This window comes from Carya illinoinensis, chromosome 14, assembly GCF_018687715.1.
Source record: "Carya illinoinensis cultivar Pawnee chromosome 14, C.illinoinensisPawnee_v1, whole genome shotgun sequence".
Lineage (NCBI taxonomy): Eukaryota > Viridiplantae > Streptophyta > Magnoliopsida > Fagales > Juglandaceae > Carya > Carya illinoinensis.
In genome coordinates this window covers 17,753,825-17,825,913 of record NC_056765.1, presented here as the reverse complement: position 1 = coordinate 17,825,913, position 72,089 = coordinate 17,753,825, and the positions used below count along the sequence as shown (strand labels likewise).

The following is a 72,089-nucleotide window of genomic DNA, read 5'->3' as shown; positions in this document are numbered from 1 at the left end:
ATAAAATCTGGATGATCAACCCACATTTGTTGGAATCGAAACAGAGAAGGGTCATAAGAAAAAGGATATGTGGTGAGAACAATATGCATCGGGCAGTGATCCGATGTCAATCTCAGTAAGTAGGAATAAACAGCATTAGCAAACTAAGATAATAAAGTGGCATCAAGAAAAACTCGATCTAGCTTTGCCCAGCTTCTTGCAAGACCACTTTGACCGTTGTACCAAGTAAATCTTCTACCCTTGGTTTTCATTTCAATCAAGCCACCTTGATGTATCCAACTGTTGAACTCTTCCATTGAAACCTGATGCCTTGGATGGCCACCCCTTCTTTCCGAGTCACTATGAATAACATTAAAATCTCTTGCAAATAAGCAAGACTCAACCCCAAGACGATGCGAACTAAGATCATCCCATAATTCCTGTCTCTCAATACGACTACACTTTTCATATGAAATTACACAAAAACTGTTGATGACTCGCCTTGACACGAATCGAAATAAATTGAGAACTCATGCTAACAATTTGCACCATCATTGCATTAGTCTAGAAGGTCCAAACTTTCCCATCCACTTCTTCATTAGAAATACCATTCTCAAAGCGCAAGCATCTCATCAAACCTTGTGCTTTATCAAAACTTTGAAACGGCTCAAAAGGAACAACAATATCTAGCTTAAGAGTGCCCATTAGCTTCTTTAACTAACCTTTAGAGGTACCTATCCCTCTAATATTCCATACAAAAATGGATCCAATCATAGAGAAAATTTAGTTGTACGGGTAAAAACTCAAGAAGAGCTCCTTACTTTTGCAAACTGCTTTTTTTTTTTTTTTTTTTTTCTTTCTTCTTCTTCTTCTTCTTCTTCTTCTATTTTTTTTTTTTTTTTTGTATTTTTTCTTAGAAACATGACCCTTAGCTTCGGTTAAATAATCTTTCTCCTGAGGAAAGACATCCGATGGAAGCTCAAGTTCTAGATCCAACATAGACGTCCCTTCCATACAAATGTCCTCCACACTTGGAGGATCTTCTTGGGGGTGCATCCCATTATTATCATGTAACTCTCATGCATCCTCTCCTAGGATCTCTATTACCATTTTGATTACCCTTGAAAATATTTGAGAATCCGTAACTAAAGCATTAGAATCCATTATAGCTAGTTCAGGTTGCTGCACCAAACTTGTTATAGGTATACCCATTATAGCTATATCCGTTATAGCTTTATGGGGGACCCTTTTACTTGCAAAGTTTCTTCTTTTTCTCTCCCCATTATTGTTTATATCGAGAGTCTTGCCACAAAAGTGGTTTTCTTATTCATTCTTTTTGCTGTCTTCCTTCAATATAAAAAATGTAATTGCTTATTCTCCTATTCCTTTTTGCTCCCTGAAAACATCACCCAAACATGAAAACTAGTGACCCACAATTAGCACAATCAATAATAGATGAGAGTAGTAATGTTGTGTCACGAAGAGAAGGCTAAGGCACCAAGGGTGAAAGACACATGGCAACCAACAGTGTGAGCAGGGAGTAGCCAACAATGTAGAGACGCATGGCAACAACAGTGCCTTGTGTCAATATCGACCCACTGATAGACTCACAACACTACTGGGGGTCAACACCTACCTAGAGATGGACCACAGCGACGTGTGCATCCAGATCAACAAAGAGATGGACCACGACATCGACGTGGGTTCAGATAGACCCCAAGAGATGGACCATAGCATTGTTGTGTGTTTAGATCGACACATGGTGCGCCCTGGGTGGCAAACACTTTTGCTCTCAAGCTACTCCGCCTAGGTGATGAGCACTTTTGCCTCCCATGGTGCTCTCCTAGGTGATGGTAACTTTCATTTCGAGTTGGTGGGGAGCACTTTAACTTCCTTGTTGCTCTCACCTTTGAAGGTGAGCACTTTGCCTCTTATAGTGTTCGATTAAGGTACAAGTACCTTGCCTCCCAATATGGTCAACTGGTGTACAAGCACTTTCCCTTTTCCCGTTGCTTGCTTGGCGCATGAGTACTTTGGCTCCCATGTGCTTGCTTGGGTACAAACATTTTCCATTTCCATGGTTCTCACCGAGGTGGCTACCATTTTCACTCCTGTGGTGCTCGCCTAGTGTCTGAGCACTTTCCATTTCAACATTGTTTGACTGGAGAATGAGTACTTTCCATTTCACCTTGATGAGCACTTAACTTTCTTGGTGCTTATTTAGGGGTGAGCATTTTGCCTCTTATAGTGTTCATCTGAGGTATGAACACTTTGTCTCCCATGGTGCTCAGCTTGATGATGGGTACTTTCCCTTTCCATGTTGCTCGTTGAGGTGGTAAACACTTTGCCACCCATGATTCTCGTCGTATAAGACAAGGACTTTGCCTCCTGTTGTGCTCGTCTAGGTGGTGAGCACTTTAACTCCCTTGGTGCTTGTCTGGGGTTTGAGCACTTTTGTTTCTATGGTACACACTTTAGTGGCAAGCACTTTATTTCTTGTGGTGCCCTTTGGGAATACAAGCATTTTTCCAACTGTGGTGCACACATAACTGGAGGGCACTTTGCTTCCCTTGGTGCTCTCCATGATGCTCACCTGGTAGTGGGCACTTTCCCTCCCCGCATCGCTTGCTTTGGTGGGAGCACTTTGCCTCCATGGGAAGCAAGCACGTGCATTTCTAAGCTAGTATAACTAAGATGTATAACACGTTTCGCTGTGGCGATCAAACTCGCTTGGTCCAGAGACTATTGGTGGCTGGAAAACAACACTTATTTGCCACACACGACCAAGGTTTTATTTTTTACATTTTTTAATTTAAAATTATTATAATTTATTTTTTATTTTATTTTAATTTTTTTAAGAAGAAGAAAACTTCAACATATGGTGACTTTAGAAAGTGAAAAGTATCTTTGATTAAATAGGATGAACTAAATTTATAACAGAGGTAACGCATAGAGATTATTGGTCATTTATCCCTATTAATTATGAGAGGATAACTTTACATTAATGGTGATTACAAACTTTAATAACGACAACAAAGGATGATGCATGCCCAGGCTTTGGTGAAGTAAGGTCATAAATGAGTAAATCTGAAAAATTAATTGGAAAGAAGACAAAGACTTATTAACAAAACTAATGCATTTCCATTTATAGTAACCAAAGCAGATATCACTGGCCTTCCCATATAGCACATCATGAATTTACTGGCCATTGGATTCAAGCATATATTAATTAACTCACAATCCAACGGTTCACATTACCATTAGCTAGCATTCCCAAAAAGCAAACATTTAATAACATTTAATAAAAAATTGCAAGAAGAACCATAAAACAATATTACATAGATCATTTCACCAATAAAAAGTATCATTTCAGTCAGTACTAATTATGAAGAAAGAAAGCACATTCAAACCTCTCTATCTTTCTCAACATTATATAAACCCCAAAACCATACATTGAGAACATATGGAATTGGAGAGAATAATTGATTTGAAGATGAAACTCTCTAATTCCTCAAACAATCAACCCACATCCAAATCCCAACCAATAGCACCAAGTGCCTCAAGAGCCAAGCTCCTTCCATGTAAGGCCGCATCAAAAGACCGTCACTCCAAGGTTAATGGCAGGGACCGCCGCATCCGACTACCACCAATCTGCGCTGCTCGTGTCTTTCAACTTACTCACGAGCTTGGTTACAAAACTGATGGCGAGACCATAGAATGGCTCTTACGCCAGGCCCAGCCATCCATTATCGCTACCATTGGTAGTACTATTAATGGTGGTGTGACTTCCAGTGCTGCTACTTTTGGTCCTAGTGCCAGCACTACTACTGGTGTGGCTTCCAATATTTCATCTTGCCCATCTTCAACTTCTTCCAAATTCCCTTGCAGGGTCGAAACTGTGTACGAAAATAAAGATCATGTGGTCAAAAGGTGTGCATTTCCGAGACCTAAGCCGGTGTTGTTGCCATTTGAATTTGGTTTGGTTTCAAACTTTGATATGGAATTTTCTGCCAGTGAGATTGCCATGCTACAATTAGTGACAGATGTCGAAGAGGAATCTAAAGAGAAAGATCAATAGAAAGAGTTATGAAAAAGCATAATGCTTTAGAAGCAATTAGCTACAGGGGTGATTGTAAAATGGAACTAAATTAATGGAATGTTGCATGGATAAAAAAAAAAAGAAATTTCATTTCTCCTCAGAGATTAGTCAAATCAGTTCAAATACAAAGGTTGTAAAAGTAAACTTTATAAAGTGATTTCTTTTTGGGCAACTTGGGAACTAATGAGTTTCAGTCAATTCCAAAATAGGTCATTTCATTCAATTAATGGAGTGATATATTGCGTTAAGGTAAAAGGAAAAAAATCCAGAAAACAACATTGGACAATAATGATAAGAATCCAAACAATCACATAAACAAAATTGAGTAAATGTAGAAAAAAGGAAATTGCTATTTTGAATTTTCAAGAAAATTTGCACTTCTACTGTTGGCATGAAGCCTTGAATTTCTCATCTATGTAAATCTCAAAAAATGGAACAAATAACAGAATGAATGTTGCGACTAAACTCTGACTCAAATTAATGAATCAAGAATCTCGTGCAGTTTTACCTGCAAGTATACAGGTGTTGTAGTATCTTACGGGATCGAATCCACAGGGATTGACTTTTGTGATAAAGAAAATAAATTCAGACAATGAAACGAAATTACTAAAAGAAACGTGCAATCAAATGAAGATTGATAAAATGAATCAAATTAAAATGATAAAATGAATGGAAAAAGACTAAGGTTTCGAGGATCCGTCTAATAATTTATGATATTGTTTCCGATCAATTTACCTCAATTAAACTAGAATAATGATTCCGTTTAATTGGTAGATTTAGCATTTAAGATCGAGAAAAACAGACGCTTATGATTGAGCGTGAACGATTGATGATTAAAACATTTACAAATCTATTTGAATACCACAGGGATTTCTCAAGCATTCACTGTATTCGGAAATCACAATAAATCAATACGAGTATATAGATAATCAAATTATCCAAATAAAATCTTTCAATCAATCAAGCTCGCAAAATAGATTTTACGTGGATTCGGAAACAATATTTAAATCATTAAACTTCACCTCTAACCTTAGTATGAAAATTTAGCCAAACATATTCATTACAAACACTATAGAAATCACATAAGCATTCTCCATTAAATAACTAACATAAGAAATACTAAGCAATAACTTAGAAATAACAAAATCTGAAATCCAATTGATACAGAGGAATAAAGCTCACAATAAAACAGAAATTGAAATTAAAAGATATTCATCAAGAAGAAGTTTCAGCCCCACCATATGCCAAGCGAAAAACATGAAGAAGCAAAAAAAATAAAACTCCAACCACTTCAACTCCACGTTAAACTCAAGCATCAATCATGTTCCTTTCTCCACTCACAAGTCCCCACTCTATTTAATTCCAACACATGAATTTATTCCAACCAATAAAGACTAAGAAACCGACTTGCTCTCTTCTATTCTCTCATGACTTTCCACTCTTTTTGTTTGCTTAGGACCGACGGATTCAAACTCAGCCAATTCCTATCTCACTTGGTTGAAAATTCTGCACCTATCTCCAATTCTCTCAACTCTCCACCTATCCCTTTCACCCTTTCCTATCTCTTCTCTCTCCCTTCAACTGATTCCCCCCTTTTTCAGCACGTCCAGCATCATATATATATATAGCTGCTACTAGTCGACCACTCTTCCAATCACAATAATTTATTCCATCAATCACCACCGAATTTTCACTCTTCACTCCCCTTTAATCACGGCACCTCACTTTCTTCACACACCAACCTCTACATTACTCTGCTGCCCGAATGTAAAACCAAAAGAAAACCTTGAAAATCTGCTGCTAGCCGAATCAAAAAGAAAGAAGAAAAACTCAAACTCTCCAGCTCTTGCTGCCAAACCGAAAGCAAGCAGAAAAATGAAAGACAAAAGTCAAGAAAAACAGCTGCCAACCGAAGACTACTCCTCCTGCTGCTTTCGGTCCATGTTTTCTGCATATTGATTGCTGTTTGTTGTAACTTTTCTGCATGTGTGTTGCATGTTTGACCAAAAAATTTTCTGCTGATCATGTGATTTTTCTGTTCTGCATGTGCATCTGTTTTTTTCTGAATGGTCTGCTGTTGGCTGTCCGAATGATCTGCATGTGTTGAAGATTTTTCTGCAAGTGTTGTCCATGTTCTGCTAGTGCTAGTCCGAATGTTTGGTCTGCTGCATGGTTGAATTTTCTGCTTTCTGTTCTGCATGTGTGCCGATTTGTTTGAGTGCTGTTGTGGGTCCAGCTGTGTGCATGTGATGTCCGAGTGAGTTTGTTTGCTTTTAGCATGTGTGAGTTTGTGTTGCATGCATGTGAGGTGCTTGTCTTGTTTCATGTGAAACAATTACATTATAAATCTTTTTAAGCACCAAAATACTAGAATGTATCAATTGACTCAAGTAATGTGATCTATTGCATAATTAAGTACTTAAATCATTTTTTATTAAACAATTTGTTCGCTTAAGTAACTTAATCATGCAATTTTAGTGCTTCATCACACCCCCCAACTAGCTTATTGCTAGACTCTAGCAAACAAAGCAAATGAATTCATGCAAAGGTGAGATTACCAACTACAATTTCAGAAAATCCAAAAAAAAAAAAAAAAATCACATGCTATGAAATAGACTTGTTGAGTTTAAGAACACTGGAGATAGATTAATTTGAATTTTGTATCAACTAAGAGATTTATACACAATTTAGTTAATCAACCAAGGGAATTACATGTAACAAAGCTTGCTTTCTTTCAAGTGCATGGGAATGGGGTTAGAATTCCAAGATCGACTACCAAGAGACATTAACAGTTTCAATCACAACAACCAATCTGAGAAAACCACATGGTCTTACTCTAATTCAAAACCATTGTAGTGGCGGCTTTCACGCTATTACACTTTGAAAGGCGCCTACTTTTTTTTTGTAAGGACCCCGGTAATAGGCAGCCTTTTCCACTACACAAACGTAATTTTTATTTTTTTATGTTTTTAAATTTCCTAGTGGGGGAATCAGACTTATGAATGTGCGCCTACCCACACTTTCACAAGTCAGCCCTTACCACTAGTCTACCTAAAGGATTTTTTTTTTTTTTTGGATCCCTGTCTTGTCCCTTTTCTCATTTAATTCATTTCAGATTTCTTCCTAAGCCATTAGGATATGGTTCATTAGAGTCTCAAACAATTGAAGTGTAAATCAACCAACAATGACTCAATGTAGTCTTTCTAGGCCTTCCGGGTATGTGTTGTGTGTGTTTTAGCAAAACTTTTAACATCTTTCTCTTGGTTTAACAACTAAATAAAATGGATAAGTCCCTCTTTTGACATATACTCATATTTGCACTACATTCCACATGTTTCATGACCTCAACAAATCTTTTTTTTTTTAACACATTTTTAAGAGAATTTTAACACAATTTTAACAGAAAACCCTCCCCCCAACTAAATGTGACATTGTCCTCAATGTTCAGCAATTGAATATTCGATGGTGTATGCTATACAGACATGAATTGGAGCAAGATAAACACTGCAGAACATATATTGAGACGAAAATGATTAAACAGAGAGGAAAGAATTCACCTGAGATACTCGAGTGCACACAAAGAGTAGATTTCTGTCAAAATTAAAAACACAAAAGAAAACAAAAGAAGGAAAAACAAAACAAACACATACGGTATATACAATGAGGAATCAGAAATTAATTCTGATACGCAGGATCCTCTAGAGTAGTGGACTCAACCTCTGGAGTAAAATCATCCAAAAATGGTTTCAACCTTTGTCCATTAACCTTAAAAACATTACCATTCTCTGGATTTTCTATCTCAATGGCCCCAAAAGGATAAACAGTTTTTACAACAAAGGGACCAATCCATCGGAATCGAAGTTTGCCAGGAAACAAATGGAGCCTTGAATTATACAACAAAACTTTTTGTGAAGGCTCAAAAGATTTTCAAAAAATATTTTTGTCATGAAAAATTTTCATTCTCTTCTTGGCAATACGAGAATTTTCGTAAGCTTCATTCCTGATTTCCTCTAACTCATTAAGCTGAAACTTAGGAAGAGAGCAAGCTTTATCCAAATCAAAATTAAATTTCTTGATTGCCCAATAAGCTTTGTGTTCCAATTCCACAGGTAAGTGACATGACTTTCCAAAAATGAGTCGAAATGGGGACATACCAATCGGGGTTTTAAAAGCAGTACGGTATGCCCAAAGTGCGCCAGTTAGTCGTAAAGACCAATCTTTGTGGCTTGGGTTAACCGTCTTTTCCAAAATTTTTTTGATCTCCCGATTAGATACCTCAACTTGCCCACTTGTCTGTGGATGATAAGGGGTAGCAACCTTATGGATAATACCATATTTTCGCATTAAGGCCTCGAAAGGCTTATTACAAAAATGTTTACCCCCATCACTGATAATGGCTCGAGGTGTTCCAAACCTTGATAAAATATTTTCTTTCAGAAATTTCAGTACCACTTTGTGGTCATTGTTTTTGCATGGAATAGCCTCAATCCATTTGGACACATAATCCACAGCTACTAAAATGTAGAGATTGCCAAAAGAAACTGGGAAGGGTCCCATGAAATCAATGCCCCAACAATCAAATATTTCAACAATCAAGATTGGATTTAATGGCATCATATTCCGGCGGGTAATCCCTCCCAATTTTTGACAGCGCTCACAAGTTTTACAAAATTCATGGGTGTCTTTGAAAATGGTAGGCCAATAGAAGCCACATTGCAAAATTTTAAAAGCAGTTTTCTTTTCAGAAAAATGGCCACCACATGCCCCAGAGTGACAAAAAGATATCACACTTTGAAATTCGTTATTGGGAACACATCGTCTAATTATCTGATCTGGGCAATATTTAAACAGATATGGATCATCCCAAAAGAATTTTCTTACCTCCACAAAAAATTTCCTCTTATCTTGTTGAGTCCAAATGTGAGGAATCTCACCTGTAGCAAGAAAATTAGCAATGTCAGCGTACCATGGCACTTGAGATATACCAAAGAGTTGCTCATCTGGAAATGTGTCTTTAATAGGAACTGTCTCTATGGAATCTGAAAGAACAAGTCTAGACAGATGATCAGCAACAACATTCTCAACTCCTTTTTTATCTTTGATTATCAGATCAAATGCTTGCAGCAAAAGGATCCATCTAAGCAACCTGGGCTTTGCATCTTTTTTCGCTAAAAGGTACTTTAACGCAGCATGATCAGTAAAGATGACAATTTGAGATCCAATCAAATAAGAGCGAAATTTGTCAAGTGCAAAAATTACTGCAAGTAGCTCTTTTTTCAGTTGTTGAATAATTCATTTGAGCACTGTTTAAAGTTCTACTTGCATAATAAATAACACAAGGCTTTTTGTCCCTACGTTGGCCCAACACAGCTCCAACAGCATAATCACTAGCATCACACATAATCTCAAATGGTAAATTCCAATCAGGTGATTGTATAATTGGGGCTGAAATCAACATACCTTTTAGCTTTGTAAAAGCTAACTCACAATCATCAGTCCACACAAAAGAATTTTCCTTTGACAATAAATTGCACAAAGGTCTAGAAATTGTGCTGAAGCCTTTAATGAACCTCCTGTAAAAACCTGCATGACCTAGAAAAGATCTGATATCCCTGATGTTCTTTGGGATGGGCAATTTAGAAATTAATTCAATTTTGGCCTTGTCCACTTCAAAACCTTAAGAAGAAACAATGTGACCAAGAACAATCCCTTGAGTGACCATAAAATGACATTTCTCCCAATTTAAAATCAAATTCTTTTCTTTGCATCTAATCAGCACTTTTTCCAAATGAGTCAAACATTCATCAAATGAATCACCAAAAATAGAAAAATCATCCATGAATATTTCAACGAAATGCTCTACCATGTCACTGAATATGCTCATCATGCATCGTTGAAATGTAGCAGGAGCATTACAAAGTTCGAATGGCATCCTTTGATATGCAAAGGTACCAAATGGACATGTAAAAGTGGTCTTTTCTTGATCTTCAGGAGCAATCTCAATTTGGTTATATCCAGAATAACCATCTAGGAAGCAATAGAACTTATGGCCCGCTACACGTTCAATGATTTGATCCATGAATGGTAGGGGAAAATGATCCTTTCTGGTGACAGAATTCAGTTTTCTGTAGTCAATGCACATACGCCAACCAGTAGTAACTCTAGTTGGGATCAATTCATTGTTAGCATTCTTAACTACAGTCACACCAGATTTCTTGGGTACCACTTGCGTGGGACTAACCCATTTGCTGTCAGAAATAGGGTAAATGATCCCTACATCCAGAAGTTTTAACACCTCTGCTCTGACAACTTCTTTCATGTTGGGGTTCAGTCTACGCTGCATTTCTCTAGAGGGTTTAGAATTGTCCTTTAGATAAATCCTGTGGGTACAAATCAAAGGACTGATACCTTTGATATCAGCTATGGTCCATCCTATTGCCTCTTTGTGTTCAATGAGAACACCAATTAATTTTTTCTCCTGAATTTCATCCAATCTTGATGAAATGACCACTGGTAATGTCTCTGCTTGGCCTAAAAATGCATATTTGAGATCAGCAAGTAGAGGTTTCAAGTCGAGTTTTGGTGTTTGCACACTTGAAGGGAGAGACACGACATCATGAGGTGGTAATTCCTCAAAACGTGTTCTCCATTTATCAGTGTCCATTATAGGAGTAGATTCTAGCAAAAAATTCATAGATGCAAGCACAGAATCATCATCAAAATTTTCACCATGAACCAAACAAGCCTCAAGAGGGTCAGAAAAACTTAACAAATCAAATTTATTTTGAACAAGAGTTTGGATCAGATTTACTTCCTGCACATCATCATCATCACCAGGTTGTTTACAAATATTGAAAATATTCAACTCCAAAGTCATGTTGCCAAAAGAAATTACCATCACACCACTCCTACAATTTATTAAAGCATTTGAGGTCGCAAGAAATGGCCTTCCCAAAATTATAGGAATTTGAGTGCAAACATCAAAAACAGGTTCCGTGTCCAAAACAATGAAATCCACTGGAAAATAAAATTTTCCTACTTGAACTAGCACATCCTCAACTATCCCTCTCGGTATTTTAATTGAACGGTCAGCAAGTTTGAGTGTTACCTTGGTGGGTTTAAGCTCACCAAGACCTAACTGCTCATATACCAAGTAGGGTAGGAGGTTAACACTAGCTCCGAGGTCAAGTAAAGCTTTGTCAATTTTAAAATTTCCAATCACGCAGGAAATTGTTGGACAACCTGGGTCTTTGTACTTTGGTGGAGAATTGTTCTGGAGGATGGCGCTTACCTGCTTAGTGAGAAAAGCCTTCTTTTGCACCTTCATCGTACGCTTCACTGTGCATAAATCTTTCAAAAACTTAGCATATGAAGGAATCTGTTTGATTGCATCCAACAAAGGAATGTTGATTTTTACTTGTTTAAAAATTTCAAGAATATCAGCATTTTGAACCAATTTGTGAGAATGTTGCAATCTTTGGGGAAATGGTGCAGGTATTGGGGCTTTCACAGGCACATCTAATTCAACCTTCTCAAGTTCACCATCACTCTTGAAATTTAAAGAGTTGTTGGTCTCATCAACTTTCGTTGTTGAAATACTCTTATCAATTATTTTTCCACTGCGTAGAGTGGTGATGGACTTGGCATGTTCAAATTTTGAATCAGAGGGATTTGAATTTCTTACCTCAAATTTACCTTTTGGATTTGGCTGAGGTTGAGCAGGAAACTTACCCTTTTCTTGAGCATGTAATGCAGAGGTCAAGTCGCTGATAGAACTTCTCATCTCAGTAATGGCCTGCATTGTCTGAGTGTTGATATTTGCTTGTCCCTGCATAAAAGCCTGTAATGTTTCCTCAAGGGTTTTCTTATGTGGAGGCACATAAGGACTAGAAGAAGATGGCCCTTGAGGATTTTGATTTTGATTGGATTCATTCCTCCAACTAAAGTTGGGGTGATTTCTCCATCCAGGATTATATGTTTCCGAATATGGGGACGAAAATGGTCTTCTATAAGAATTCATGACATTTGCTTGTTCGTGCAACACCTCTTTAAAAGCGGGGATTGTTGGACAATCCTGAGTTAGGTGTCCACTAATCTCACAAATGCCACAATTTTCTTCTTCTTTTTCACTGGCCTTAACCGGATTTACCTTCCTAAGTTCCATGGCTTCGACTTTTCTTGTCAGACTTGCTATTCTAGCATTCACATAATCATTTCCTTTAAGAACATACATACCTTCTTGAGACATGGCACTGAGTTTGGGCTTATTTGACCGATCAGAACGATCTGTGTTATCCCAAGATTGGGCATTTTCAGCTAACTGGTCAAAATAGTCCCAAGCGTCATCAGGATCTTTATTTAGAAAATCATCATTACACATCATTTCTACAAACTGACGCATTTGAGATGTTAAACCTTCATAGAAGAAACTAATGGTGCGCCAAGTTTCATAGCCATGATGTGGACAAGTTAGCAACAATTCTTTAAAACGTTCCCAACACTGAAAAAATGTTTCATTTTCCTTTTGAGAAAAATTCATAATATTTCTGCGAAGAGTGTTGGTCCTATGAGTAGGAAAAAACTTTTTTAGAAATTCTCTTTGCATTTCTTGCCATGTGCCAATAGATCTTGGTCTCAAGGAGTTCAACCAATTTTTAGCTTTTTCTTTCAAAGAGAATGGAAACAACTTTAATCTAACAACATCATCATTGATAGTTTGGTTTTGTAAAGTTGCACAAACTTCTTCAAATTCTTTTAGATGCAAATAAGGATTTTCTGAATCCAAGCCATGAAACTTGGGAAGTAATTGGATTACTCCCGGTTTTAAATCAAAATTTTCCATATTCATAGGAAAAATCATACAAGATGGAGTACTTATCCTTATAGGCTGCAAATATTCACGCAAAGTTCTCATTTGCGGATTATTTTGTGCCTCTTCATTTTCTAGTTCGTCATGAACACTACGATTGTCAGCCATGGTATTAGATTGAGATTTTTAGAATCACCTGACAAAATATCAACCAATTCACTTAAAATGATTTCCTCTCTTCTCAATCTACCCGTTTGATCACGTTGCCACGAGATCATTCATCATAGAGGATTGATCAAAGAAAAAATAAAATGCAAAACAAGCAATAAAGTAAATTTTTTTTTTTCTTTTGAAACGAGATTACCAAATGGTATGAGTATGGAAGCAATGTTACATGCTCTGTTTTTTTTTTCGTGAAAAATTGTACCTACAAAAAGAATATAAAAAAAACAATTAGCAAAAGATTTCTAAGATAAAAAAAAAAAAAAATTATCACACGTTGCAATCCCCGGCAACGGCGCCAAAAACTTGTTGCGACTAAACTCTAACTCAAATTAATGAATCAAGAATCTCGTGCAGTTTTACCTGCAAGTATACAGGTGTTGTAGTATTTTACAGGATCGAATCCACATGGATTGACTTTTGTGATAAAGAAAATAAATTCAGACAATGAAACGAAATTACTAAAAGAAACGTGCAATCAAATGAAAATTGATAAAATGAATCAAATTAAAATGATAAAATGAATGGAAAAAGACTAAGGTTTCGAGGATCCGTCTAATAATTTATGATATTGTTTCCGATCAATTTACATCAATTAAACTAGAATAATGATTCCGTTTAATTGGTAGATTTAGCATTTAAGATCGAGAAAAACAGACGCTTATGATTGAGCGTGAACGATTGATGATTAAAACATTTACAAATCTATTTGAATACCACAGGGATTCCTCAAGCATTCACTGTATTCAGAAATCACAATGAATCAAGACGAGTATATAGATAATCAAATTATCCAAATAAAATCTTTCAATCAATCAAGCTCGTAAAATAGATTTTACGTGGATTCGGAAACAATATTTAAATCATTAAACTTCACCTCTAACCTTAGTATGAAAATTTAGCCAAACATATTCATTACAAACACTATAGAAATCACATAAGCATTCTCCATTAAATAACTAACACAAGAAATACTAAGCAATAACTTAGAAACAACAAAATCTGAAATCCAATTGATATAGAGGAATAAAGCTCACAATAAAACAGAAATTGAAATTAAAAGATATTCATCAAGAAGAAGTTTCAGCCCCACCATATGCCAAGCGAAAAACATGAAGAAGCAAAAAAAATAAAACTCCAACCGCTTCAACTCCACGTTAAACTCAAGCATCAATCATGTTTCTTTCTCCACTCACAAGTCCCCACTCTATTTAATTCCAACACATGAATTTATTCCAACCAATAAAGATTAAGAAACCGACTTGCTCTCTTCTATTCTCTCATGACTTTCCACTCTTTTTGTTTGCTTAGGACCGACGGATTCAAACTCAGCCAATTCCTATCTCACTTGGTTGAAAATTCTGCACCTATCTCCAATTCTCTCAACTCTCCACCTATCCCTTTCACCCTTTCCTATCTCTTCTCTCTCCCTTCAACCGATTCCCCCCTTTTTCAGCACGTCCAGCATCATATATATATATATATATATATAGCTGCTGCTAGTCGACCACTCTTCCAATCACAATAATTTATTCCATCAATCACCACCGAATTTCCACTCTTCACTCCCCTTTAATCACGGCACCTCACTTTCTTCACACACCAACCTCTACATTACTTTGCTGCCCGAATGTAAAACCAAAAGAAAACCTTGAAAATTTGCTGCTAGCCGAATCAAAAAGAAAGAAGAAAAACTCAAACTCTCCGGCTCTTGCTGCCAAACCGAAAGCAAGCAGAAAAATGAAAGACAAAAGTCAAGAAAAACAGCTGCCAACCGAAGACTACTCCTCCTGCTACTTTCGATCCATGTTTTCTGCACATTGATTGCTGTTTGTTGTAACTTTTCTGCATGTGTGTTGCATGTTTGACCGAAGGATCTTCTGCTGATCATGTGATTTTTCTGTTCTGCATGTGCATCTATTTTTTTCTGAATGGTCTGTTGTTGGCTGTCCGAATGATCTGCATGTGTTGAAGATTTTTCTGCAAGTGCTGTCCATGTTCTGCTAGTGCTAGTCCGAATGTTTGGTCTGCTGCATGGTTGAATTTTCTGCTTTCTGTTCTGCATGTGTGCTGATTTGTTTGAGTGCTATTGTGGGTCCAGCTGTGTGCATGTGATGTCCGAGTGAGTTTGTTTGCTTTTAGCATGTGTGAGTTTGTGTTGCATGCATGTGAGGTGCTTGTCTTGTTTCATGTGAAACAATTACATTATAAATCTTTTTAAGCACCAAATTACTAGAATGTATCAATTGACTCAAGTAATGTGATCTATTGCATAATTAAGTACTTAAATCATTTTTTATTAAACAATTTGTTCGCTTAAATAACTTAATCATGCAATTTTAGTGCTTCATCAACGAAACATAGAAAAAACAAAGCAAATGATTGTTGTGGCCTTCAACACAATAATGGGCACAACCCATTACAACTATAACCACAATTATTTAAACTAAAGATAAAGCCCACAACTAAAGATAAAGCCCATAGTTTATGAACAAACCTACAACCAAGAACAGGGCCACCGGCAAATAGCTTGCAAACACACAAACAAGTGATTAAGCTTTATCCTTCTTTCGACTTCAACCCATTGTTGTCGTGAATTGTTTGAACCCTAAAAGGCTTAACATCTGCTTCCCCTTCTGTCTGCTTTAGGGTCGCCGCTCCATTTGACTAGAAGTTCGATCGAGGGCTGTTTTTGAAACTTGGTCATCTGTCACTATAAGATTCGTTCTAGTTTGATGCAAAAAGCACCATGTGGATCAAGAGGGGGAAACCCCGGTGAAGGTACAATTGAGGGCCCTAAGTGTTTCTTGAGTTAGGATACGTGGAACACCAAATGAACCATAGGCCCCGGCAACAACTCTAGTTGTAAGCTACTTCACCAATCCATTGCAAAACCATGAAGGGACAAAGTAGCAAGGAGAAAGTTTGGAACTTTGGTGTCAAGCAATGCTCTATTGCGTGAATTGTTGTAGCTTAAGGTGTACCATATCTCCCACCACAAACTCACGCATGGTATGGTGCTTATAATATGTTCTTTTCATAAAGGCTTGTATAGCTAGTAAATTCTTCAGTAGGGCTAGAATCTCATCCCATGACTTCAAGTGGACATCCACTTCTACATTTTGTGTGGTCCGTAAGACATACTATAAGAGGGTAGGTGGGGGAACCACGTATAAGGTCTCAAAGTGAGTGAGATGGATGAAAGAGTGGAGATTAGTCTTGTACTACCACTCCCCCCATGGTAACCAAGTTACCCACTCCTTGGGATGGTGGTGAACAAAACACCTTAGGTGTTTTCGAACATAGCGATTCACATCCTTTGTCTATCCATTGGACTGGGGATGGTAAGCAGAGTTGTAAGAGAGTTAGCACCATGTAGCCTGACCACCACCTTCCAAAATGAGCTCGTGAAGGTGGCATCTTGATTTGTAACTATAGTTGAGGGCATTCCATGTAGCTTAAAAACCTGGAAGTGAAAAGCTGAGCCACTAAAGTTGCAATGTAAAGGATGGGAGAGGGGGAGGAAATTGACATATTTCGTAAAGTGATCCTCCACCATTAGGATCACAAAAAATCCCTTGGATAAAGGTAGGGCTTAATAAAGTCCATTGAGATATATGTCAAATTTTTAGTGGGAATTGGCAGTGCTTGGAGTAGGCCAACAATGTGAAGGTTCTCTAACTTGCATTTCTAACAATGGAGCACTCCCTAATGTAGAGCTTTAGGTCCTTTCTCATTCCTAGCCAGTAAAAGCCAGCCTTGGCCCATGAAATGATTTTTGGTACCTAACATACTCTCCAATAAGGGTTATCATGATATATAGTGCAGAAATTATGTCTTAAAAGGGGAATTTTTCTACAAATAAATTCTTTCTATTTTTAACAACATACCATTCACTAGGGTAAACCCCTCATTAGGAAATTGACTTTGTTGTAATTTCTAATAAAGTTTAGAGAGGTCTATATCAATCTTGTAGGAAGTTTCAAGATTTCAGGCCACTCCATAGTGGCCCAAATCTGTAATACTTACCAAAGAAACTTCCTCAATTACTTTAGACTATCTAGATAGAGCATTAACTACATTGTTCTCCCTTCTCTTCTTTTATTCTATAGAAAAATCATATCCCAACAACTTACTGACCCACTTTTGTTGAGATGGAGTTCCTTATTTTCTATTTTAATAGAAATTTCAAGTTCTGTAGGTTTGTCTTTACATAGACTAGGGTTAGGAGTTCCTTCTCATAGGTAGATAGATATAAGGCTTTCCCTGCATTGTTCTCCTCAATTACTTTAGACTGCCTAGATAGAGCATCAACTGCATTGTTCTCCATTCTCTTCTTTTATTCTATAGAAAAATCATATCCCAACAACTTACTGACCCATTTTTGCTGAGATGGAGTTCCCTATTTTCTATTTTAATAGAAATTTCAAGATATTGGTATGTATTTACATAGACTAGGGTTAGGAGTTCCTTCTTATAGGTAGATAGATATAAGGGTTTCCCCATGAGAGTATGGCTAAGATAGGCCAATGATCTACCTTCTTACATCTACACAACCCCTATGCCTACTCCTGAGGCATCACATTCTATGAGAAAGGGTATGGAGAAATTAGGTAATAATACAGGGGGCCTAGTCATGACTGTCTTTTATTCTTCACAAGCCGTAGAAGTTGTTGCAATCCATTTGAGTTTTTCTTTAGTAAGGCAATGAGATGTGCAATAATCAATCCATAGTGCTGAATAAATTTTCTATAGTAGCCTGTAAGTCCCAAAACTCTTCTAAAAGATTTGAGGAATTTAGGTAAAGGCCAATTCACCATAGATTGTATTTTAGAGGCGTCAGCCTTTACCCTTTCAGTTGAGACCAAGTGCCCCAAATATTCTATCTTGTTGCACCCAAACCAACACTTAATCCTTTTAGAAAACAAGGTATATTCTGCTAAGGCCTCTAACACCATGACTAGATGCAGTAAATGGTCTTCTTTGGTTTTACTATAAACCAAAACTTCATATATATATATATATATATATAACAAAAAAGAAGAAGAAGAAGAAGAAGAAAATAAAGACAAATCTTCTTAAATATGGCTAGAACACTTCATTCATTAACCCTTGGAATGTGACTGGGGCATTGATTAAAGCAAGAGGCATCACTACAAACTCATAGTGGTCTTGATAAGTTCTAAAGACTGTTTTTGGGATATCCTTTTCTTTTAACCTATTTGGTGGTTAAATAGCAAATCTATCTTCTTTGATAATTCATCTAAGGATTTCTGATGGTTCTCCACTTTTTGTTCCTACAGATCTTGATGTTATTTCATCCCAACCACTAGCTTCTTGAGTTCCTTGTACCTGGTGCCTTCTACAATTATTTAGTACTATAGCCACCGGGATTAGCTGCTCTGATGCCAAATTTGATAAGAATCCAAACACTACAAAAGTAAAATTGTGTAAATGTACAAAAAAAAAGAAATTTCTACTATGATTTTTTAAGGAAATTAGCACCTCTGCTGTTGGCACTAAGCCTTGTATTTCTCATCTATGTAAATCCCAAAACATTCCATCAGAACAAATAATAGAAAAAAAAAAAAACAAAGCAAATGAAAGTTTTGCCCCTAAACATGATAATTGGCCCAACTCGTTCCAACTATAACCACAATTATTTAAACTGAAGATAAAGCCTACAACTAAAGATAAAGCCCACAGTTTATGAATAAACCTATAACCAAGAATAGGCCCACCGAGACATGGTCCATAGACACACGAATAGAAGATAAGCTCTATCCCCCTTTCGAGTTCAGTTCATTGTGGTCATAAATGGTCTAAACCCTAAGAGCCCTAACAAATAAAAACTACAAGAACAAAAAACCTGGTGGGAGGTGGCGATTATCCTTCCCTCTACCAAGTAGGGATTATCTTATGCAACTAGCACTTTATTTTTTTATGACTTTTTTATTTTTAATGTTTCAAGCTTTTAAAAGAAGTGCGCAGTGCTTGTGCACTCTATAACTGCAAATATATATTATGCAACTAGCACTTTTTTTTTTATGCCTTTTTTATTTTTAATGTTTCAAGCTTTTGAAAGAAGTGCGCAGTGCTTGTGCACTCTATAACTGCAAATATTATTTCTCTTTTATATATTACTCTATTGTTTATAAATAAATAAAATGATTTGAGATGCCACTTGTGATTAATTTGATCAAGTTCGAATTTAGACCGATTCAGGTTTTTTTTTTTTTTTTTTTTTTTTAAGTGAATCGGTTCATTTATTATATGAACTATTCTTAAAGAAAAAATTATAACCGATAATTAAATGATACAGTTAATATGAGATTTTACTTGACATATAAAACTCAATCAATTTTGATTTAATCTTTTGTTTAATTTTTTACCTATTATTAGCTTCTTATTACCTTCAACCCTTATCAATGGTAAAATGTTAATACAACAGCCCAATGTCTCTAACATTTTCAATAGTCACTCTATCATCATAGAAATTTTCATAATCATTTTATCTACAATCAATTAATGGATGAATATGAAGGATATGCTCACATTTTAAACTCAAGACTTTAAAGTTTTACCCTTTATATTTGAGAAGAGATGTTAGAGATAATATCAAATCAAGAATTTAATTAGATTATTATCTAAATCAAGAGATTGGATTTCATAATATGAAAACAATTTATCATACCAAGAGATTTGATTTATATAGTGATAAAATATTTATCTTATCTCATCTCCAATTTCCCTGCAAATAGGGGCATATGATGTATTCTTGCACTGATTTTTTGAAAATGAGGGTTAGAAAATGAGATGCAATGCCAAAGAAATGTTTCTTAGTCAATAAATAATTTTTCCTCCTCTATCTCTCTCACAACCTTTATTTCTCTCTCTCTCGGAGAACCTCTCTCTCTAAACAAGATGCACGAACGAAATAGGAGAATAATATTAAAAGATAGTAGACATCCCAAACTTGTCTATGACTTTAATTTTTTTCATAACTTTTCAACTTACTGATGCAAGAGTAATGATTTATAGAAGCAGAACTTTACGCACAACATCATACTTATTGAGTAGCAACCCCATTTTATCATCTTTATCTTTTTTTCAATTTTCAGAATTCTCACAATTTCAATAGTTGATACGTCAACACATATAATTATGTGCATAAAATTGTAAATATAGATAGCATTTTTCTTAAAGAAATAAGTCATATTAAACAATTGACACCGTTTTCATCATATCACAAACTTAATAACTTGATATTTTAAAACTAAACTCATCTTAATAGAAAAATAGTTTTTGAATCTTAAAAATTAAACATTCAAACATTTTGGAAACTTTCACATCCGGCGTAAGTATCGTATCACAATTCCAGCACGAGTAAAGCATTTGAACATTATTCAAGGTACACTCAAACTTAATTAGCCATCATCTTCTATATATGTGATTCACTTAGTTACAAACGGGCAAAGTTCCCATCCTAAACTAGTTTATTATTCGAATGTAAACCAATTTTATAATGACCCGAAATAAATTTGATGGGTGAATTTTTTTAGACCTTACAAATGTTATAAAATCCTGAAATGACTTAACAAATGGAGTGACCGATTACTCTTTTAATTTATCAGCGTAGTCGAATCTTGGTCCACTATGATGATAGAATTGCCTTTCTATTTAATTAAGGTACTTAGGAGTTGAATTTCGTGAAATGAATTGCATCAATAGACTCGTAAGAATATTTAAAATTTTATAGTGCAATAGAAGATCTTGAGATTTTTTAGGTAAATGGTAATACTCAGGAGAGTGTCGTGTGGCAACTGGTTAAACAATTGTCAAATTGTCATATAGGATGTCCAAATCTACTTAAAATCACTAGGATTACTTTTTGATTGGACACATGACACAATCCTAGCCATTGATATGAATAGTATTAGGACACTTGTCACATAGAGATTGAAGCGTGATGAAATAGTGGGTAAATCAAGTCACGTGATCATGCCACCTATGTTAGACACTATTCCTGCCAACCAAAACACTATTTGATCAACCAAAGTAGGGTTTTAACCCTTATGAAACCCTAAACCATTGGGATCCAACCGAAATCCTAAATCCCATTTGATGGCCAAAATCCTAAACCACTCGATTTTAATTAAGGCCCTATTTGGTATCACAGATGATCTTAACCCATCTCATTTCATCTCATCTCAACATCCAAGCATCAATCAAACAAAAACACTTTTCAATTTCAAATTTTTAAATTTTTATCTTTTTCATCTAATCATTACAATTTTTTAAATTTTCAAATAAAATACAAAAAATAATCAAACTTTTTCAAATTTCAAAACAAAATAATTTTAAAAGATTATATTCTAACAATATTTTAATTTTATTCAATTTTTTCTCTTTCATTTTTCAAAACCCTATAAAATATCTTTTATCCCGACCACAAGTGATAGGATGAAGAATTATTTTAATGGAACTCGTTCGCCCAATATGGAGTGCTTAAACTAGTTTGTGGAGCCCCCTAGGTTGATAGAGTATAGTCAACAGGCTTTAAATGAGAACTAAGTAACTGGTTGTCAGAGTGACGAAGTCAGGCACCCAACGCCAGTAGTGCCAACTACTCATTTATCAGTCTTAAATAAGTTTACTTATCATGGCGTACCCACAACTAGCATAGATGCCCGTAATGTGATGCAGTATTGGTAGGACACGACCATTGGGGAGTTGTGGAGCATCCCCAATTTCACATTTAATCACCTATATATATGTTGAATAAGGTCTTATGTTCTTGTCATATTTATTTCAAGTCATGTTACGTTCTGTTCAGCTAAGTCATGTTATGTCCATATGTAGTCATGTTATTTTCTAGTCAAGTGTATGTCATGCTATTTGCCAAATCATGTCGTGTATGTTCAAGTTCACATCGTGATGCATATGTCATTTTACTGTCATGTATGCATATGTATACTGTTGGTAGTTTAGTAGTGTATTTGTTGAGATTTGTAAACAAATCTCACTTGGTAGTCTGAACTACCATTCTAGAGAGAAATGGTATGTGTCAAGATATAAAGGACCCATACGTGGCAAACTGGATGTGGTAGAATAGACCATAGCAGCAACAAGGATGAGTTAATATTGTCAGTTCTCCACTTTTGGATGTGATTTTAGATATCATAGCTAAGTTGTGTGAGCGACTTAGAGATTTAGTATAGTAGTTTTTATTTCAAGTCTATATTTATGGAGCGCTATCTCCAGTACTTATTGTCTATTATAAACATGATCGATAAGTGTTGTAATATTTAGGATATCTATTTATTATAGACATATGAAGCATGCTTATGTTTTTGGGATATGTAGTTTTGGTATATTGTGTATTGCTAAAAGAAAAGTATCTGTTATGAATATTTCATATTGTTATATATATGTTATGTGCAATATTGCATTCTTAAGTGTCATGAATGGGGATATGCAACTTTGTGTTGCATGTCTCAACACTTTCAAGCTCAACTAAATCCCAAGTGAAATATGTGGGAGTCACAAATTTCAATCAAAATTGATGTATTTGTAGTTCAAAAGTAAAGAAATCCTATTCGCATAAGAGTGTCCTGTCACAAGTAGAAATTCGCTCAAACGTGATAATAACGTGCGTTAGAATATAAATTGAAGGGTGAAAAGCTCACTTTATCATCTTTTTATAAATAACTTATAGGTCAGAGTCTGAGAATAATATTCTAATCTAGATTTGATCTGCATTAGGCATATCACAAATAATTGAACTTGACATTAAAAATATTTTCTTTAGCCATGTTGATCTTACCAACCCCCCACCCCGCAAAAAAAAGTTTTTGAAAATTTAAAATACTCCACAGACTTATGCATAATTCTATAATATATAGAAAATAGCCATTTCAAAAAATTTATAATCCTATATGATCTTTAAAATTTTCTAAAATCTCAATACAGGTAGAAATGCCTATCTCTATTTTTTTTTCAACAGTTCCAAAATTCTCTATAATTTCTATATATCAACTATTTTCAGGGATGTGACATCTACCAAAATGAAATTAAAACTAAGTTTAAGAGAAATAATAAATTTATTAGTGTTGATCCCAAATTTTTTTTGTTATAGAATAATAGGCTTTTTAATATGAAATCTAATATCAAAATATAAAAAAAATCATTTAAGGTTTGATGATCTATATAAAAAATAATTAAGACGTTTTATCATCTAGACTTTATTGAGTAAGAAAAAACTTATTTAAGGTCTCAATTATAACATTATATGTTTAATGTGACATGAAAATATCTAGATTTTATATGAAAATTGATAACCTAGCTTACATACTAGAATGAAAAATGACATTCTAAGAGACCACTTTATAGTTTCTATGAAGAAAATAAATTCTAAATATTTCATTATAAAAATAATAATGGATCAAGATTATTATATGAAACATATATTAAATTGTGTTTTTAAAATTTTATTTTTATATAGCAAATTATCAAGATCTAATTATATATATAGTTATGTTTTTATGATTTTTCAATCTTTTATTTTATTTTATTTTACTTAATGTATCATATGGTGGAAAATTTGATCCTCCTAAAAATAATTGCTGGTTTTGCCATTGTTTAGAAGGAACAACGAATTTAAAAATAATTTAGCACTAAAATAGGTATATATGGTCTTGACTCAAAGACAAAACTATTTAGAATCACCAAGAAATTAGACTTTCTATCAAGCATCATCACAAAATTCTTAATCTATGTGAACAAGAGAAAGTAGTATGAATAAATATAATTTATATATTCAATTATTTTCCACTAATCACAACTGCTGTAATTGTATAAGGGCAGAAAGTGTCACTTTTTTATGTTTGAAGATGTTGGTTTTGGTAGTTTGGAGTGTAAAGTTCAACACTCCAGGTAACTTGGAGGTACATAATGTATTTATACATTGGAATATGTCAGTTAGCATGTTTGCATGTATTAACATGTTTATCAACTGTTAATGTAAATGGTATTTCTTTATGAGTAGTGTTACATATACTTATAATTTTATCTACAAGATTCTTTTTGTCAGTTTTTTTTAATTCAAATTTTAAATTTCAAATTTCATAATTTTCAATATATCAATTGTTAACACATGGAAATTGAGTTTTTTGTAAGTTTTTCTTAAGTACATTTAACATTTTTCTTTCCAAAATTAATAGTAGCATGTTCATCAACCTCATGGTTGTAATAGATCATGAATTATAAATTATTATTTTATCTCTAGACTAAAAGTTCTATAAATTCATTTAAAATTATGATCAGGAAAAAGATCAAAAAATAAATTGAAATGAATAATATATAATAGAGAAAAATTATACTTTGTTGGTAATTTGAAAAAAAATAAGTTTTTTATTTTTTTTATTTTTTTATTTTTTTATTTTTATTTTTAACTTTTAGAAACTTTTTGGATCAACGATTGAAACATCTAAGTTAAAAAGATGAAGATATAAAAAATATTTAAGCTAAATCATTTAGTTTTATAAACAAATTCCTATGTTCGAAAGATTATTCTTATGTTTGGCCTGGGGAGAGGGAAAAATGAAGAAGAGCGAGCCTTAGATTTTCTTCTTAATTTTAATTTAAAAGATTATTTGCAATGAATCGTGGTCACCGGAACTAATCTTTATATCATCGCAAATAATTGAGACAGTTCTCGGGGAATAAAGGAATCGACAATGCATGTTCATTGTTAGAAATCATATCTATTTGTGGTAGCGAAATGTCACCCCAAATAATATTACTTTATCACGATTTTATTCACTGCTGACATTGGCATCGTTTTTAACCTATTGCGGTGAATTTCGCTCTCTACTAAATGTAACCACTTCGGTGGTTACACAAATTACCATTTTTGAGGTGCTTCTGCTACACTTGTTTTTTGTGGCGATTAATAATCGCTGCAAATACTAGTCTTTGATTGAGATTGACTTAGTTGTCGAGACAGAAGCATTGATTAAACACCAAAACAAGTTCTTACAACAGAATCCTTATCCCAGCAAAAAAAATCGTTGCAAAAACCTTTGTGTTGTAGTGGTAACTTATCACATAAAATAAACTTAAAATTAATTAAATTGATACACGTGATGATTAGAAATGTAAAGCACCTCAAAAAGATTTTTGGGCATAAGTGATATGTTCGAAGTATTCAATAACAAAACTACTAATTTTTAGCTAAAGTGATTCTTTACATTTACTTATAATAGAAATGATTTGCAAACTTGATTTTGAATAGCAATTAATGAGTACAATTCTGTTCCTTCAAATGAAGGGATTATTTGCATAGGCCCCTCATCAGTCGACACTCTTTCACTAGATAAAGAAATAGCATGTTTAGTTAACAAACGTGTTACATTATTTGCTTCTCTATAAGTAAAACAAATGTTCCAGTTTTGATCATTTTCAAGCAGACTTCGCATATCTTCAATCACAACCCCATAACCAATATTAATAAACTCTCTACTGTTTGCAGCCATAATTACCTCCCTTGAATCACCTTCAAACATAACATCAGGTATGCCTAGCTCTTGACACAAGATCACTGCCCTACTAAGTGCACAAGCTTCGACTACAACAAGTCTAATAAAGTGGTTTATGTTTAGATGGAGAGAAGCAATCAACTTACCGTCACTACTTCTAATCACAACTCCAATTCCATCCTTATTACTCTTTGAATCAACTACATATCTTAGTTGACTTTATATATCAATTAAGGTGGTTTTTTCCATCTTGTTTGTTGTCTCTCTGCTCTTCTCAACTGGTCTCCATTCTGTCTAGAGCTTTGTGCTAGAAGAAAATCTTCCATACTTTGTTTTGCTATATGAATCACCTACCTTGGATTTTCAAATTTGTTTTCAAACAAAAGGGCATTCCTTGTTAACCATATTCTTCTCATGGTATATGCTACCAACTTAATCTCCTCACTCTTTAATCTTTCATGTAATCTCTTGATCTTTGGGGGAGGCGACTCATTATTAATAGCATAGAAATATTTTTAATAGAAAATATTCTGAAAATAGAAAAGGCTTAAACATAGAAAGAACTTTATATATATATATATATATATATATATATATATATATATATATATATCTATGATTAAAGATTTATGAAATATAATAATTAAATCTAAAACATAAATTCTATATATTCTCGTGATGTAGATTGTTATATACATATAGTACAAAAAAACTATACTATCAATTACAAATATATTGCAAACTTTAACATAATCAAATTCTAAAAGTGTTTAAGTTTTTTTTAGTCACCATAATACTGTTATAATATTTTGAATGCTTAAGTAAGGATTTATTAAAGCACCTAAAAGGAGAAAATGAATTATTTTATATATTTTAAAAAAATAAAAAATGATATTTTTTTATCTTCAAAAGATAATCACTATTTCTAACAACTAAGAAATTAATATTACACATTTAAAACTGCACACTTCAAGTTGTATATGTTCGAATGTTTCAAATAAAATGGTACAATGCTCAAATGTAAGATATAAATGCACATAGACATTTGTAAGTAAGGTGTAGGAACAAGTTAGTTGGTCATCTTTCTCGAGAATGAGTTTCTCTCCACAAGGCATAGAACAATCGACAAAGGTAGTGGTAGATATCTCATTAAATTTTGGCAACAAAAGTCCTCTCCTGCTCTCCTCAATTCTGCCAATTGGATCCCAAGCCATCACACAAATCAGACTTAGATTGATTAATTCTATCCCTTGGATCCCAAGACATCACAACAAGCCCCTTTCCATCTAGTCACTTATTAATGCAACACTCCCTCTATTAGTTCGAAACCCCAGCATGGGCTTGTGATTTTCATTTCATCAACACTCGATCCAATAATTTTTAAGCAGATAATAGCCCATTTTGACAACCTATAGGGTCCAATCTTAAGCCAAATGCCCAAATACTTTCACACCTCTCTGTCCAGCTAAAAGGAGAAGCCTGGTTTGTTCATGACCCTCATTCCAATAATTAAACCCTCTTCATCAGTGAAATAAATCCCCGCAGAACTATCTCCAACTGCATCCATCCTACAAGTTTCAGAAACACCAATCCTCCCAAGAATACCACATAGAATGACCAATGAACCCCCTTCCTTCTTGTTGCTTCACTTGTACTAGAGAACCCAGCCCAAGCCCCCTATTGAAATATCTCCTATAACAAGGAAGTTAAGAAAAAAGAATGTCTCACTCAAATGAGGAAATTCCTCCAAAAAATGCACATCCAAGTATCGAGACTACTCAGCACACAGATAGTCAAAGGAAGGAAGGTAGATGCAGAGGAAAAAAAGATTGGAATCTCAAACTCAAAAGAAAAGGAGCAAACATTGGCAAAGATGCAAAAACAATGTAAGAAGTGCAGATTCTCTTCATATCAGAGGTATTCAAGAGCCTCTCCAACTAGTAACAAACCTTAGACTCCATCCTTTTCAATTCTGTTAACTGAATTGGCTAAGGTGGCGGGGCCTAACCTTCCACCAAATTAGCTATGAGACTAATATACTGAAATTGCATAGGCATGGCCCACCCCTCTATAATGCAAAGCCTAAGGGCACACATCAGGATTCACCAACCTGATATGGTCTTTCCTTTAGAGACCCTTTTGACTGTTGTAAAAACAAATGGTGTTGTAAATAGGCTAGACTTTTATTTATTTATGCATGTCCCTCTTATAGTAAATGGGGTAGACTTTTGTTTATGTGGAGTTTGGGTTTAGCTGTTGAACCTGTTTATATTTTATCTAATGTAATGGCTATCTTGATGTACTTGAATTCAACTCATATGCCCTGATTGCTTGTTCTTGTATAATGCTTGGCCAACAATATCAAAAATCTACTTTTTGGAATACCTTGAATTCAATCACTACATCATGTTGTAGACGTATGCTAGAAATAGGAGACTTTAACTCCATCCTTCACCAATCAGAAAAAATAGGGGGGAGACCATTTGCCTCATCCTCTAACCCAAGTAATTTAAAACTCTCCATGTATCAAAATGGCCTTGTAGACCTAGAATATTCAGGACCAAAATTCACCTAGTCTAATAAGAGATATATGGCCTTGGCAATATTCGAGAAAGGTTAGTCAGAGTATTGCCAACCCTCACCTTTCTCTTCCCTGATGCAAAGATTCTCCATCTTCCCATAAATTCATCTGACAATGTTCCACTTCTATTAAACACTTCAGGGATTGTTAGTGCACCAAAACCATTTAAATTAAAATAATTTTGTGCCAGAGACCCTAATAGCTTAGTAGTAAGAAAAAAGTTTGGGACCTTCCTATTCATGGATCTCTAACTTATATTCTGTCTAGAAAATAAAAATTTGTAAGAAAAACTCTCAAATTATGGAATAGAAATATCCAAACTCTCATCAAAGACAGAAGCAGTTTAGAAGGGAAGAAGAAATCTTGTGGCGCCAAAGATTGAGGATCAATTGGCTAACCACCACAAAATTGAACACTAAATTCTTTCTCATGTCCTCCATTGTAAGAAAAAGAAGAATAAATAACATAGATGGTCCGAAGGATAACAAAAATTAGTGGGTCAATAACTCCAAATACATTCAAAATATGTTCCTAAATCACTTCCAAACAATCTATCAGTCTTCCAATCCCCTAGTCCCCAAAGAGTTGGAAAATATTTTTTCCAACAAGATCTCTGACCTTGACAATGATGCTTTATGACCTATCCCATCTGAAGAAGAAATTATTTCAACTATTAAGCAAATCCCCTCATCCAAATCCCTTGGCCCAGATGGCTTTACATGCTTTTTCTATAAATACAATTGGGATATTGTCAAAATTCATGTCATTGCTGCCATAAAGAACTTTTTCCTTAATGGGCACCTTTTCAATAAATTAAACCACACTGATATAGTCTTAATTTAAAAAAAAAAAAAAAAAAAAAAGTCTCCCAATACAGTTCATTAGTTTAGGCCTATAAGTATTTCAAATGTGTGCTATAAAATCATTACCAAGATACTAGCCAATAGGTTTAAAATAGTACTTCAAAATATCATTTCACCCCACCAGACTACATTTTGTCCTGGAAATACTATCTAAGAAAATACCATTTTGGCACAAGAAGTCTTTCACCATTTGGAAGGGGAAGAAAAAAAAAAAAAAAAAAAAAAAAAGAGGAGCTTATGGCTATCAAGATACACATGGTGAAAGCATTTGACTTTATTGAATGGAAACTCTTACTTATTGTGCTATCCTGTTTAGGCAACCAACAAACCTGGATAAACTGGATTAAGGAGTGCATACCCACTATTTCATATTTAGTGATCATAAATGGGAAGACATATGGTTTCTTCCACCCCTCTAAGGGCTTTAAACAAGGAGATCCCATCTCGCCCTTCCTATTTATTTTAGGAAGTGAGGTGTTGTCTAGATTGATCAGTAAATAGGAGCATAGAGGTAATCTAAAGGGAATTAAAATCAGAGAGCAAAAAATTCATCCTAGAAAATCATCCTTAAATTCAGTGGAAATTCAATCCTTCTACTATTAGTTTGGTTAAGGAAGTATAAATTTTCAAACATTAGCTTCCAAGATCTTATATCTTAGACTTTCCCTCAATCTGGAAGCTTCCAGTAGGTCCCACTTCAATGAGATGTTGGAAAAAAATATAAGGCAAGTTAGCTGGTTGGAAATCTAAACTCCTATCCGATGTAGAAGACAGACCTAATTAGAATTGTAGCATGTTCCATACCCTCTTACACCATCTCCAGCATTTGGATCCCAAGAAACATCTCAAGAAGAATTGACCAAGCTTGTATGAAATTGTGGTGGGGGTTTTGACCCCAAAAAATCTCACTACTTCACCCCAAATCCTGAAGTTCAATATGCAAGCCAAAATTGGCTGGAGGTTAAGGACTTAGGTTAACTTCCCACTTCAATAAAGCTTTAATCAGTAAATTAGGTTGGCACATGCTCAGTGCGGGAAATAGTAACAAGAAAACAATTCTTTCATCAAAATATTTGAAAAGCTCCACTTGATTGACTGTTACTGCCAAACAATCAGACTCTAGATTCCAGTAAGGGCTACTAAAGCAAAGAGATTTTTTGGCTTCCCGTACTTGTAGTATCTAAATCAATAATTGCACCAATACAAATGTTTGAGTAGATCAATGGATTCCAAATTTGGTACCTTTTCCTCCAACTCTTCTTTCTTCCACTACCTTTCAAGACACTAACTTAAGCGTTTTTTAGTTAACTCAGGGAGAACCAAGGAGATAGAATTCTCTTCTGCTACAAATCCTGTTCTCACAAGATAATGTCTATGAAATTGAGAAAATTCCATTGGCACAATATCAATTTCAAAATGTTATAAACACTTTTAAATGGATTTATCATTTTTCTAGAACTTTTTCTATAAAATAGCCTATGCTGCATTCTCACTCCAATTAAATAGTAATAACTCCTCTCAAACTTGGAAAAAGCTTAAGGTTTGGTTTTTGAAAACGCACAATGGACTAAAACTTTTCTTATGGAAAGTACTGAACAATATCTTGCCAATCAGATCTAGATATAAAACCAGCATTTCTCTAAATGAAGATTAGTCTCTATGCCCTTTCAAATGGAGGAAGAAACCACCTATCACCTGTTCCTTGAATGTCCATTCTCTAGGATCTTCTGGAGGTAGTCTCCTTGACCTCTTGATATCTCCTCACTAGCTAATCAAGATATTAGTGATTGGATCTTGGTAATCCCTAATCCCCATAATAAACTAAGGTTGGTAGTTACAAAAATGCATTAATTTCAAATATTTGTTGCTCTAGCCTTGCACCATTTTTGGTTCTTGAGAAATTGATCAAATTATAATATTGTGATTATTTTGCACTTAAATTTGAGTCAATCATACTTTTCTTACTAGTAATTGAATGGGTTAGGCCCGAATAAATCAATTCTAACTCAACTGATAGCAGCGTAATTTTATGATCTTAATCTCTAAACTATTACATGAAATTGAAGAGGTTAATTGTTTTGTGTATATGCAGGTGGCCATGCGGAAGTTTTAAAGCTCAAATTAATTCCCTACATTTTAAAGCTCAAATTTTAAAGCTCACGCTAGCTCCAGCATGCAGAACATAGAAGTGTTGCATTTCATACTTGTATTGGGTCTCTTCGGGTCTTGAAAAAATGAAAGGCAATTAGCAGTTTTGCTTTATTGGGATTGACAAAGCACAATAGGAGAGTCATGAGAAATTTTATTTGAAATCATGCTACACTAACTTTCTGAAGTTTAGGCTTTAGCTTGCTAAGAAAGGAAAGAGGCTTCAGCTTGCCAACACACTTCACGCCAGCTCCATTTTTGAACTCTGTTGGTCAAAGTCATAGAAAGACAATGTTTTGGTTACCAGAAAAGTGAGAGAAAATGGAAGGAGGGAGCCTTCATTCGGTGGTTGTTGTTGGAGAATTCATCAGACTCCCAAAACCCATTTTCTCTTTTCCATGTTTTTAGTTTTTACAGTTACTTTGCTTTGTGTTTGATTCAAGCTTTTATTGACATTTCACCTATATTAAATTGTTCTATTCAGTTTGTTTTTCAGTTCAGCCGAATACCTTCAATAGTTATTGTGTTTGAATTTATTTTTGGTAGTATGTGATTTTTTTTACAGTAATTTTCAGTCATCTTCACGCCCACTCTTGCTTGATTTACATTGGTTGATTGGGATTGTTTGAACCTTTACGTTGGATTATCTTCATTGGAGTTGATTAGTCTAATTAGTGTAATTTTTTCTTGGTTAGATTGAACTTTATTGGATGGAAAATTGTAGCTTTTTGATTGGCACACATAGTATTTGATAAAATGTCTCTTAGAACGTAAACTTCATGAACTTCCTTTTATTGCTTGGAAATATTGGATTAGATGACATTGATTAATGTTGTTTAGCTTCTTAAGTGAGTATAATCATAATTTAATCAATGCACATTTACGAATCCATTTAATGTATGGAAGCGATTGAAGAAGCGTCAATGTGCATTAGAGCGAAAATTATTACATGCTAGCTAAATATTTCCTATTCTCCACTCGTGTTTAACACTTTATTTTATTCACTCACTTTTTTTGCATACTTTTAGCACTTATTCACCATCTCATGCAAACAGAAATGAGGACATTTTTCATAATGTCAAAAAAAAAATTAATTCTCATTGTGAATATCATTGTAGATAGTCTTAGTTAATAATTTTATTTTATTTTCGATAGTGAATGAATTTACATTTTAAACTAATCGTTCCTTGAGGAAATGACTTAGAGACTTCCCTATTACTACTTGATAACTCTTATACTTGAGAGTAATTCTTAAAACAATTTTTAAGGAGGGTCAGAAATAAAATAACTCTTGAGGTTTTTAGCATGACCATTCATTAGTTCTTTTCTAGAACCCTTAATACTTATAAATACAGTTGCACAATTGGGGAATGGAAATTCATAAACAATAATCCTATTTGGTCTCCTCCTCCGCCATATTTTGTGTCAATATCCTTTGATACGGCTATAGGAATGACTAGTAGTACTACATCTACAATATGTCGAGCACATGATGGTTCTACAATTTTTCCAACAAATTTTAGCAGTAGTATCAATCCAAACCAAGGAGAAAGCTGGACAGCAATCAAAATATATCTATCTTATAATTGATGCACACATTCTATTGCGCGATGCAAGCTTCTAACAATCTATATAGAAGCATCCTGCTTATAAATATTTCACAATGCCTATTGGATTTTCATAGCGGGAAGGATCCTCCTATATAATTATCTCTTGCTTTTACCTCTAAGTATGTATAAAACTAGTTTCTATGCTAATGAAGTTTATTACTTGTGGGAAAAAGAAGTAGGGAATAGAAAGATATACATTTGCATAAAAGAAAAGTGAGGTGAAAGGTTTGAAATATATATCTTCCACATTTGAATGTGACATCTCTCATATATATGCATTATCTAGATGTCAAATAAGCATTGGAACCCACATTCACACTTAAGACATATGATAAAGAGAAATGCTTTAGTCATAAAAAATCACAAATGCAAACCCACAAACTAATGTAGTTTGATATGGTGCGTTAGATTGTAAAGTTATTTTTGTTATAAAGTATATCTAGCATATCATAAGAAATCATGTTAGTTTGTAGATTTATTTTTATGGAATTTCTTTATGGTTGTAACACTTCTCAAACATAAAAGCATAAACATTTGTAGAAAAGGAATGTAAGATGACATGTTCATACGGAATAATCTTCATGTTCAAACATTACGTCTTATGTTTACACATCATACAAATGTCAAAACTCATATTAGCATAAAGCTCTCTCGACATGAAACTATCACCTCTCTATTGGAAATTGGGACTAAAAACATTGTAAATACACCGTCACACCATCTACACAAGCCACAAGATTAGTGTCCATCTCCCTTTAGTTTTTACTAGTTTAGGAATGAGGAATAAATGGGTTTCACTTTATACTAAAATCCATTTTTTGCATCAAAATCCATTTTAATACTAAAATCCATTTTTTGCATCAAAATCCATTTTATTTTTTAATTTGCTAAAGTTTTCGCTATGATCAATGGGAAATGGGCAAATGAGCACAATAGACAAGGTATTGGCACTCTAATTTCTATTGCAGCCTCTTGGCCAATAGTAAAACGAAATAATAGTTTGAAATTTTAGTAAGTTGACTTAGCTATGTTTGAGTTTCCAAAGTTCGAACTATTGTGGTAAAATGCGAAATAAAGATTGATGAGTTCAACTCTCTTATATAGAAGGACATGGGTTTGAGGTTTGTCGCCATTGATATATAATGAAACAATATGTGTTCATGCAAGAGTAAGATTTATCCATATATGGTTAACGAGTTCTACATCTAAATGTGGGACATGCAACAATATGTAGATACTCATACCATACCTGTATAAGTGTTCAATTTGAGGTCATAGCATACGTCTTTCTTGAGCTATTGTCGATCCTTCAAGTATTCAAGACATCATCTTCTATGTATTAGGCCGAGTAGGCGTCGAATATTGTGATATCTACTAGTGCTACCCTTATTAAGAACCACCTGACGGACATAAATAACGCCCCTTCAAACAACAATGATTTTGTTTGTTGAGATGATGACCATGATGAGTACTTTCAGTTTTACACATGGAGATTCTACATAATTTTTGAGACAAAGAAATATTTTTACAATAATGCCTTACTCTCATTCTTCTGGATGTTATAACTCATAATTGCAACAAATGTAGATTCGATGGGACATTCTTGCACATGCGTAGTTTCTTCTCCTCTCTGCATAGGAGACCCAATTGACTTGCCATTATGAATCTTTTTAAGGATTCGTTACGAGTCAAATATTATCTCCACCGATAATCTTTTTATATATATGTGGTTATCATTAGTTAGTTGCTATAGTAGGTGGGAGTGGCACCCTAAGCCAAGAAATGTTTGGTCAATCAAATTAGCTCATTTGATATGACTTTACATAGACACAACATTGGAAAGGCCAATGCGCATGCCTATCAAGAGAGTGTACCTACACCAGATCTTGTACCAGTAACCCAGACCAACCCCAATGTAGATATTCACAATTGGACTAGTAGAAAGGGTCCAATTGGCACTACAAGGGAGGCACGACCTGCTTGGGTCAGTGTGATGGTGCTAGAGATTATTGCACACATTAGTGTATGTTGTGATGCACATATTAGGGCTTCTTGAAAATCTTTAAAGGACAAGGTTCCTCAGCCATCTTTAGATATCTTAAACGCACTACAACATTTTGGAGCTTTTGCCATGAATTCTTTTTCTGCGGCTAGCTATCGTGGGAAAAAGTGGCCTTTTGCCACCAAAATATTTGGAGAGAAAATATATAGGTATTTTCCCATGAAATTGTCTTGGTCGATAATGTTTGATGGCAAAAGATTTTTCTCTACCATATTTGTAGTTTTTGTGATCAACTTGTTTCCTGGATAATAAATTTGGGCAACATATAGACCTTTAGTGGAAAAATAGTTATTGTGACAAGTTAAATTGACTTTTTACCACAGATTAAAGTCATCGCAAAAAATTATTTAATTTGTATCCTCATCATCGTGGCTTATTGTTTTTGCCCGCTACTAAATAAGTAATTCCCACAAATATTATTCGCCATAAAAATCTCTACATATTTTTAAATAGAGAAATATTATACATTAGCCTACTGTATACCTCACACTAACACCTAACGTCGATTATCTTTTTTTTTTTTTTAAGAGATTTATTTTAGAGATTTAAAATATTAATTCTTTTGTTTTAAATTTATAGGATTTCTCGCTAGATTTATTTTATAATTTTTTTAATTATGAAAATTATTTTGATGTGCTTTCTTATTATTAATTATTATTTTATAGTCAATAGATTTTATTATTTTATTTTACCAAATTATTGCATTTAAATTATATTATTTAAATTTATAATTATGAAATCTTTTTCATTAGGTCTATTTTAAAACTCAGATTAAAAAAAAGATCACACCTTATTTCTTTCCCTTCAATTTTTTTTCCCTCTTTTTTTTTTTCTCCTTTTTCTTTCTTCTTTCTTTTTTCTTCTTTCTTTTTCTTTTTCTCTTTCTCCTCCTTATTTCTTCCCCCAGCCCGTGCGCGACCCAAACCAAATCCATACTTCCGTCCTCCACTCAGCCACGCCGTCCGCCGCTGTCCGGTGACACCGTCCAACCCACCAGCTCCCCCACATCTCGACGACCTCCCCCACCCCAACCTCCCTTCGCCACGCTCTCTATCTCCTCCCCGTTGGCTGTGCGAAACCCATTCGGGTTGTGGCTCATTGCCCCGCCGTGCGCCGCCCATTTTTGTTGCCGTTGCTCCCATTCTCTTCCCCATCAGCTGGAGGCCTCACCCCTCTATTTTCAGCCCCTCTTACGCCGCCAAACTCCTCCACATACGGCTGCAAGCCGCGGCCCAAAATCCTCCCCGCGCCGCTGTAGCACCACCATTGGCCACCATCTTCTCACAATTTCTCAAACCGATCCTCTAGCAACCCAAACCACCCTTCCCCAGCCCCGATCTGCCACCTTTGAAGCCCCACCCTTCACCTCCTGTAAGTCTTCCTTTACGTTATTTTGATTTTTCTTTGTAATATAATTGCTGGTTCTAAAGGCTTGGTTTTGCTCAAGTAAGTAGAACTTGAAGTGGGTTAGTGATAATTAATCGTACGATAAGGTCAATATATTGGTAGCTAGACTTTTTAATTATACGTATTGTAACTGCACATTTATTATTGGGATTTTGTATATTTTTCTCAATCCTAAAATATTTTTTTCTATAATGCAATGAACAAAATCAATTATTTTTGTTTATATATTTTGTTCCTCTCTAGGTAATGTATATTTATTTTCTTTCTAAGAGCATGCTTCGTTTTTTTATTATAAAAAATTGGGATTTGAAACTTCAAATTTCAGACAAAACGAAATAAGTTTGGATTTTAGACATGCATTTATGATTGTCAATTTCCTCTTGTAAATGCGCTTGCGTAGTCTTGTAAAATACTATATTTTGTAATACTTAATCATTATTCTTGTTTTGTATTCTGTATGTTTTTTTTCCTCGTGTTTTAATATCTTGTAATATCAAATGAAGGGTAGTGTTATATGTATGAAAAAAAGCTATTTTGCCCACCAATTATTACCACTCTAGTTGACCACCCGGCAATTTTTTTTTCTTAATAATTAAAAAGTAATTTTTAAGTGTATTGATATATTTTTTTATATTTTAAAAATATTTAAATATATTAAAAAAATGTTAATAAAAAAATAAAATAAAATAAATTGAAAAAGCAACTAGCGGTTAAAATAGAGCGGTGCTACTTAGGCAGCAGAGTAACTTGCTTTTATATGTATTTATAATTTTACTCATACGACTCATTTGTCAGTTTTGTTTTTTTAATTTCATAATTTTTAATATATTAATAATTGATACGTGGATATGTAAGTTTTTTTTTTTTTTTTCTTAAATACAATTAACGTTTTTCTTCAAATAAAAAGTGGACTCAAATTAAAAAGAAAATAAAAAATAAAGTAGTCTGCAACCTCATCAACTGAACAGAATCTATGTGGCAAAGGCCCATGGGCCTAGAGGAACTACCAACTGACATATTACATTTCATTTCCCGCTACCTCACATTTCCAAAACTAACTCACATCCAACGGTCTGACCGACACTTAAAATCGTCCTTTGTCTCTCTGTCACCCTGACACTGCAACTCTTCTTCCCATTTCTTCGCCCCAAACTAATCCTCCATTTACGCCCAATCCGCAAGTCCCGCTTCCTTGTCCATTTTCCTACTCCGACATTTTTTTTCTTTTTATTTTTTTTCTCGGGAATTCTCTGTGAAAATCAATTTGGGAATATCGATTTCGACATGAGCAGGAGGAAGAAGGTTAATGCGCCCCGGAATCTCTCTTTGCCGTTGTTCCTCGTTGTGCTCGTCTTGATCAGCTTCTCGCGGCGCGTTGCTTGTGTCCAGGACAAGGTCGGGGACGAAGACAACGGAGGGTACGACAATCCGGCTGCGCAACAACTATTCACGCAGCTTTTCTTCAAACGCATCTCCAATTTCACGTCCATCTTCAAGGAAGACATCACCAAAAACTTCGGTTTTTGCATAACGGACGTGTTAGTTTCTTTCCATTTCATCCTTTCTCAATCTGTCTACTTAGACCCCTTTGTTATTTTTATCATCATTTTTTTTTTTCTTGCAGATATTGTCATTTTACGTCGCTTTTATTTCTATTTTTACAGGGATGCTGATTGGAATGGAGCATTCAATTTCTCCAAACATACGGGATTCATATCCGCTTGCGCTAAAAAGACTAAAGGTAACATAGCCTTGAACACGTACGATTCATGCTATCAACAAACCATTGTTAGCTTTTTCTGTAGGAATTCTTTTTTCCTATTAGTTCTAATGTTTTGTCAACACATGCAGCAGTTTACATGTTTAACCTGGAAAGAAAGAGAACCCTTTGGAACTTCATGAAGGCATTTATTTTATAAAATTTGCACATTCGTTGTTTGGTGAAATAGGCTTCATTCAATTTTACGAAAGTGTAAATTGCAAATTTGGTAGCGTTGGGTGAACACTATTTAGAGGCAGCAAAATTATGAATGAAACCAATGAATAGTTGCACAGAGCAAATTAAACTCACATATATAAAATATACCAGGATTCCACTTTCTCTTTCAATTCTTGTGTAGCAGATGATAGTGTTTCTTATTTCTTGACTTAAAGATGTGCCCTTTATGTATACTTACTTGTCCTTAGCTAGATCCCCTCTTAACTTTACTAAGCTATGGTATGGTTCCCCTGTTTCCTAATTTTCGTTCAAATATTGTGGGACAGATAAAACTGCAAGATACTCGTAAACAAACAAGTGGGGAAATTTTTTAAGTCTCGAAATTGGCAAAATGAGACTAGAACATGAATACTATGTATAATATACCTCAATTGGGTAGAGTAAACAAACTGGAAAAGAAAGAAATATTTTATTTCTTCCTTTTGAAACCCCTTCCTCATAATTACTAATCAGAAACCATCAGGCCCCCATCTTTAACCTTCACAAACTAATTGGAAACATTTCTTTTAAAATCCCTAACAGAAATTTGTTCTTTTCTTTTCTCTAATTAACTATTGATCAACATGGAAGAGAGATCAACTATGGCTTGTTGCATGGATGGTGCTGTAAGTAATTTTGTTAAATTGGCTGTGCATTCTGTTGGATTATATCAGGACATAGCTCAAAGAAGAGGCTCGGGTTCAGTTCAAAGATTAGGTATATTAACATTGCTTCCAACTGAATAATTTGAATATTTCATAACCTTTGGCTTTGCACTAAACTTTACGAGTGTCAGACTCGGTTTATTAACCAATCTGAATGTGTTTCAAAGGTACATAATACTAAATTCCTTTGAAATGACAGCTCTCTCTTGCTGCCTGATCAAAACACGCTGAAACAAAAATTTTCCTATTGAATATAGATAGGCAAAAGAAGATATATAGATAATAATAGTTGATTAACAAGGTGATGATAGAAATCACCTGCATGAGGAAATTGAGTCCAGTAAAGAGATTGAACAATACCCCGTTAATACTACATAAGATATAATATTGATTGAACTAGAAGCATACGTTCACAACCTACAAAAACCAAAAGGGATATATCTTTATTATTGAGCTGATGGACATTATATTACAAGAAAGGAACATGTAGAGCATATACTTATTCATTATGTAAATAATGTCAAGACACTTATGGCAATACATAAAGATACTGTAGCTCACAGTATTAATACAAAATCATGGTACATAGCTCATAGTTTAGTATAAAAGCATGGTCTGTATATCTAGCATATTCTCTTGCTGTTATAAGAAAACTCCAACAATTCTTTCCATTTGGTGCCGATCAAGTCAATTGATAGTTCAATGGGTTATTTCCAATGCAATGATTGTTGGAGAGGTAACAATAGTGCTTTACCCCAAGTATTTTGATTGAAAATATGTCATGGGTAAGCTTAGTAATGTACTACTAAGTGCATCCTTTATATTTTTAGTTATATAAAAAAATGATAAGCTTGGTATGGCACCAATATGGTCTGAAGAACATGATAATTCTTATTCAGCTAGCCAGCAAAGCTTTGTTTGCTTGTTTTTGTCTTCCATTTACATTTCAAATATGGTGCTTCTCTCAGTTATGATATCTCAAATTTGACATGCTTTTATGATGGTTTTTGGGGGATCAATAGGAGATCTCGCACAGCGATTGTGCACAGCAGCAGAAGTAAGATTCTACTTCAATAGTTTCTTCACGAGCACATCATCGAAGAAAACCAATTACTTGAAACCTAACAAGAACTGTAATTTGTCCTCGTGGGTTTCTGGATGTGAGCCTGGGTGGGCTTGTAGTTCTGGTTCACAGAAAGTTGACCTGAAGAATACAAAGAACATTCCTTCTAGAACGACTGATTGTGCAGCTTGCTGTGAGGGTTTCTTCTGCCCCAATGGTATTACTTGCATGATACGTAAGTTTATTCAAACTCATCAAATGATTGCATGTGTCACTGAAAAAACTAGCTTTTGTAGTATTTGCCATAATGATGTTATTGTATCCAAAAAACAATTTTAAGTTATGTCTTAAATCTCCTTCGATTTCTTTCTTTGTTTTTCTTTTCACATCTTTCAGTCAGTGTTGCAACCTATTCTAGTTTCTTAAGTATTTGCAGAATCCCATTCATTTCAAATGGTTTTGATATTATGCCCTTTCCTTAGTGCTTTACTGTTAAACTCAGATTCGGAATGTTAACTTTTGCAATTTCAATTACACGTCACTGAATAGAAATTTAATTTTCATCTTACCTGTTTATTATATTGCTCGCAAAGAACAAATTAAGAAAATCATACAGAACATTTTTGCTAAGAGAAGAAATTCTTGTCTCGAGTTTAATTACTTACTTCTCGATGTTTATAATGATTGCTCCTAAAGTCTTCGGAGAATTTGGTTCTCTAGCCTGTAGATATACCACACTGGTCAAATTCCACATGAAGTCCTAAACTTTCTAGGTTGTCAACTTTTCCTCTCTTCATTTCCATCCTCCACAAGGGCTCTACTTAATTTTCAAATTCACTGTAAGGATTAGAGTAAACTTGAGTTCCAAAAGTTGGACACAGCTGATTTATCACTCAATAACATCAATATATCTCAAGTTTTATGATACTCCACAACATAAGAAATTATGTTTATTGATAGCCTTTCCATGGATGTGCCTTCAAAGTGGAGAATGCTACTTTCCCTTTTTTTATCCTGACAACTTTGAAAGTGATGAATCTATGATCTCTATGGTATGTTTGAAACCAAAATCATGTATGAGCTTGATTTTATTTACTAATTGCAAGCAATAAGGGGGACAGACTACTAGAGAAGAGTGGAGGTGGTTGTTTTTTGAAGCTCGTTTGAGGCTGGAGGTAGGTGGGGTACTGTTGTTTTTGAGAGGGAGATGGAGGAGTGAGGGAAGAGCTTCTCTGCCTGGGACCTTTAAAGATGAGTGGTCGATTCATTTTCACTTAATTAGTTGGCAAGGATATAGGAAACATTTGTAGGGAAGGAGAGATAGATTGTTGCAAGTTTATTGTCAAGCTGCTAGATAAGAGATATTGTTTTTCTTTTTCAAGCTAATCATCAAAAACCTAGCTTCCAGTAAATTTTCTAAAATTTCAACTCGTGTCTCAATGATCTCGGTAGCTAGATCATCCATCTTTTGGTACCAGCGTTTCTCCTCTTCATTAGGCTTAATCAAAAGATCACGGACCATGAAAAATTTAAGAACATAATTGCATCAGGAGCTCATAATGAGATGTATCGCTTAACTAAAAGAGTGTTCTGATCTGCAAATTTAAAGTTGGAATTGTTAACGGTGTTAAGACTAGAACATCTGTAATATGCATAATGCTAGTTTTATGATTCCATATCATATTGTATATGCTGTATGTACCTAGATGAATGTACTTACTTCTTATTTCTGTATTTCCTTTCTTCATTGTTGAAGCTTGCCCATTGGGTGCTTACTGCCCACTTGCAAAACTCAACAAAACTACTGGTGTTTGTGAGCCGTAAGTTTGTACTCTTTCGCTTTGTTAATTTCTAGTACTGTGTTAGCTAAAATTAATATTTAGTGGAAGAAATATTCTGCAGATACCGATATCAGCTGCCTCCTGGGAAGCAAAACCATACTTGTGGGGGAGCTGATGTTTGGGCTGATATCTTGAGTAGTAGTGAGGTATTCTGTTCAGAAGGATCATATTGTCCATCCACTGTGCAGAAAATTCCTTGCAGTGAAGGGTATTCATAACTATCCCACAACTTTTTCATCCTCAGATTTGCAAGTTTAAAATTTATTTATTTACTGTGGCTGCTGTTTCACTTTTGCAGTCAATAACTTGGTGTTTTGTTTTTCTTTTCTTTTTTTGTCCCTCCTCTTGATAATATTTAACTGTCACCACCTGTTGCTTACCTCTTTATCTGCATTTTTTGCAGATATTTCTGCAGGACAGGCTCAACATCTCAACAACGTAAGTGCCTTCTAATCAAATATATCTCAAATAGGATACACATAATGAATATATTCCATGGCTGGAAGTCCTATTTTTTTTCTTTTGGTTAATAGATGGGCAAATAAACCAGAGAAAAGCGAAGTGAAAAGGTCATAGATGGGTGTTTTGGATAAAAAAAAAAAATGGTACGACATATAAACCTTGAAGTAATGGCAACATGGGATCCTTTTTTTGGTGTATTGACACTCTTCTGATAACAGATTTTCTGGAATTATTCTTTTCTGTTCTTTTCTTTTCTTTTTTGTTCCAGTAGCTCTAGTGATTGCTAAAGAGGGAAGAGTGGAAAGCTACCAGGGAAATATTGACTAGGATGTTTGTAAATATGACAGTCTTCTGACTAGTAGGTAGTGAATCTTCAGGTTAATCGTGATGGGGCTCCTTTATTTAATCTTTATATTGCAAAGAATCAAGAATGCTGATGAATATGACGTGGGCATGCCAAGGTTCTTGGTATCGACAATAGAATGTATGAGTGAGATAAAATATATGTTTTCACAGAATAGTTTGCAATGATTTTTGTGTGCTAGTAAGATGTCAGAAAATATGCATGTTATCATCAACCATCTGTTGATAATGCATCTTTTTTGTTCTGGGTTTGAAGTATAATTGACCTTTTCCTCCCTGGATGTTGAGAAAGCATATAAATATAACCTTTATAGATGGATGAACATGCAGAATGTTTCAGGATGGCGACTTGTGAGCCAAAATCAGAAAACCAGAATATTACTGCATATGGTGTCATGCTTTTTGTGAGTTGTCTTTACTTTATTGTTTCTGTTAGTTTCTTCATGCTTTTTTTGTGGTTTCTTGAATTTACAGTTTCTGATCTTTGAATGGCACATTCCTTACATGAGTTACCTGCATGTGATCTCCATTTTTTTTTTTTTTAATAAGTTAATTCATTTCATTAAAAAGTACTGGAGAGGTGCTCCCTTTAATGGATAAAAGAACAAAAATCTATAAATTTAGAAATATTAGCATATATATTGATAAATATTAAACATCACTCATGTCCATGTACAAAGCAGATGGACGTAGCAGCATGGTCTTGATCTCTAACAAAACCAAAAAAAGTCCCACACATTCTATTGTGTTTCCAAATGCCAACTCCCCAACTCAGTACCTTTGTAGAACAACATCCTGATCCATTAAATTGAGTCAAACTTCTTACCCCCAAACCCATGAATGCTGCAGAGAACAAGTTTTCAATGAATTAACTAAGTGAAACTTTAAAATTCATCATTTATCCCTCCCCAAATAAAATCTCGTAGTTTCTCTATCCTCGTAGTTTCTCTATCCTCTTAACCACACGAATAGGAATAGGAAACTATGATAAAAATTTAAGTGCTCCATGTCAATGGACAGCTTTGCGGTCCATAATCATTCAAGTATTCGATTCTTCTTTCCTTATTTTCACCTTTTCTTAATTTACTTAGGCTTGTACAGTTAGCATATTTGACAGGGTATAGTTTCCATATAGGGCTAGAATCATTCGGGAATTACATTCTTTCCATGTACAACTATTTCTTTCCATGCATAGCATTCTTGTAAAGCTTATATATAATATACAGTTCACTCAAGGCCAAATTAATTCGGCCATTCTTGTATATTTGACTTGGTATCAAGAGTAGGTTCCTAATTACCGTGCCTTCTTCGAATTTTTTTTTCTCTCTCGGTTTGTGGGTTTCTCAGTTTTGGTGCACTTTGGGTTGTTTTTTGGTGAGTCCGATGTGATTTCTCATCTTCTTGGAATTGTGTTTCCTGGTCTGGGTGTTCTCGGCACTTCTGTGCTTCGTAACTGTCATTGCAAGCTTGGTTTGGGTGTTCTCAGCACTTTTGTGCCTTCGTGACTGTCACAGCACCCTCTGGTGGGACTTTCGGCTTTGTCAGGGTATTCTGGGCATGTCTATGTCTTTATGGCTGTCGCCGACACTATCTTGTGGTAATTTCGGCTTCTTTGTGTAGTTTGTGGCTCTTAGTCTCTGCTGAATAGTGTTTCGTGCTCCTTGCTTCCTCTCACAGACACGTCCAAGGTTCTTATCTCACTTTATTTCGGTCTCTCTGTTGCTTTGCTTTGTCTTGGGATCTATTTATTTGTGATAGACTCCGCCCCTGTGTGTCAAGTTTACAGGCAACAATTACTCTAGGTGGGCAACAATTACTCTATTTATTTGCTTTGCTTTGTCTTCTACTTTATGGGTTGTGCTTGATGCTTGGATTATGTCCTCACGAGCCCTTCTCCAACAACTTAACCAGTTGGGTAAAGCAATACTTTTAATCAATGTCAATCTTCCTCCATTTAACAGATAAAGCCTTATCCAACCATCTAGCTTCTTTTCATTTTTGCTATAATGCCAGTACTCAATATAAAATTGGATTTATAAGGTGCAACTTGTAGTCGAACATAGAGAGAATACTTGCTATTATTCATTGATGTTCAACAATATATATACTACATACAATAGACAATTATACCTTCACAAGTTATACTAATTACAATCATGTCCTCTAACACTCCCCCTCAAGCTAGGTCATATATATAATATAAACCCAGCTTGGAACAAATAAGCTTTAACCAACTATAACACAATGACTTAGTAAACATATTTGCAAGTTGATCAGCAGACTTCACAAAGAGTATAGAAATGTCACCACTTAGTATCTCATCTCTAATGAAGTGACAATTAATCTCAATGTGTTTAGTCCTCTCATGGAAGACATGATTAGAAGTAATATGCATTGCAGCTTGATTATCACAAAATAACTGAAGGACTGGAGCTGGAAACCCAATCTCTTGAAGAAAGTGTTGCAACCATGTTAGCTCACTAGTAGTGTGAGCCATTGCTCTGTATTCAACTTTTGCACTAGACTGAGCTACGATTGTTTGCTTCTTACTCTTCCATGTAACCAAGTTACCTCCCATAAAGGTATAATATCAAGCAGTAGATATTCTATTTGAATGAGATTCTGTCCAATCAGCATTTGAAAAAGCTTCAACTCTAAATGTCTATTTGGTCTATACTACATCCCAAGGCTAGGAGCTCACTTAAGATAACGAAGAATATGGATTACAACATCCCAATGTGAGACCCTAGGCGTTTGTCGAAATTGACTCACTACACTCACTGCATAAGAGATATCAGGTCTAGTGATAGCAAGATAATTCAATTTCCCAACAAGTCTTTGATACCTACCTAGACCTCTAAACAACTATCCTTCCTCTTTCAAGACTTTATGATTTGGGTTCATAGGAGTGTCAATAGGCCGTCCACCTAACATGCTAGTTTGTTCCAGAAGGTCAAGTACATATTTTCTCTGAGATGGGTTAATACCTTTTTTAGATCTATCGACTTCAATTCCAAGAAAGTATCTAAGCTTGCCAAGTCTTTTGTTTGAAACTAATTATGTAAAAATTGTTTCAACCTAGCAATTCTAGCTGAGCCACTCCCAGTAATTACAATGTCATCCATATATACAACCTACAAGATATGAATTGCATCACTATGTAGGCGAAATACCGAATGGTCTGTTTGGCATCTATGAAGACCAAATGCCAATACAATATCAGGGAACCTCCCAAACCATGCTCAAAGGAGTTTGTTTCAAACCATATAATTCCTTTTTTAACTTGCACACAGTACCTTGACACTCCCCCTGAGCAACAAACTCAAGTGGTTGCTCTATATAAACTTCCTCATTTAAGTTGCCATGTAGGAAGGCATTTTTAACATCCAACTGAAATAAGGGTCTATCCAAATTAGAAACAAGAGAGATCAATACTCAAACAGAAGAGATTTAATCAATGCCATAATTTTAACTGTAACCTTTAGCAACCAAGCGGGCTTTCAAATGTTACACAGAACCATCAAGATGGAATTTGATTGTATATACCCATTTATAGCCAACAAGTTGTTTACTATGTGGTAGGGAAACAAGATCCCATGTCCCATTATGGTGAAGAGTGTCTATTTCATTTTTCATAGCTGTCCTTCATCCGGGATTAGATAAAGCATCTTGAACGTTCTTAGGAATAGAAAGTTTTGAAAGTTGAGAAATTAAACATGAGAATGATGGAGATATGGCATGAAAAGAGACATATTGGCTAATTGGATGTTGAGTAACACAAAAACGAGTACCTTTTCAGAGAGCAATAGGTGGAGAGTCTGAAGCACTAGGTAACTCAAGATTTGAAGATGGAGACAAGGTTGGTGGAGGCATAGGAGCCGGTGGCCGCAAGCGACGCGAGTACACCTGGAAAGGAACAAGGGAAGGGCATTGAGGAGGGTTGGGTAAAGGTGGGTGAGTATGCAGGAGAAAGGGTAAGAATTGGTAATGGTAGAGGATCACACTCAACAATTGAAGATGTATCCAAGAAATAGTGTATGCACTCAAAGAATGTGACATCAACACTTGTGAAATAGCGTCTAAGAATAGGACTATAGCAGCGATATCATTTTTGAGTCTAGGAATAACCAACAAAGAAACACTTGGTAGCACGTGGATCAAGCTAATCAAAGCTTGGGCCAAGGTTATGAACATGAAAAGTACACCCAAAGATTTTTGGATGGAGAGAAAATGATGGAGAGGAAGGGAATAGGATAGAGAAGGGAGAGGAACCATTAAGGATTGATGAAGGCATGCGGTTAATAAGGTGCCACGCAAAAAAGAACACCATCAGTCCAAAAACGTTCAGAAACATGCATGTGCAGTAAAAGTGCTTAGGTTACATCTAACAAATGGTGACTTTTGCATTCAGGCACCTCATTCTGTTAGGGTGTATAAGAACATAAAGTTTGATGAATAATTCATTTATTACTTAAGTAAGTGGCAAAGGCACTAGTTTGATATTCTTTTGCATTGTCAGAATGCAATATTTGAATTTTTTGTCTGAATTGAGTTTTAATTTCTTCCCAAAAGACTTTGAATATGGAAAGAAGTTTAGATTATGCCTTCATCAGAAACAACTGTGTTATACGAGAGTAGTCATCTACAAATGTAACAAAATACTAAAACTTATTTGATACAATGTTGATTGGTCCCCATATATCAGAGTGAACCAATTTGAAAGGACTAGATGCTCAATTATCAACTTAAGTTACAAAAGACACATGATGATGTTTGCTAAGTTGACATGCCTCACAAGGAAAAGAAGACAAATTTCCAAAATTCCTAACTTGACGTCATGGTATGTCATAGTATCTAAGTTAGATAAGGAATAAGACAAACTAGTTAGATGTTCATTAGGTTCTGAGTTGATGATCTATGGATCTTGAGCAGATGAGACAAGACATGCGGATGTTGTACCTAAATGGGCAAGAGCAGCTGTGGAAGATGAAGCCTGTGTGCGACCCAAAAGCTGATCATACCTATCCTTCGATATGCTAATCATATCTGGAGTCAAGTTGGAGCTCATTGACAGTGATGTAGCATCTTGGCCAATGGTCTGATTAACGGATCTAGATAGTCTATCATGTAGATCCCAACAATAGTCCACCGAGTGGTTAGTGCGACCACAATGGGTGCACTTACAAGATTCATGTCCCCTAGGTGCACCCCTACCACCCCGGCCTCCATGCCCACTAGGAGCAACATAGGAGGCAACCAAAGCAGATCTCTAATTAATCTAATCAGAAGACAACTAAAATCCTTGTCCAAATAATGTGGTACATTGAAGTCGGGAGAACACATCAGGAAATGAGGGAAGCCATGGGCTTGTCAAAATTTGAGAACGCACCTACTCATACTCGGGTTTTAAGCCAACAAGAAACCAAACAACATTGAACTCTTCACGTTGTTGTTGCATACATGATACATTAGAAGTGATAGGTTGATACATTTTGAGTTCTTCACATATGCTCATCACTTAAAAATAATATTCTTCTAGGCCCAAGGTACCTTGTTCCAACCCAAAGAATTGCTTATACAACTCATAAATATAGGTTAAGTTCCAAGCATCTGAATAAATCTGTTTGAGATGCCTCCACACCTCTTGAGCGATGTCAAAATGTATCAAACTAGTGCAAATATTTGGCTCAATACTGGTCAACATTAAGGACAAGATTTGAGCATCTTCTTGTTCCCATTGAGCAAATGTATAACTAGTTGAGTCAGGCATTGGATCAACCAAGTGGGTATGGAGACCCTTGCTTTTTAAAAAATTTCAACAGATTTTGACTATAGCATATAGTTCTTTCCATTAAACTTCACCGAAGTCAAAGGCAAAGTTTAGTGCAAGAGACTCACTCAAATTTAGTTGCCATGGGTGTAGAAAAATATCACACTTCCACTAGGGATAGAAAATCCACATATAATATGAAATATGGATGAAAAACATAGGAACACAATCTGGAAAAATCCTTGCATAAGTACCCAAATTTTGGCTCTGTATCAATCAGAATCAGCCTGTATCGGTGGAAACAGACACGTATAGGCTCAGAATTAGCCTATATCAGGTCTGAACCGGTTTGAATTGGGTATTTCCAATACCGACTTCAAACTAAGCTTAAACACGGATTAAGTTATTCTAAACGAGGATAAGTGAAGCTGGGTTTATTGTATTCTGGTTTCCAAATAGGTGTTATTCCGGATAGGAATAACCTCTTACTCTAGGTTGGGGGCAATCGCACACGTGGATTGGATAGTTTAGACTTGCAACCAAACACTCTGAGACTTCGATGTTGTCGGCGACAAACAAGCCTTCTGGCAGTTGATGATGATAGGAAACTCGCTAGGGTGCACAGAGAATGATGAAGAGCTCAACTCTAGTGCCTAGTACCAGAGACGACACTGGATCGGAAACACCTTGAAAATTCTACCGGCCGCCAACGACGAAGAGAAAAACCATCGGAATGCACAAACAACGATGGTGAACTCGAATCCAGCAGTCGAATGACTGCACTAACCACCTCTGCTCCACTAACCACTGTTAAGAACCACTAGCTCCGTCACACAACCATCACCAAGTGACTACTTAACGCTCTGATACCATGTAGTCGAACATAGAGAGAATACTTGCTATTATTCATTGATGTTCAACATGATATATACTACATACAATTGACAATTATACCCGCACAAGTTACACTAATTACAACCATGTCCTCTAACACAACCAAAGGAAAACAATGTTAATGATGCCACCTATATGATCCTTTATGCTAGCCAAGCTTTTCAACTGAATAATTTCTGATTTCTCTAAATTGATCCTAAATCTAACACCACTTCAAAACATAAGAAGAGACAATGAAGATTGTGGATATGTTCAACATGCATTAGCCTCACAAACTATCAAGGTCTCATTTGTGAATGAAAGATGCAATACTACTAGTTTTTCATTACTCCTTAACCCCACTAAAAAGTTGGATAAAAGCCCCCCATCCTCTCGTGTGCCTTTCAGAGCCTCCATAGCCACAACAATTAATAATAAAGGAGATATCAGATCCCCTGGTCTTAACAAAGGAATAAAACTTGTAGAGAAATAAATAGAAGTATCTAGTTGTTATCATCCAATGTTCACTTAAGGGTTGTTGATGAAACCAAATTGTGTTCTGCTGGAATTGAGTGCTTGTGCCCTAGCAGTCCTCTGATGCATTTGGTTCAGTAGCACTCTGCTATAACAATTTATTTTGACAGCTTAATTAGAGAAACTCTGTTGGTGATTTATATAGTATATATCTTTTTGAAACCATCAAACATATTTCATGATTGAAGTAATGATGTTGGTTAATCTCTGCTCGGTGTTCCATAATGCATTATTTCACACTCTTACCATCCGAACTGACACTTCACTTGTCACTGCAGGCTGGGTTAAGTTTCCTGCTTATCATTATATATAACTGCTCCGACCAAGTTCTTGCAACTCGAGAGAAAAGACAAGCGAAATCCCGGGAAAAAGCAGTTCAAAGCGTAAGAGAAACAGCACAAGCACGTGAAAAATGGAAGTCCGCAAAAGATATTGCTAAGAAGCATGCAATTGGATTCCAAACACAACTATCTCGAACATTTTCTCGTAGAAAATCTCTCATGCAGTCAGAGATGGTAAAAGGTCTGGGACATGCTAAACCTGGTATGGATGCTGCCTTGTCGCCTATGACGATGAGTGGTCCAGGTGCACCTCAGGAATCACGTGGAGGATTGAAGGGAAAGAAAAAGGAAAACAGTAACCTCACAAAGATGCTAAATTCAATTGAACAAGATCCTGATAGCCATGAAGGCTTCAATCTGGAGATAGGAGATAAAAATATCAAAAAGCATGCACCAAGGGGTAAGCAGTTGCATACTCAGAGCCAAATGTTCAGATATGCATATGGTCAAATTGAGAAGGAAAAGGCTTTACAAGAGCAGAATAAGAACTTGACCTTCTCCGGCGTTATTTCAATGGCTACTGATGTTGAAATTGGGAAGAGACCTACAATCGAGGTTGCTTTTAAGGATTTGACCCTCACTTTGAAAGGTAAAAACAAACATCTATTGAGGTGTGTGACTGGGAAAATATTACCTGGCCGAGTTTCGGCCGTCATGGGCCCTTCCGGGGCTGGAAAAACAACATTTCTTTCTGCTTTGGCTGGGAAGGCAACTGGTTGCACCATGAGTGGTATGATTCTCATAAATGGAAAGATGGAATCAATACACTCATACAAGAAAATCATTGGTTTTGTGCCACAAGATGATATTGTGCATGGGAACTTAACAGTAGAGGAGAATCTTTGGTTTAGTGCAAGCTGCAGGTACACCCACATTTAGCTCCATGGTGCTTGCAACCTGTGTGGTTTTAGTTTTTGCATTTCTTGAAGAACAGGTGCCGCTACCAAAATGATATTGTATAAGCTTTTTGACCACCATGCGTTTATTAGGTTTAAGCAGATATTGGATACTGTGTTTTTTATCATCTCATTTGATGCATAGCCTCAGAGTCGGAACTTCAATAGCAGGTCTTTTGTCTCATATCCACCAATCAAATCTATTTCCTTAAACCTTATCCTAGTTTTATTTCAAATTTTTAAACTTAAAACTTGTTAAATGTTTGAAGTCCAAATATGGTTTGGAGAACCGGAAGAATAACAAACCCACAACATGGATTTCTGATTAATAATTCCACTTCTTAAGACAATTATGTTGTTTTTCTCAACATGGATCTTTTTGGATTAGTCAATACAATTGTAAAATATGCATATGAGTTCATTAGCAAGCTTTTAGAAATTCTGAGAGCTGTTTTGAATTTAGTTTTTTATATATGGATCAAATTTTCCTTGGTAGGATAAGGTATGTTTTTCCTGCATCTGTTACTTTTCTGTTCTTTCCTTGATGCCCTCTCAAATAGTAACTGTGTAACTGTGACAACTTTTTGTCTGCATAATCCTTTCATATCTGCTTAACCTACTTCATAGTTGATGGGCTCAACATCCTGTGCATATGAAAATCAACCATGAGGTGTTGTTTTAGCAAAATCTGGCATGGCTTATTCAAATGTAGACAGATACATAAGAAGCATTCTTGTAGTTCAGGCTGTGGTTGCTCTCTGCTTTTATAATCCTTTTTTTTTTCCATCATTGTAGACTCTCCGCCAATCTGCCCAAAGTAGAAAAGGTTCTGGTTGTTGAAAGAGTCATTGAGGCCTTGGGGTTGCAGACTGTGCGGGATTCTCTTGTTGGGACAGTGGAGAAGCGAGGAATCTCTGGTGGCCAAAGGAAAAGAGTAAATGTTGGGCTGGAAATGGTCATGGAACCTTCACTTTTAATTTTAGATGAACCCACATCTGGTTTAGACAGTTCTTCTTCTCAATTACTACTTAGAGCACTTAGACGTGAGGCCCTTGAAGGAGTAAATGTTTGCATGGTTGTCCACCAACCAAGGTAACTTTACTCCTGAGTACAAGGGAATGATGTAAAATTTTATGGTCTGTACTTCTAACATTCTTTCTCGAGTGTGGTGTCCTTCATTGGGAATATTTCCTATTAGAATGACTTGAGTTTAGATTCTGAGAAAGTTGAGCTATCAACAACGTAATATTTTATTATAAACCAGTCATTCTTTTATTCAAAAAAGGAATTGGGGCCTATTTATGTGTATGCTAAAAACTTTTATAACGACTTAAAATGTGACTTAACTTCTCTCTGCTAATTAGCTAATCAGTGGTTAGGTTAGAGGACATGAGATAATAGATACCACAGTTTCTTTGCACATTTATATTGGTGTATATCTACATGCATATATATATGCGTGTATCTCTACATGCATGTATATGCATTTACGTGTGTGTTGTGTGTTCATTGGAATATCCTTTATCTATCTACTGCTTTCTGTTTCTAGTTCAGTGTTATTTCAACCAGTCCAAATACATGTTTCTATTTGTTTCAAATTAATTGTTTTCATAGATCATCACCTAAACATGGACCATAATGATGTTGAAGGCTTTTTTATATATCAGAAGTTGTGGCTTTATATGACCTGAATACTAATTAATACTTTATTAGTGGATCCTTCCAGCAATTTATCAGGGAAATTAAGCACATTAGCTTGTAGCTGAAATAATGCTCTCTTTTTTGTGTGCTTCAGTTACACCTTGTTCAGGATGTTTGATGATTTGATACTTCTAGCTAAAGGCGGTCTTACAGTGTATCATGGACCAGTTAAGAAAGTTGAAGAATACTTTTCCAGTCTTGGGATTATGGTCCCTGAGCGTGTTAATCCTCCAGACCACTACATTGACATTCTGGAGGGAATCGTAAAACCAAGTACAAGCACAGGTGTAAATTACAAGCAACTTCCTGTTAGATGGATGCTCAATAATGGGTACCCAGTTCCCATGGATATGCTACAGAGCGTTGATGGAATGGCAGCAGCAAGTGGTGAAAATTCTAATCACGGAGCAAACACATTAGATACTGGATCAGATGCACAGTCTTTTGCTGGAGAATTTTGGCAGGACGTGAAGTGTAACGTTGAGCTACGAAAGGACAATATACAACATAATTTCTTGAAGTCATATGACTTATCAGACAGGAATGCCCCTGGTGTATTCCAGCAATACAGATACTTCCTTGGAAGGTAAATCCTAACTCTATTCTTTTTTGGTTTAGGCTCTTAGCTACACATAAACATCCTATTTTTCTTGCGTTAGCAACCCTTCAAATTTTTTATCTACCGTGCAGTACTTCTTTTCTCTCCATAGAAGTGTTAAGAACTTTAGGACTTAATATGTTTGTGTGGTTGAGATTTTTTGATGTGGGATATCAATTAGTCTATATTTTGAGGAGAAAAAAAGAGGTTTGTTGGGCTGCTCAGTTTTGTGAAGACTGTGTTTTATCCATCTAATAATTCAAAGTTGATCTTCAGATGATTTGCTCTTTTGCAGGCTTGGTAAGCAAAGGCTACGAGAAGCTAGGACACAAGCTGTAGACTTTTTAATTTTATTGCTGGCAGGAATCTGCTTAGGCACACTTGCCAAAGTGAGTGACAAAACATTTGGAACACTCGGCTATACATACACCGTCATAGCAGTTTGTAAGTTAAAATCTTCCAATTCTCAACTATGCAATGTTCCTTTCAAGTTGCTTTCTTCAAGTTGTGGATTCACTCTGATGCAGGAAGCAAAAAACAGACATTATTTTAATTTAGCATAATCTAATTTTGGAGTCCAGGGAGTTTCTGTAATTTAGTTTTTTTCAGTCATGGGTCGAACTTTTAATCAATAGGTCTTAGTTTGGGATTCCATCTGTGGATTTCACCAGTTATATAGTTATGGCCTTAGGAATTGAAGTTCAAGGAGTCCCAAGTCTTTTAGAGCATGTGTTGTTACATGCAGTATTTCGAGTCCAATGCTTTTTAGGGTTAGGTTTTTGAAAGTTGTTGACATAATGGTTTCAATTAATAGAAATCATGCTTTTGAGGCTTGTGAAACGCAATCCATCTATGAGGTGTGATGCCAAAAACTCCATAGGTTTGATCCCTTTGTTTGCTTCCTTTCTCTTCTGATTTTCTTTCTTAATTTTGAGCAATCATCTATTGTATTCCAGTGTATCAAACCTATTTAGCAAATATCATCCCACTAAAATCTAACCCTAAAGAAGCCCAAACTAAAACTCCATCAAATACATCACTAGATATTGACTTGTCATTCGTGGGGCTCATGTTCATAGTGCAAAACACAACAACCATAACTCAAGTTTTCCATTTGCTTTTGTGTTCAAACCATTTCTTTTTCCCTCCCCGAGTAATACTAGGTATAAGTGCTAGGTATGCAAGCCTCTCTCAGGCCTTTTGTAAAAAGCTGAGCCCACCAGAAAAAAAGTGATTTTTTTACACTTTTTCATGTTGGGGTCCACTTTTTTATAAAAGGCCTGCGTGAGGCTTCCGTATTTGAGGCTTATGCAAATCATTACTCTTCCCTGTCCTAATTGAAAACCTTGCCAGCTTTTTCCCACTAAAATCCTAACCCTAGATTGTCCTAAACCCTAAATAAGTCGCTGTTCAGACATCCATATGTTAGTTAGTTTATCAAAGCCCTTTGTCCTACAATAATTTTGGTATCAGAGCTTCTGCCTACATCAGCTTTTGTGTCAGAGATGGTTACGCACTATATCACTTATGGGAGATCTTACAACCTACAATGACACATTATCAAGAGTTGAAGATGCTTATAGATAAAAAATGCTTCAAAGTAAAGTACTTCAAGAGATAGTTTACGATAAGATTGTTTTTAACGAGGAAATATGTTAGAGATTCATTTGCTAGAAAGCTTAATGAGCTAACTATCAAGTGGGAAGTAGTTTGTTATAAGGTCCTTATATCCAAAGACGGCCTTATGAGAGATGGTTCATCTGAACTTGGCTGGAATAGGTATGCCATTAACATTAAATTATACATACTTCAAGAAGCCATATTCCAAAGGAAAAATTGCAAGATTGATTTTTCCATCGCTAACAACTGCAACATGTAATCCAAGAAATTAGAGAGTTCAAATATAAAGAATTTAACTGTGGACGAGTTTTCTCCAACTAAGAAAGAGTGATATGGGAAAGAATTTCTGCTACTTTTATATTCCTATACTATATTAAACTTTCAGTCCATTAGGTCTTTTTTTGGTTTTATCTATAGGTTTCACATGTTAGTTGATCCGGGCCTTCATAGTCAAAGTCCAATGAATCTAGGTGATTCTCCAAGTGTGTTAATAGAATTTTATACCCAGGAAGGATCTCATTGATTGTCAAAGATACAATAAAAAGTGGAACAAGGGACAAAATTTCAGCATCTTTTGGGATACTTGAGATAACTCCCCCACCCCCACCCCAAACACAAATTGTTAGGCGGATTTCCCTGATATGAAAACTTTTTGATCTTGATTATGTTTTCTATTAAACATGTTTTATTTCTGGTAAGGCATCCATATCTGATTTTTTTTTTTTATTATTATTATTATTATTTTTTTTTTTTGCAGCTCTTCTTTGCAAGATTGCCGCTTTGAGAACGTTTGCATTGGATAAGTTGCATTACCAGAGAGAGAGTGCTTCTGGCATAAGTAGCCTAGCTTACTTTCTTGCAAAGGATACAATTGACCATTTGAATACCATCATCAAGCCTCTGGTTTATCTCTCTATGTTCTATTTCTTCAACAATCCTCGATCATCTGTCACGGACAATTACCTTGTTTTAGTGTGTCTGGTTTACTGTGTAAACGGTATAGCTTATGCTTTCGCAATATTTCTGGAACCTAGTCCAGCACAACTGGTGAGAATTTACTATTTCTCTTATTACATGTTTGATTAGCTTCCTAAGTTTAACAAACGGCATGACTGTTTAGAGACAGGCATTGGGATCAGTATATATAAATACATATATATATTTCCCTTTTAAGTATATAACAAGCCACTTTTTGATCTTATATGCAGTGGTCAGTGCTTCTTCCTGTTGTTTTAACACTCATAGCAACCTATACCAGCACTAACAAAATTGTGGACGTTCTAGCTAATTTGTGCTACACTAAGTGGGCTCTGGAAGCTTTTGTAATTGCAAATGCTAAAAGGTTGGGCCTGACAATCGCTCTCTCTGATATGTGTTAATATTACTAATATTGCATAGATCTCATATTTTTATGCTACTTGTCCTTCCAATTGTCCTGAATGCTTTCAGATATTCTGGAGTGTGGCTAATAACACGCTGCGGTTCACTCATGAGTAGTGGCTATGATCTTAATCATTGGTATCGATGTTTGGTCTTCCTTGTCCTTACTGGAGTAGTAAGTCGGGCTGTTGCATTCTTTTGTATGGTAACCTTCCAAAAGAAGTAAATTCGGTCAGTCTTAGATTACTGTACCAAGACCAGTCTTTCCTTGGAAGTAAGTCTCACATAGATCTTGAGGATTCTTAGAAGAAGACAGAAAAGACTTTCCTTAAAACTTTTGTAGAGAACAGTATCTTTATCATGGAAAACTCTCAGTCATTGTTGAGAGTTAGGATTTGGGATTGCTACAGTGGTGCAGAGGAAAGAAGAGAGCAAATGTTAGTGCCGAGCACTCGAATTTCACACTGAGACTTGCTGCATATTTGATATACTCCAGAAGTGCAGATCTATTTTGTCTAGAGCAATACTATGATTCATCCTAAGTTTTGCCATCCCATATCACATCTGGCGGTGTTGCACATTTAAGTGGTTGATTGTCCACTAAGTAGTATTGACTTTTAAAGCCACTCAAAATGTATCGTATCATCCGATTTGATTAGATATGACGATCCGAGAATGAAGAACAGTATCTCTTTTGTTTATGAGTTAAGGAAAATGTTAGTATACTCCGTGAGATTGATTTCTTATTTTAACCGCTTATGTATTTATTTATTTTTTTTTAAAAATTATTTAATGATTAAGAAAGTGACTTTTAGTATATTAGAATCTTTTTTTTATTATTTTTATTTTGTAAAAATAATTAAAGATGTTTAAAGAATATGAAAAAGAAAAAGAAAAAGAAAAAATTAAAATGTGAAATTTGTACTAGTGGGGATACCCAATGGTCAAAGCTGGACAGCACACTACATTATATCCTATGAAAAATTACTCAATACTCCTATGTTCTTCTCGCCCGCACCCTTCTTTCTTTTTTGGTAGAGTTTGTACGGCGGATTGACATCCAATAATTCAAAAAAAAAGAAAAGAGAGAGAGATAGCATAGTAGCCTAATCCTTATCATTCCATATGATCGCTCAGCGAATTTTTTTCTTTATTTACTAATTAAGAAAATGATTTTTAGTATATTGATATATTTTTTATATTTTAAAAAATGATAAAAAAAAATATAGATAAAAAAATTAGATAATAAAAAAACACTATTTTTATACTAGCAGTAACTTGCAGCGGTAACCTGCAAGCGGCACGCTAGTTTTAATGAAAATGAAAAAAAAAAAAAAGTGTATATATAGCATGTCCTTTTTGCGTAAAATAAATTGCACAAAACGTAACGACTTTTATTGAAGATTTTATTCCTTACAATCATAATTCTTTTCTTGTCCAGATGAAAAGCCTCTCCCAACCATGAAAGGGACCTTCCAAACAAGCATGTTTTCCCTATTCCCCCCCGATGGTTGAAATATGCCTGCCCGCCCATGTAGATTTATTGTTGCTTGAAGGTATCATTTTACTCTTTTTTGTTCTGTCTTTGGTCAAATCTTCTGAATTGAGTGTCTTGAGAGTAGTATTCTTTTTTTTTTTTTTTTTCTAATCAAGCTTATAATATATATTAAAGAGAATTACAGAAGAGGGGGTGGATCCTTTCCACTGTCCAGATACAAAAAGCAATGAGGAATTGAAAAGATGGGTAGGTTACCAAACACAAGGTTCGTAGCTGCCCACTGCGCCACTGAGTGCGCACATCGATTTTGAGATCGATGGATTTTGGTAAATTTCCACGATGGGTGATCTTCTGCATATGATCTGATGTCTTCTACAATGGGAGATATTGACCAGAAAAGGGTAGAATCTTTACAATCAATAGCCGAAAAAACTGATTGAGCATCACCTTCGATTGTTACTGAACTTGAGTTATATTGGAAAGAACTACTGGCCATGACAGTTGCAAGTAAGGCCGCTTTTGCTTCAGCTACCAACGGGATGGAAGAGGCGATTTTTTCTGTGTATATCTTCTGTATATCACCTAAGTGATTTCTTTGAATTGCTGATGCTACAGAAAATTCATTTCTCACGGCTGCGTCAAAGGAGATACTGAAGGATCCAAGAGGAGGAGGGTTCCAATTGAGAGCTGGGATTTTGGTCAGAGAGCAAAAGGACCAGGCGTTTTTGTAGCTTTCATAAACTGTGGCGAGCTGCTTCTTTATTTCTTCCAGGGAGAAATTTGAGGTGTTGTGGACTTTCTCATTTCGGTTTTTCCACAGAAGATCCAGAAGAACGACTGCATATAGTTGGAAATGGTGGATCTCATTTTCCTGTAGGCCCAGGAGTTTATCCGGATAGATGATCATTTTTATCCAATCTACACTGGAGTGGATTGGCAGTCTTTCTATATTTAAAGGCCAGCTACCTTGTTGCCATAGTATTCTGACAATAGGACATTTAATAAATAAATGAAGTGTTGTTTCCTCCTCCTGGTCGCAGAAAGTGCATTCCGTGTTGACTTGCTGAGAAATTCTTTCACTGATCTTTGCCTTAGTTGGTAAAATATTCCACAGTATTTTCCATAGGAGGAGCTTATGACGGTCATGAATTTTTAGACTCCACAAAGGCTTAAAAAGAGAGTTTTGATTTTGGTGAATCAATTCATGGTAGTCGACTTGTGCGTGATAAGCTGTCTTCACTGAGAATTTCCCACTATGATTGAGTGCCCATATTACTTTATCTTCGCCTTGCGATGTTTGAGACAGTGGGATCTTCAAGATTTCCCTTATGCTGGTTTGGTCAAAGAGGCTTTGCAATTTACTCATATCCCAGGATTTTGGATGGTTTTGGATAAGATCAGAGGCTTTGACAAGGGGATGTATGGTATCCATATCCCTGATGGGAGTAGGCTTGTAAGCTTTTAAAGTAGGAATCCACGGATCTTGCCAAATGTTGACCGATTGACCATTTGAGATTTGGAAGCATCTTCCTTTTAGAAGCAGATCTTTTGTCTTAAGAATTCCTTTCCACATTGTAGAATCTGAACTTTTTGGGTTTGCCATCCAGAATGATGTGTTCTTTAGATATTTGGATGATAGTATAGAATGCCATATTCCAGATTTTGATCCACTTATCTCCCAACCTGTTTTTGCTAAGAGAGCCTTGTTCATGTTTTCTGTTGATCTGATGCCCAGTCCTCCCATTGTTTTTGGTAGACAGATAGATTTCCATGACTTCAGGGTGAGATTGTGAACTTTATCTTTCGAGAAGCCCCACCAAAAATTTTTTTGCATTTGATCTAGAGTCTTGCATACTGATTTTGGGATTTGGAAAGTATACATGCTGTAAGAGGGAATGGAGCTTGCCACTGATTTTATCAACATTGTTCGCCCTGCTTGTGATAAGAGTTTTGCTTTCCATCCTTCTAGTTTTTGTCTAACTTTGTTTAGCAGATCTGCGTAATTTTCTTTTTTCCTTCTGTTAAAGGAAGTTGGAAGGCCCAAATACTTCATTTTTGCCGAGGAAGCTTTATAAGGGAGCCAATTTGAGATGTCGATTTTGTCTTGGTTGCTTGCATTCCTTGTGATAAAAATGGATGATTTTGAGAGATTTATTTTTTGACCTGACCAGCTTTGATATTCTTCTAGACATTCTGCTATTGCCTTTGCATTTTTTTCAGAAGCTTTTGCGAAAATGATTGTGTCGTTTGCGAAGAGTAGAAGGGAGACTGGCGGGCTGGTTCTACTTAATTTTATCCCTTCGATCTTTTTTTGTGCTTCAGCTCTTAATATTAGTCTGGATAGAGCTTCTGTGACTAAGGTAAAAAGGAAAGGCGATATCGGGTCTCCTTGTCTTATGCCTCTCTCTGCTTTGAAGAAACCTCTTGGTGAGCCATTGATCGTCACTGAGAATGTAGCCGTTGATATGCATTCCTTTATCAAGTTAATCCATTTTAAGCTGAAGCCCAGGCGGTTCATAACTTCAAAAAGAAAGTTCCATTCCACTCTGTCAAAAGCCTTTTCCATGTCCAGTTTTATGGCCATCAAACCTTTTTTCCCGGATTTCTTTTTCAGTAGATGGAAAAGCTCATGTGCAATCATTGTGTTTTCTTTTATATTTCTTCCTGGGACAAATGCTGTTTGCAAAGGGGAAATTATTTTGGGAAGCAGCTTCTTTAGTCGATTTGCCATGATTTTGGTTATGATCTTATAACTGACATTTGTGAGGCTAATAGGGCGGTAATGGCTTGGGGAGCTTGGACAAGATGATTTGGGGATCAGCGCAATATTTGTGTGGTTCATCTGTCTTAGAAGCTTTCCGCTTAGAAAGAAGTTTTGGATTGCCCGAGTAACTTCCACTTTTATGATGTCCCAATAGTGCTTGAAAAAAAGAGCTGTCATGCCATCGGGCCCAGGAGCCTTGTTGTTTGGGATTTGTCTGAGAGCACTGAGAATTTCTGCTTCGTCCGGGATTTTGCTGAGCATATTGTTTTCTTCATCTGTTATTTGCTGTTCGAATAGCTGACCCAATTGTTCCGGAATTTGAGGCTTTGATGAAGTGTATACAGATTTGAAATAATCTATGAAAGCTGATTCAATGATTAAAGGGTCCATAGACCAATTACCTGGCCCCAATTTGATTGACTCAATGGCATTTCTCCTTCGGCGAATCGTGGTAGTCAGATGATAGAATTTTGTGTTGAGATCCGTTGAAGTGAGCCAAGTAATACGGGATTTTTGCTTCCATAGTATCTCCTCGTTTGCTCTCAGTTTGTGAATTTTGTTCTGCAATACAATCTCCAGCTCTTGATTCCTTGGTGTTGGCGTGCTACTTTGAACTTCTAGCAATTCTTTTTCTGTCTGGGTGATGTTATTCTGAATGCGCCCAAAATGAGTTTTGTTCCACTTTTTTAAGGCTTCCTTTGTTGAGCTTATTTTCTTGCATAGAATGTACGCAGGATTGCCTTGAAAGGTTGAGTTCCACGCTTCTTGGATTATTTGTTTGCTCAGCGGCTCCCTGGTCCAGAATTCTTCAAATTTAAAGGATGAAGCATATCTCGAATTAGCTGAAGTGTTGAGTAGAATGGGGTGGTGGTCAGATGCTGAGGAAGCCAGGTGTTGCAGAGAAGCATCAGGAAAGAGAAGTCTCCATTCTTGGTTGACAATGACTCTATCTAATCTTTCTTTAATAAGAGCAACTCCTTTTCTGTTGTTTGTCCAAGTAAACTTTGGCCCTGTGAATCCGATGTCTATAAGTCCATTGCGATCCATTAGTGTTTTTAAACCACTAGTCTGGTTGATGTGAACTGGCCTGCCCCCATATTTTTCTGTCTGATTTATCAGATCATTAAAATCTCCCATGCATGCCCACGGACCCGGAAAGTTTTGATAGATAGAGTCAAGGTGACTCCAAAACCTTTCTTTTTGATTCGAGTGAGCCGGACTATATACATAAGTAAGCAGCCAAGGATGGTGTGAAGGATCAGAGTAAACAAGAACAGAGATAGCATTTATATTAATATTCACAGGTTCTAGATCAACTCCCGGACGCCATAACAACAACAAACCCCCTTTTTTACAAACAGCAGGCGAGTGCGCAAAAAGATGGAAACCAAGACTATTAACAACAAAATTAGTGCGGTCATCCGACACTAAGGTTTCCGAAAGGAAAATGACATCCGGATTATGTGATCTAATACTAGCCCTTAGGGTTCTAATTGCCTTGGGTCGGGCAAGCCCTCGGCAATTCCACACTAAAGTCCTCATGGAATCTTTGGAGGCATGTTTGAGCTTGCCTCAAGAGCTGACTTGGACTTTTTCTGGGTCTGAGTTGCTGGTCTAGAATACGGATTCACTTTTCCTTTTCCTTTGAATTTTTTTTCCTTTCCACCTGAACTGTTTTGCATTGCCATGAGAGTAAGCGCTGAAATAGCTTCCTCTGTCTTTGACTGAGCTTCATTTGCTTCCTGTTTGTTTGACTCAATTTTTTCCAGTTTTATCAGTCGCTGTGACTTTCTCTTGGGAGCCTCCTTATTCTCTGCTAATAACATTCTTTTCAGAGGAAAGGTGCAATTGAGCAGATCCGTAGATGGGGGGGTATGAGATGGTTCTGAGTCAATAATTATAACCTCATTTGGACTGTCTGTAGAGAGTTGTTGGCATGGTATGATTTCATTCAGCACCGGGGTGATCACCTTAGCATTATTTTCCTCATCATGTTGATTGGGCTCTTCTATCGTGGCCGGTTCTATTTCTTTCGAAAGCAAGGATATGGATTTCATCTTCATGTTTTTCTGTGGTGGCTCAATAGAAAAATAAGAGCTGATTTGCGGGAAGTGAGGAGTTATAGAGAGGAGATTTTTTGACGTTGCTTCCGGTCGGTCCATGAAGAGAGGACGAGTTTCAATGCTACAGTTTTGAGGCCGAGTGGATAAACCTTCCAGTCTGGACGTTGACTCATAAAAGTGCTTTATTTTCCCTTCTTTCTGATTCTGCAGGGCCGAATATACTTTCTTCCACTGTGCTCTCCATGTGGCGTTTCTTCTAGTGGATAGAGACTCTGATGGAACGGGTTTGACAGGGTAGAGTAGCTGTGATTCTAATAGGGGCTGCGGCATTACTCCGTGAGTCAGTAGGGGGACATTGTTTCGGTAAGTACATGGGATATCTGACTGGGTAGATGAAATAACAGTGTGAGGTATTACTCCGGATGGTGGGGTAATAAATGAGGAAAAGTCACTGTAGCTGGACTGTGCATGCTGAGTGTTTGGCGGTTGAGAAAATGAGAGGATGTTGCTCGTGTCTTGTTTCCCATGCATTGAAGATGGAGGAAAAAAGTTTCTCAGTTCCATATTGTTCTCTGATAGGTGGATGTCTTCTTCTTCACAGCTGTAAGATTGCAGGTTTAGAACCGATGAGGGTCCTCCATATTCCTTCCCACTTTTGCCGCTGACCTCTTCCAGTTTTTTCCAGATTCCTATTGCGAGTTCGGCACTTGGTGCATTGTTTTGGGATGGCAGGATATCTTCTGACTCCATGTTACCCACTTCATCCTCTGTATTTTGCATTGAGGGGAGGTTTTGTGGAGAGTAGTGTTCTGCTCTTAAGGCTGGCCCGAACCTTATCTTTTGTAATGTTGAAGTGGGAAAACCACAGAATATCTGGGAGTGACCCAGTCGACCACATGCATAACAGAAATCAGCCAGCTTTTCGTACTTAAATGCAATCCAAACTTCCTTGTTTCCAAAACGTTTGAGTGGGAAGCCTTTCTTCAGAGGAATCGTTACATCAATGGCCACTTTAATTCGGATAAACTTACGGAAAGCCAATCCATAGATTGGGTCAACTTCTACTTTTATAAGGTTTCCTATCACTTTCCCAATGTCTACTGCATTTTCCAGATTGAAGTGATCTAGAGGGAGTCCATGCAACTGGACGTTAAAGATGGCTTCATTTAAGCTTACTTCTTCTATGGTTGCTCCGGGTGACCATTGTTTTAAGATCATGAGGTGACCCTTAAAGTTCCAAGGGCCTTGGTTTAGGACTCTAAGCTTGTCTTGAGGGGTTCTAAAGGTGAATATAAATTTGTTTACATCCATGTCTTCAATCAGAAAGTTTTGTACGAATTTCCATGAGGCTTTTATGCATGAATGTATGGCAAATTTATTCAAGGGTCTATCGGCAACTAACCTTCTCACCAGAATCTTTTCGGATGAAGACTTTGCTGCTTCCGGAGTTGTTTTCAGCTGAAGGTCTTGCCACGATAGAGCTTCGGTTTGCGAGATGAGAGCTTCGATGTCCATCGTTCACGTTGCTGGAACCAGAAGACAGTTGCTTTAAAGGTAACTTTGAGGGCAACAGATGGGTCGAGATAATCTCCTAAAAAGTGCAGCAAGGAGTGCAGAAGGGGGGGTTACGGAGCAGCAAGGAATGCAGAAGGGAGAAGAGTATCTCCTATGAAGGAAAACTCGGTGAGACTTTCATCTGGTAAAGAGAAAGGGGAGACGAGTTTGAGAGCGTCATGGAACGAGACGCAGTTTCAGGTAGTTAGGTCAACATGTCTTGAGAGTAGTATTCAATTGTAAGGTTTGAACACAACTTTGAAGCAACTAATCACTTAATGTTAAAGATACCATTAAATTCAAGAATAATTATAGGCTTATTACCATTCTACCATCTTTTTACTTTTTTTTTTTTTTTTACTTAATGGATAATGAAACGACTATTAGTGAAGTTATATATATATATTTTAAATTTTTTCTTAATAATTAAGGATGTTAAGAAAATATTTTAAAAAAATAAAAAATTTCAATTACACTAGAGTAGTAAAGGAGTGATAAGAGGGTAGTAAGCCTATCATTATCCTAAATTTAAAAATGTTGGATAAGTCCTAAAGTTAACCACAAGTATTTAACATTATCGTAAATGATACAAGACTTGCATAAGAATTATTTGACTAAATATCGCCAATTGAAGTGGAGATAGATAAGCCATAGCATCAAATAAGAGAACCCTTTATCATAATTCTAAGAAAATACTGAAAGATAAGAGAATGAACGCAAGCAAAGATCAATGACAACTTTAGCACATCTTGAAAAATAGAGGAAATAAACTTGTCACATGTATTATGCAGTAAATTAAAGAAAAATCAAGGATGCTATAAAAGTGATTATGCAAACGTCGTGCAATCATTTTGAAAAAAATACATTGAAAAAAATTAATTTTTTAATAGTAGACTCTACTTTTTTTTTAAAATGACAACACGACATTTACACACTCAACGATTGGATGTAGTATTACTCAAAATATTACTATTAGGATATTGTCTAGCCAAAATAAGAAGTTCTGAACCATTAATTTGAAAAGAATGATTAAGATTTTATAGCAACTCCTACGTATCCCTCTGTGTTCTTTGTTACCAAAATTGGAAACTCCTGCTTTGAATCAGCCTACAAAAAGTCCCATTATCTAATGAAACAAGATTCAGCCCATCATCATCATCTCTTGGAAACCATAATTGACTCATGAAATTAATCAATAATTTTCTGTAATGGGCCCTTTTCTGTAGACTCGTTCGAGAGAGTCAATCTCCAAGAAGATCAAGAAGAAGAGAGAGAGAGAACTGAAGAGAGAAGTATTTCAGAGGGAAGTTGTTTGCACAATTCGGGATATGGGATCCTTCCTCCCATTCCTCTATTTATTGAACATCTGTAACGAGAATCTGTTATTTCAGTTAGAGTTTACACTACGTCATGCCAAGCTTAGTACAAGTAAGGCATCAAACGATGCCGTTCTATTTAATGAGACTATGCGTATTACTTTTAAACGACAATGTAATCTATTTACAACTCAACGACATATCTCCTGCACTTCTCTAAAAATCAACCCTTCACATACCCTCTCCCTTTAAAGCACCTTGCCCACAAGGTGAGGGAATTTCTGCCTGAGTTGCCAATATGACTCCCATGTAGCACTTTCAGAATCTGCTCCTTGCCATTGGACCAAGACTTCCACAACAGCCCGATTATTGACTTTTCTACTTCTTCTCTGCAAGATCACCTCAGGTTCCAACACTAACTCACCTTGAAAATCAACTGGTGGAAGTGTTGAAAGTGGAGCCTGCTGCTGTCCAAGCTTTTTCTTTAAACAAGAAACATGCACCACCGGATGCATTGAGGAATACGAAGGAAGATCCAACTTATATGCTACTTTGCCCACCCTTTGTAAAACTTGAAATGGACCATAAAATCGGGGTGACAGCTTGAAGCTCTTCCTTGCTGCCAAGGACTGCTGTCTATATGGTTGTAGTCTTAGAAAGACCCAATCTCCCACATCAAATTCTCTCTCAGTCCTATGTCTATCATATTGCATCTTCATTCTGTCTTGAGCAGCCAACAAATTCACTTTCAAGGCTGAAAGAATCTGTTCTCTTGTCTTCAACAGCTCTGCTACTGCCTGGTTTGAAGCTAATCCAGGAATATAAGTTTGCAATTTAGGTGGAGCCACACCATAAACTGCTTCATAGGGAGTACACTTAGTCGAAGCATGTAAAGAAGTATTATACCAATACTCAGCCAATGCCAACCAATCAGCCCACAATCTTGGTTTTTCACCAGAAAAACACCTCAAGAAGTGCTCCAGACATTTGTTAACTGCTTCACTTTGACCATCACTTTGAGGATGATAGGCAGAAGAAAAGGATAAACCAACCCCTTGGAGTTTAAACAATTCCCTCCAAAAGCTGCTTGTGAAAGTAGAACCACGATCTGAAACTATACTCTTAGGCATGCCATGAAGTTTAAAGATGTTATCCAGAAATAGTGAAGCTACTTTGGCTGCAGTGAATGGGTGTTTTAAAGCCATGAAATGAGCATATTTTGATAGCCTATCCACGACTACTAAAATCACAGAATAGCCCCTAGAAAGAGGCAAACCTTCCACAAAGTCCATGGACAAATCAGTCCAAATTTGTTGGGGCACTGGTAATGGCTGTAGCAATCCAGCTGGATGTACACTTTCAGCTTTATTCCTCTGGCAGACCTCACATTCTCTAATAAACCCCTTCACTTCCTTCTTTAATCCAGGCCAATAAAAATCAGACCTAGCACGTTGTAACGACTTGTGGAACCCCAAATGACCTGCATAAGGACTGGCATGCACAAAATTCAAAATTTTTAGTTTCAGCTCAGAAGAATTAGGAACATAAATCCTTCCTTTTTTGAACAAAACACCATGCTTGAGGGTAAAGGAAGTGTTGGTATTAGAATTTTCTTCAAACAGTTTCATCTGTTGCTGCACTATAGGATCCTCATTATAAGCAAGCTTCAATTCCGTTAACCAAGTAGGATTAGGAAAGGTAATTGCAGATAAGGAAGCCATATCAGCATCCCTCCTTGATAAAGCATCTGCAACCTTATTCTCAACACCTTTCTTGTATTCAATCGAGAATTCATACCCAAGAAGCTTGGATATCCATTTTTGTTGAGCAACTGTCCCCACTTTCTGTTCCAACAAATATTTCAAACTATGATGATCAGTTTTTACAACAAATGAGGCTCCCAATAGATAAGGTCTCCACTTCTTGACTGCCACAACTAGAGTGAATAACTCTCTTTCATAAGTGGAGAGTAAAAGGTTTCTACCTTTTAAAACCTGACTGAGAAAGGCTATTGGGTGCTGGTCCTGCATTAACACAGCCCCTATACCACTACCAGAGGCATCACATTCAATGATGAAGGCCTTGGAGAAGTCTGGTAATGATAAAACTGGAGGTGTTGACACTGCAATTTTCAGATCCTGAAAAGCAGAAGTGGCTGTTTCACTCCATACAAAGGAGTCTTTCTTCAATAAAGCTGTTAAAGGAGCAGCTGTTTGTGCATAACCTCTAATGAACTTCCTGTAATAACCAGTTAAGCCTAAAAAACCTCTTAGAGACTTAAGGTTCTTAGGAACTGGCCATTTAATCATTGAGTCAATCTTCTTGGGATCAGCCTTTACACCCACATCAGAAATAAGATGTCCAAGATACTCAATCTCAGCACAAGCAAACCTGCACTTAGATTGTTTAGCAAACAGTTGATGAGTCTCCAAGGTTTTCAATACCAGTTTCAAATGCTCCAAATGGGAATTCAAATCCTTGCTGTAAACAAGGATGTCATCAAAAAATACAATGACAAATTTTCTCAAAAATGGTCTAAAGACATCATTCATGAGAGCTTGAAAAGTTGAGGGGGCATTAGTGAGTCCAAAAGGCATAACAAGGAACTCATAATGACCCTCATGTATTCTAAATGCAGTTTTATGAATATCTTGAGGCCTCATTCGAATTTGATGATACCCTGATCTTAAATCCAGTTTTGAAAAGATAGTAGAGCCAAATAACTCATCTAACAGCTCATCAACTACTGGAATGGGATACTTATCTTTAATGGTGGCCTCATTAAGCCTCCTGTAATCCATACACATCCTCCAAGACCCATCTGCCTTCCTAACCAAGAGCACAGGAGATGAAAATGGTGATTGGCTGGGCCTAATTACACCAGTCTGTAGGAGCTCAGCCACAATCTTTTCAATTTCTTCCTTTTGACAATGTGGGTATCTGTATGGCCTTAAACAAACAGGGGCAACTTCATTCTTCAACAAAATCTTATGGTCTTGAGACCTATGTGGAGGAAGACCCTTAGGTTCCTCAAAAATACCCTCATACTTCTTTAGTAATTCATCAACCTGAGGACATGATATCATTTGCTTCTGAACTGGTTCTACAGCCATCAATTGGAGCCAAAATCCCTTGGAACCCACTTTAGAAATAACAGTCATTTCTTTATTATCCACCAACTCAGAAGTTGGTGAGCTAAGTCCTTTAAGAACCACACTTCTATTATCATAAGAAAACTCCATTTGCAACTTAGCAAAATTCAGCATTATAGGACCCAAGGATTGCAGCCACTGCACACCCATAACAACATCACATCCTCCCAAATCAATAGTAAAAAAATCAGCTAGAAATTTATTACCTTGCATCTGAATTTGTACATTATGAACTCTGCCCAAACTCTGCACAACCTCCCCATTGGCCACTCGAACTTGTATTGACTGGTCTCTCTCAACTGTTAAAGCACATTTGGCTGCAATTGTAGTATCCACAAAGTTGTGGATGCTACCAGTATCTATTAAAACCACCACTTTCTTTTTATTAATTTGACCCACAATCCTTATTGTCTTAGGATTAGGTGACCCAACAATAGCTTGTAAGGAAATTGAAGCCACATCTGCAATCTTGACAGGTTCTTCTTCAGGTACCGTTTCATCATCTTCAACAATCTCAGCATCAAGAATATCCATACCTTCTAAAAGGTAGATTCTTGGTTTAGTACACTTATGGCCTTGATGATATTTCTCCTCACAAAAATAGCAAAGGCCCTTCCTCCTTCTTTCCTGCATTTGAGTTTCTGAAATCCTTTGGTAAGGTGTTTTAGAGACAACCTGCCCTTTAGGAGGAGCCCCCAAAATAGAAGGAACTTGTATTGATCTTTGTACACTAGTTCCAGAAGCATAAGAACTCGACTTCCAAGCTTTCCTTGTACTCCAAACATTCTGTTCTTGAATCTTGGCCAAGCCAAATGCATCATTCAAGTTCTTGGGACTTAACAACTTGACAGTAAACCTCACCTCATCCTTCAAGCCACTTATAAAGCAACTCAACTTATTTCTTTCAGAAATCCCCTTGAGTCTATTAGAGATCAAATCAAATTCTGCCTTGTAAGCCACAACAGAACCCGATTGTTTCAGCCTTGTTAACTCCTCCATTGGATCATCATAATCAGACAATCCAAACCTCACTTGTAGTGCTTGGATAAATTCATCCCACGAATGAAAAAGGCCTGCTTCTGTAGAGTTCTGAAACCAAACCAAGGCGTCTTCCTCCATGTAAAAAGAAACAAAGAAAATCCTTTGTGCTGGTGGAACTTGATGATACAAGAAATACTGGTTTGCCTTATACACCCAAGGAACAGGATTTCCCCCAGAATACTTTGGTAACTCTATCTTAATGCTTTTAAAGATTCCTCTATCAATTGAGTCACGAAACTGCCCTCCATGACTGCCTTCATTTTCTTCAAGATTCACATTTTCTTGATGCTGTCTTGTTCCATGATCATTCCCAAGAGAATTATTCAAAGAAATTCTTGAGATTTGCTGCACCATCTCAGCAAATTTTCTTTCTTGATTTTCCCTATCCACACGAACAATTTCTTGCTGCTGAATCAAAATGGATATCGCATCTTCCAACTGCTTTTGCTGCACTTCTTGCTGTTGCCTTAACTGGTTTACTGAATCAAGAACCTGCGCATATGACCTCGTGCCTTTTGCCATCGTACTGGCTCTTGATACCAAAAATGTAATGGGCCCTTTTCTGTAGACTCGTTCGAGAGAGTCAATCTCCAAGAAGATCAAGAAGAAGAGAGAGAGAGAACTGAAGAGAGAAGTATTTCAGAGGGAAGTTGTTTGCACAATTCGGGATATGGGATCCTTCCTCCCATTCCTCTATTTATTGAACATCTGTAACAAGAATTTGTTATTTCAGTTAGAGTTTACACTACGTCATGCCAAGCTTAGTACAAGTAAGGCATCAAACGATGCCGTTCTATTTAATGAGACTATGCGTATTACTTTTAAACGACAATGTAATCTATTTACAACTCAACGACATATCTCCTGCACTTCTCTAAAAATCAACCCTTCACATTTTCTGTTGATTTCTTCGAAGCTTTTCCTTCTAATCCTATATATAGTGTCTTAATTTTGCCCAGAACAGTTTACCGATACTGGGGAAAAAAAAATATACCGCAGTCTAAGCACCAAAAAAGGCCAAGAAACTGGATTGCTAGTCTTATTACCTCTACTCTAGCATAGGCCTAGTTATGAGACCTCCACAAAACTCAAACTAAGCCCACCACTTCGAGAGTTTTGGGAGATCCTGACGATGCGACGCTTAAGCATTTAAGACTATAACTATCATTTTTCAATTTCTAAACATGCGTAATGTTAATTATTTAGGAAGGAAAATTCCTATTCAAGTACTTGTGATTTAAAAAGTTTCTAAATGGTACCTATGGTTACGGTAAAGTTTCAAATGGGTCCCTCTGTTAAGATTTCTGTCAGTTTTCTAATGAGAAATGCTGATGTAGCCTTTGACAGCAAGGCCAGTGATAACTAGAACACATTACGTCAGCAGTGAACAGTAAAATGATTAAAATTAAAATATTAAAAAAACTAAATTAATATATTTTTAAAAAATGATAAGAAATAGTACAAAATTTAATAAATTAGAGAAAAATTAAAAATAGTGAATACATAAAAAAACTAAACTAAGATAAAATAAAATAAATATATTTATATGGGATGGTCGGAGTCACTCCAAGCGAATCATATGTCTAGACGAATCAGGGTGGCCGGAACCCAACCCAGACAAATTTGTGGGAGGCCGTGCGCCAACCCATCTATTTTTTGGGTAATGATACCCTTGCAGTTGTTTCATTACTCCTTTACTACTTGTACTACGTGGACTATTTTCTCATTTTCTCGATAGAGCTGAATGCTCCCTTCTCTCTTCTATTCTCTCTCTATGTGTCAGAAGATGTGAAATGGATTATGTGATTTTTGCAAAATACAGTAGAGAAAATTTTTTCCTCACACCCAAAATCAAGCTAGAGCTTGCCCCTCCCTCTCGATTTTTGAATCACCATCCACATTTCATCTTCATTTTCATTTTGAAATTCAAAAACCCCCATATCTCATTCTAGCAAGACTTGTTCCTCTCATAACTACTGATAGTGATGAATGAAACCGTCGAAGGTGAGATATCTGTCCCCCATAACCACTCAAAAACCAATCTCCCATATTAACTCCCTCTCTCTCTCTCTCTCTCTCTCTCTCTCTCTCTGACAAGAGCCTTTGGCATCACTCCTAGGCTGGTCACGCCTCTTGTGGTATGGCCATTGTTCAACAGTGCCTTCGAAGGTGATGTTACCATCTAACTCTCCTCTCTCTCTCTCTCTCTCTCTCTCTCTCTCTCTCTCTCTGTATTTATCTACGGTTTGGGAGATTTTGGCGAAATCACCCCAGGTTTGCCGCTGCCTCACACAATT

At 36.0% G+C, this 72,089-nt stretch overlaps 2 protein-coding genes and 1 non-coding gene across 4 annotated transcripts; all 3 read left to right on the top strand.

The window, feature by feature from the left end:
- Positions 1-3,461: 3,461 nt before the first annotated feature.
- Positions 3,462-4,236, top strand: LOC122293295 (transcription factor TCP7-like). Its single transcript, XM_043101827.1, has one exon. The coding sequence runs from the start codon at positions 3,473-3,475 to the stop codon at positions 4,055-4,057; it is 585 nt and encodes a 194-aa protein (XP_042957761.1). The 5' UTR covers positions 3,462-3,472; the 3' UTR covers positions 4,058-4,236.
- Positions 4,237-12,528: 8,292 nt separating this feature from the next.
- LOC122295246 lies at positions 12,529-12,632 on the top strand. Its single transcript, XR_006237908.1, has one exon. It is a non-coding gene; the product is annotated as a small nucleolar RNA R71 (small nucleolar RNA).
- Positions 12,633-37,369: 24,737 nt separating this feature from the next.
- On the top strand, positions 37,370-57,129 carry LOC122293261 (ABC transporter G family member 28). 2 transcript variants are annotated; one of them, XM_043101781.1, is made up of 14 exons: positions 37,370-37,857; positions 37,984-38,060; positions 39,985-40,260; positions 41,782-41,845; positions 41,928-42,074; positions 42,270-42,304; positions 43,022-43,095; positions 50,147-51,072; positions 51,901-52,197; positions 52,901-53,392; positions 53,700-53,848; positions 55,782-56,071; positions 56,233-56,366; positions 56,474-57,129. In XM_043101781.1, the coding sequence occupies exons 1-14, from the start codon at positions 37,604-37,606 to the stop codon at positions 56,628-56,630; spliced, it is 3,372 nt and encodes a 1,123-aa protein (XP_042957715.1). In that variant the 5' UTR covers positions 37,370-37,603; the 3' UTR covers positions 56,631-57,129. The 2 variants fall into 2 exon arrangements, with proteins under 2 accessions (XP_042957715.1, XP_042957716.1); XM_043101782.1 differs by lacking the exons at positions 37,370-37,857; positions 37,984-38,060 and adding an exon at positions 38,876-39,014.
- Positions 57,130-72,089: the final 14,960 nt, after the last annotated feature.

Excerpts from the sequence above, each read along its gene's own strand:
- LOC122293261 (XM_043101781.1), top strand. The coding sequence starts at position 37,604 with ATGAGCAGGAGGAAGAAGGTTAATGCGCCCCGGAATCTCTCTTTGCCG. Across the intron at positions 37,858-37,983 it reads GGTTTTTGCATAACGGACGT|GGATGCTGATTGGAATGGAG; the intron begins GTTAGTTTCTTT and ends CTATTTTTACAG. Across the intron at positions 43,096-50,146 it reads CATATGGTGTCATGCTTTTT|GCTGGGTTAAGTTTCCTGCT; the intron begins GTGAGTTGTCTT and ends TTGTCACTGCAG.
- LOC122293295 (XM_043101827.1), top strand. The coding sequence starts at position 3,473 with ATGAAACTCTCTAATTCCTCAAACAATCAACCCACATCCAAATCCCAA.